The sequence below is a fragment of the Nannobrachium achirus genome (assembly GCF_963921795.1).
Source record: "Nannobrachium achirus genome assembly, chromosome: 17".
NCBI classification, from domain to species: domain Eukaryota; kingdom Metazoa; phylum Chordata; class Actinopteri; order Myctophiformes; family Myctophidae; genus Nannobrachium; species Nannobrachium achirus.
This window is the reverse complement of record NC_137824.1, coordinates 21,859,460-21,931,548: the sequence shown is the minus strand read 5'-3', so window position 1 is coordinate 21,931,548 and position 72,089 is coordinate 21,859,460. Positions and strand designations below refer to the sequence as shown.

Below are 72,089 nucleotides of genomic sequence, written 5' to 3'. Positions count from 1 at the left end.
GTAAATCCTTCTGATGTATTCTCAAACTTCTAAATGCATATAGGCTAGATACCATATAGGCCATATTCATTATTCAAAGTCAGGCATTTGATTGTGGAATGATCTAACATTTCATATACTCTTAACTGTGATAAATCATTCAACAATTTCCTCATATCTTTATTTATTTTAGTTCTTAATTTGCAGGTCAAATATGAATGAAACAAAGATGTTTAGGCTACTGTATAAGCTGTGTTATACTGCAGATTTGAACATTCAGCAACCACTGAGCCCTGTCACAGCTGGCCACTCTTGAACTAAACATTTAGCCCAATATAGCCTACTATAACAACTATGTTAGCTATATATTATATAATTTGCTTTTTTGCTTAACACATATGGTGCCAACCCCGAGTTTCCCGAGTTTGTATATGGTACTAGTGCTGTGCCAACCCCGAGTTTCCTGAGTTTGGGCCGTTTATGATTTTTTTTTTTTTTTTTTTCAAAAAAAAATGTTTCAAATTTTTTTTTGGACCTCCAGAAATGTATTAGGCATGATCGTGATCGCGAAATTGCATGTTTAACCCCCATACCAACACATTCTTTCAAACATGGCAGCCATGTTTGTTTACATCTGAAGAAAACATAATGGCTGATAAATCATGAATGCCTGCACGGATTTCCAAGCGGATTTTTTTGTTTGAAAGCTGTGAACAGCATCTACACACGTGGTGCATCATCTAGGCATGGGCGTGCACTTTTTACACACTTGCACAATTACATGGAAGTCTATGGTAACCATGGCAACGCGGGACATTGGCCGGAAAAAATCATTGCAACATAAGTGTTATTGACCGCCCAAAATAGGGATGACAGATTGACTCCTTTTGCCAATTGGATTCTTCTCGTTCTTGACAGTTCGTTCATGTGCCTGATTGTGCATGGAAAGAAGCTTTTTTGCAGTCTGTTGCTGGTAGCTTTGAGACTGCATAGTTGTTTTCCATGCAGCATCTTAAACAGACTGTGGTTGGGATGGTTTCGATCTTTGATGATTCCACAGGCTTTGCTGACACAGTGTTCGTCGTACAGGGCTTGTGATTATGAGTCACCAGAAAAAATAATGGGTGTTTTTGATGAATTTATCCTGGTTAAAATGGAGTTTGAAGTTACAATGGGTGTGTATGGGGTGGCGCCCTGCAGGAGGAGGGCCTGATAACATTTAGATCAAACATCTAAATATTGAATCAAGCAAATTAAAATCTGTTCAGGGTGTTCATAAAAGCCTGATTAGACAATACAATGACAAAAGGTTTTTTGAAAGTGAAATATCCCTTTAACCACCTCGATACGTTCTAGAACTTGATAAGAACGTCATGTTGCAAAGCTGTCCATGCATAACCACAGTTTGGTTGCTTGGAAACGTTTCATCTGCAAATGCAGAATCACCATTGTTCTGTCAACTAATCTTTAAACAAAGTATGTTTTTTGTTAAGTCTGTGAGAGGTGAACGTCATGGTGACAAATATTTATTGTAGCCTAATACCCAATAATTATAGCCATTACAAAACTAGAAATTAGCTTCAACATGTGAACTTTGTATGGGGAAATGTAACTTCAAATGGATTCGCTTGGTGCCAATTTGAAATCTCAAAATACCAGAGAATAACTGTCTTCACAAGTGTACTGCCACACTGGTGATTTGTTCTTGGCTTATTTATAGTTTTATCAACAATTACACGCATTAATCCCTCCCTGGCAATACTACATTAAAAAATGGTGACGGCACCAACAGTATGATTTGGCCTTAAATGTCAACTGTTCAAGCAGCTATTAGCCTTTTTATAGGCCTAACCTTTAGAAATACTTCCTTTTTATCCCTTCGGCTTTATCCCTTTGTGTCAAACTGATCTTATGAATTTCAGTGGAATTTCAGCTAGATTGTATTACTCAAGTTGAAAGTGAAAGTAATGGCCAGCAATAAAATAGGAAGAGGGAGTGAGAGAGCTAGTGTTGGTCGGAGGAGGGAAGAAAGAGAAGCGTTGTTCATCTCATTCATTCCCTTCAGCCTGGAACGGATCAAGGTGAGTCTGCATATTTCTCTTTATAGTCTAGGTTTACAACGGACTCGTAGCCTACACTCATTTATGATGCAACCCACCATGAGGTTTACAACGTATTACATTTATTCTGTCCTTCCAGCACACATGCACTTTTAAATGAGAAGTTGCCATTGACAGAAAGTCTGTTTAAATAGGCTATTAAATCCTTCACCTTTATTAAACAGTATAGTCTATAAGCTCAGGGAAGAAAGGAACACAACAGCACTGGCCAGGCTCACGTTTAGGATGCATATCAAAGTGTATGAAAATATGTTTAAATTTTTAATAGGCTAAATAAAAAAATATTATAATGAAGAAGCACTAGAACTTGGAGTGTGTTTGGAACAATAGCCTAATGATAATACAAAATAAAGTGGCCAATTGCAAATAGACGTTTGCAGGTCTAGTGGAAAATGGCAGATACTGTATAAACTACTGACAATTAGCCAATAATTGTCACTATTGGGAAAACAATGTTTCCCCAAAAGATGACAAAGCCACTTAGCCAGGCGTGCTTTTCTTTTTTTTTCATTTTTAAGATTTGTTTTGGGGCTTTTATGCCTTTATTGATAGGACAGTTGACTGACAAGAAACGGGGAGGGAGATGGGGAGAGACACGCAGCAAAGGTCGTCAGGAACGGGATTCGAACCCGCGACACGCCGTCAGGCATCAGAGCCTACGTATGTGCAATAAGCCTGGACCGCTAGGTCAGCGGGCGCCCCGAGCCAGGCATACATTTTAACTGGAAGAAGTTTTCTGTGATTATTTACCATATGCAGAAAGAATGTTTATTCATTACAATGTCTTATATGCATCCAAAACGCCCTACCATATTACATCCTCTGACAGAGAGTCAAGCCCTTTAGTACTAATTTACGCTTACGTTTGTATTTATGGACGCAACGGAAGATAGCTAATCTGTTCTGGAGTTGTTGAAACACTGAAATGCCAGTTTCTGTTACTGCACTACTTTTTATTGACGGTGTGTTGCAATAGGAACTATAACTAGTCACACTCTTATCCAACAAATTGGTTGCATTGCATGCAAAAGTGAACATTTTGTCACTTTTAAAATGTCAAGCCGGGTTTGCCACCCAGGGCCCGCAAACGTTGGAATTAAGAAGTACTTTCCGACAAACTGTCCGATAAAATCTGTAGGAGTTGCCTCAAGATTCAAGGAATCCAGGGGGAAATTGTTCAACTATATGACCAACGGTTCAAGAGTCATAGTTAGGGATGGGGATTGTATCAATCCCTTATCAATTGTGCTAATCGATCCGATTCCTTGTCCCTTTCATACCCATAAATGGAGATCACTGATGTCATCAGTATATGTCGTGGAATTCTGGTCAATCAATAATCAATGAGGCAATGAGGAGACATAAAGAACATAAAGAAGTACATCGATCTGATTCCTTGTCCCTTTCATGCCCATATATGGAGATCGCTGATGTCATCAGTATATGCCCATATATATGCCCCCCATTTGTGCCCATATATGGAGCTGACTGTTTTATTTGCACCTGATGCCATGCCATGACACATTGAGGTTAGACAATACACTCCCTATTTGGGCGTAGCTGCATTGGGAACTCCTTATATGGTTATGTCTGAGTCATAGTGGCATGAGCGTGACGTGGTCCACCGGCCCGCCCACTGGCCGGTACTTCCTTTAGCCAATTTTTATAAAAGAATGGTACAGTAACTGTTGGCAAATTGGTTCTAATCTGGGGCATCTATGACTTTTGCTTAACCTGACTGCGCCCGATGAAGGCAGCAGTGCGTATGCCTGGCTGCATATCGCTCTGCTTACCTTCATCTGGGATCCCTCGGGCAGACCCGATGTAAGGGGTGGGCCATTTTTTAAAATTCTTTAGCAGGTGATTGGATGTGGCCGTCTCTCTATCACAGTCTGGGAGTGCCAACTCCAACCACTCATATTGGCCTGTCTGCATCCACGTGGTCTGCAATCAGACTCTATTGGCTCAGAGCCGCTCAGAGCCCGCCCGTAGCTGCCGCTGATTGGTCCGGCCCGGGACTTTACGAGCGTTATCAACTCCCCCCGAGAGATCTCAGATGGTAAAGTAGGGCGGTAGCCTACGCACTACTGCCACCATCTGGCTCAGTCAGGTTAACTTTTGCTATCACTTTCAGGTAATTTCCACATACAAGAAAAAGTAAGCTGAACATCTGTTAAAGACAATATGTGTGCACGTGCGTTTGTGGAGAGGGTGTACATGTAGTACAGTTAGACAGTGAAATTGCAGATTGCAGATTCCTCCGCACACACCCACACACCCACACATCAAACCCCATTCAAAGCCACAACAACCACAGTCAATAACAATCAAACTCATTCAGATACAGGAAGTCATACTGGTTTCGATTTCTTGTAAAAGCTCTGTTACAGTATCTCGGGTATGGAGGTCAGGACAAAGAAGAGAGGAGGTGGAGTCTGGAGAGATGAGTGACTGTCTACAAGGATGCTGTCCACAGTGTTTTAAGGACCGGCTCGGATAGCATTCTTGTGTTAGGCAAGCTGATATAAGTGAGCAGGAAAGGTTAGGGTTCAATCATATTTTGAAGGTATGAGAGTGCTATGATTAAATGGTAAATGGTGCATTTATATAGCACTTTCATCCAAGGCACTTTACATAGATTGTGCATTACATTCACCCATTCACGCACACATTCATACACCAGTGGCGGAGGAAACTATGCAAGGCACCAACCTGCTCACCGGGAGAAATTAGGGGTTCAGAGTCTTGCTCAAGGACCCTTCGACATTAACTCAGGGGGAGCCCGGATTCGAACTGGGAACCCTTCGGGAACCCTTCATGCTCTAATAACGGTTTCTCTACCCCTGAGCTATGCCGATTAAACCATAAACTCACGTAATGCAATGACCTGTGCTATGCGGAAAGTTCTGGAGTTGATTTTTACAAACTATATGACTCTTTCACTAAATACTTTCACTGATAACATAATGGCTGCTATAGAAGTAATTGCAAAGTGAATACTACTGCAGTTCAAAGATTTACAGGGGTAATTATCAAACTGTTTGGTAGAAATTACATTTTGAGTCATAGTACACTAATATTAACGTTCAAGGGTGTATCTGGACATAGGCCAGAGAGTGTAATTCTGAGAATGGCAAGCTCTACTTGTAGTGTAGATATAGCTTATAGATCAGCTATTTCCGGCATTCAATATCAAGTATACATCCGGCAACAGACATACTGTACAACACAAGTAGGGTGGGATCAGTAGCATTTCGGGTTTCTGATCCGGTCGGGAGCAGAAACAACCTACGTCATGTTCCTTAATCAGTTTTAACCCAAAATAATTCCCCATGCTCAAGGGCATAATTTTAGGACCTACCCAATAAAACCCTTGATGCGGCGTAGTTTTGCTAATTTTGGAAACGTTTGTGTGGTACATCCATCTTTTAGTCCAACTCGCAGTGACTGGCAAGACTTCACTTCTCAAGCATTTAAGTAGGGGTTGGGGAAACAAAACAAAGTGACGCCGCTGCTTCTGCATGTTGCCAGTTTAGGCCACGCCTAGACCGGATCACACAGTCCGTTTAAAACGAATACCAGGCTTTCCTCCGCGGTAGAAAGTCTGGTGATGCGAGCTTACAACACAAGTAACATTGTAAGCCGACTTGAAATTCTTGTTGTTATGCTCTACGTTGTGGATAACACAATTAAAATAAAATACAAGTAAAATATCAATAGTGATAATAATGGGAATAAAACTAGCAATGACAAACCCAATGAGTACATTAAAACATGTTTTGCTTTCATACTGTGCACACACTGACAGCCTGTGTCTACAACCCTGACAGATGCAGTGCCTTGCCGAGCAGGAGGCTCTTGTCCCTCAGCCTCGTGGAAGTTTGCCCAAGGTGTTCTCCATAGCGCTTGCTGTCACAGCGGCAGCGACCTTTGTGCTCCTCTCCCCCGAAAGTTTGCATGGCCTTGCCATGGCGACGCTCATCCTGACCCTGGGGCCGCTGGTGCATGGACTCTCTCTTCTGGCCGAGGAAATGTTACACCACATCAATACTCGGTGAGGACATCACCTTTAAAAAATGAGGTTCAAGGGGTTGGGTTTTGAGTGGTGCAGTGGTGCTTCGCCAAGCGGGCGCACCGATGAACACAATTGGCAGTGGTGTTTGCCACGCGAGAGGCTGGCAGAGGATTGTCCCCTTCTTGCCATGCTAGTGACTCCTAGTGGTTGGTCGAGGCGTCTGTTCCATATGGAGGGGAACTGGGGGAGATAGCATGAACCTCCGCTCATCACACACTCTCCTGCCAAACTCCACATTGTCAGAAAGAAGCGGCTGGTGACTCAATGGGTGTTGGAGGGACGACCATAGGCCGGGGGCCGGGGTGGGTTAACAGTGACTGCAGTATTATAGTGCAGTACTACACAGTACGCAACACATTGCAACATAAATGGGATATGAAATGGGGAACAAAAGTAAGTGATGATCTTGACGATGGAGATTTTGCAACAAACGAATCGGATTTGAAATGGGGCACAACATAAAAAAAGCCAAATGTAAATGATGTGGCTGTCCATGCAGCCACCGCTGGTTACTTCCACACTGGTGACCAAACCTTTGCTACCTAAGAACCTATGGGTGTGGAAGAGTCAAGAGGACGAGTTTTGATGGGCCGTTTTTCGTGGTCACACACCCCCATGGTGGCTCATCTGATCCATAAGCACGGAATGATGAAATGCTGAATAGGGATGTCCCGATACCGATACCAGAAACGGTACTCGCCCCGATACCGGCCTATTTTGCTCTACTCGTACTCGTCCGATATTGCTCACGGCAGCGCCAGATACCATTTTGTTTCATAAATATGTTGGTAACAACATATCAAAAGTCCTATAAGACACAGTTTTGTGTGTGTTAGTTCAACCAATGAACAGTGTTTTCACCTTCTCTCACTCTAGGCATGACAACATCATTATTTAAAGCATTTTATTTTGGAGCGCCACACACTATTTAAGCACTTAACTTACAGTATCGGTATTCGGTATCGGCAAGTACTCAAATTAAGTACTCGTACTTGTACTTGGTCAGCAAAAAAGTGTTATCGGGACATCCCTAATGCTGAACCCGCATGAAATGAGATACCGGTATGCTATTAGACAAGCCTCCCTGTCCCATCTCCTCCCTTCTCGCACCAACCCCCACACTTTCTCCCACAGATACAGAGGACGGGGTGGACTGGGTGGACTGGGCCACCTGCTAGAAGCCTGTGGTGTCGGTGGGAAGACCCTGCTGGCTGCAGGGCTGGCACTGCTACTCCTCTGGCAGGCTGGAGGGCCTCTGTCAGACAGCAGCCACTGCTACAGCCTGCTGCTCCTGGCCTCCTGCTTCTACCCCCTGTTCAAAAGCCTGGGAGTCCTGGTGAGGCCCATAGCAATGTTTTGCATTCGGCTAATATACCAAGGAAGTAAACTTATCATGTACACCGCTAACCTCCTGGGAACATGGTGTCCTTTGTTCAGACAGGCGGGGCATGTTCCTGTTCGTGTTTCCTCTCGAAGGGGGAAGCAAACTGCCGTTTCTATTTCTTATTGTCACTTTAATTGACAGATTCACAAAGAAAATTATGAAGTAATGTTTAAGTAAATGTGTTATTACAACAATTATAACTAGAACGATGCAATTCTGGGAAATTGCAAGTGTGGTTGCCGTGACACGAGTCACGGACGGCGACCTAATCTGAGTATGCTTTCAACTTTTTGTTGAGCCTCTATAGACCAGTGGTTCCCAAACCTTTCAGGTCGAGATCCAAAAGAAAGATTGAGACGTTTGCCCGGGATCCGAAGCCAAACTAGTGAAAATAGCAGATCTGCAGGTGCACAACGCGTCGTGTTGCAAGCTTGTAGATTGGCTATATTTTCACTACTTCTTAAACTTTAGTTTTCTAATTTATGGAATTTCTTAGATTTGTATTTTATGTATTCATGAAATGACTTACTTTTACTTTTGTAATAAATTATTAAAAACTAAATGTAGGAAACAAAAGTGTCCCCGACCCACAAATGTGTCCCAACCCTATGTTTGTGAAACGGTGCTATATAGACCATATTCATACAGTGGCAATTTTGCTGTTAGTTCACACTCGTCGAGTATGAAGCAACAGCAAAATGGCTGCGTAGAGCTACGTATGGTGTTGTTTAGTGTTGTGTGTTGGGTGTGCAGGGCCCATCGGAGGTGGAGGTGTCAGAGATCTGTGAGGGGAGGAAGATGAACGTCGCCCACGGCCTGGCCTGGTCCTTCTACCTGGGATACCTACGCCTGGTGCTGCCAAGTCAGTGTAACACATAGGGGTGGGCGACAGGGGTGTCACACCAGATTCTGGGCCCTGGGTACAAGGATTCACTGCGGGCCCCCCATGAATGTTGAAAAATAGCAGATATACAAGCTCACAGCGCGGCACCGAGTGCCGCGCTGCGAGCTTGTAGATCTGCTATTTTTTGAAAAATCGTGAAAATGTGTGACAAGAAACCTATGTTTCCATGTCAGTGATGCTCAAACTTTTTCATGTGATGGGGACCCCCCCCCATCTCAAAATATTTAGTTCCAAGGACCCCCCAGAAGCAAAATTTGAGTTACAAATGTCCACTTAAAAAATACATATATTCAAAGATTTGCGCACATTTTCACGACTTTTCAAAAATAGCAGATCTACAAGCTCGCAGCGCGGCACTCGGTGCGGCGATATGGTGATAAATATCGTTGAGATGATATAATGTCTCCATGATATGCCTTTTCAGAGATATTGTATATATTGTGATACAATGAGGGAGCCTTATGAAAATAAAATCCTGTTGAATTGTTAATACAGAGATTCATTGCAGAATTAAACCTGCATTTTGGTCAAAAGCAGTACTTCTCAAACTTAACAATGTTATGGTCTCCCCTTAACTCTGACAGTATAAAAATGAAACCAAATGGACTCGTAAGGGGTCACGATAAGATTGTGTATTGTGATACCGCTTGAAAAAATATTGCGATATTGTATTTTTCCATATCACCCACACCTAATAACACATGAACATTAGGTGCACTCTTGGACATGCGCGTACAACAAGCGTGGACTCGAACTCGGCTCTCCCGCGTGAAAGTCCGATATCTTAGCCATTGATCCAAAGGGATATCCCTATGGACAGAGGGAGATACTAGATTTTTGACGCCATCAGGCTGAGGCAGTGAGTCACTCCGCTACACGTGCAAACACGTGCAAACACACACACACACACACACACACACACACACACACACACACACACACACACACACACACACACACACACACACACACACACACACACACACACACACACACACACACACACACACACACACACACACACACACACACACACACACTCTGACAGTCTGACAGTCTGACTCTTCATTTATCGTTGTTTCTCACAGACGCACAAATAAACAAGCACAAGCACACACACGCACACACTCACACCACACACAAAGCTCTGTCACGAGTACTCTGGTCCAAGACTAGTCAAAGCCAAGTAATATTGCACACAGAGACCACGACAAAAATGTGGTCTTGAATCCAGTCTTGCCCTCCTGGATAAGAACCCGGGCGTTTAAATCTGCCAAATGAGGGAGTGTGAAATTGGACTCTGTGTTGCGAGGCGTTGTGAGCATGTACATCTGCTATTTTCACAATTTCTGCCTCTAATATTAGACAACTTGGCCAAGGTTTAAGTTGTCATTTTAGAGGGATTACAATGTCCTTAAATTGTCACTTTAGAAATGTGCAGATAAACTATACACTTAAACTTTATGTTGGTTTGTTTACTGTTGAGTGAGAAAACACTCATTAATGACATCATCTGGGGAGCCCCCAAAATACTTTGGGGACCCCCCTGGGGGTCCTGGCCCACAGGTTGAGAACCACTGTGCTATAACTCCATGTATGGACTTCTCTCCACCCATCCAGGATTAGAGGAGGCCATCGCCACATTCCGTGCCTCCCATCAGTCTGGGCCCTTCCGGGGGCGTGGCTCCAGGAAGCTCCTCATCCTCGTTCCTCTCAACGCCAACATTGCTCACAAGCTGGAGGACGAGGACGACAACATCCGTTTCCACGACAACCTCCCCAACGTTGAGATGGACAGGGCAGGGGTGCGCGGAAGAGTGTACAAGCACAGTGTCTACAGCATAGTGGATGAGGAGAATAAGGTGGGTAGGAAGGGGCATTACGGTATGTGGGGTGACTGGCAGCCAGGTGATGGAATGCACCCTTTGTCAGCCTTCTGGTTGGTCCCTGACTGACCAACCAGCAGGCTCTTTCTGCCTTGTCCCACCCTGGTTCCGCCTTTTTTTATGTTGAATTTGCTAAAACATAGTTTTTGGAAGAATACAAACATTTAAAGAACATGCCCTGTCACTATACTGCCATTGAGAGTCTCCTTTTTACTGAAACCAAGATTAAAATGAGAATTGGATACATAGAATAACAATTCGAAGCAACTGAATTACAATGGTAGTGGATGGAGAGAAAGGACTTTTGTCCCACCAAGACACAGGAACCAATGGGTGCGGGACAACGGGCGGGACTTGACAAAGGGTGAATTGAAAAGAAGTTGGAGGAAAGGCACAGCCATTTTCACCTTGAAGTGCCTATTTTGGGCATGTCATAGGCCACCCCTTCCCTAAAATAGCTGATCTTATAAAGCGTTATCTTCGCTGCACAATAGTTTTATGAACAGCAGTGGTTCTCTATGGAGAAAAAAGTGCCTCCTTTGTTCCCTATGGAGTCAGATTATTGACTTAGACAACAACTGATTTTGAAACCCAACAGCTTGTTATTGTAATCCTGTTTGTTTGTCGGTAGAGGCAGCATCTCGGATAATGTCGGGAACATGTAACCTCTCACCATGATGTTTCATTGCAACAGTAACACATCACTGGCACCCCCTCCTGGCTAGAAGCTCACATTGTTCTGGGGTTAATGTCTTCTGAGAGATGACTGGTACTTTGAACAGTCAATTTAGAATCGGTTTATACTGCATATGAAAACATTCAAGACATCAAGTTAGTGTGTATATGTGTGCGTGGGTCACACCAAATTCTGGACCCTGGGTACAAGGATTCACTGCGGGCCCCTCATGAATGTTCTTCATAGGGGGAGGGAATGCATTTAGACAGGGAAAGCATTATTACACATTATTTTGTGCTTTAACTATTGAAAAATAGCAGATATACAAGCTTACAGCACTGCACCAAGTGCCGCACTGTGAGCTTGTAGATCTGCTATTTTTGAAAAATCTTGAAAATTTGTGCAAGTCTTTGAATATTTCAAATCCAAGGTAAAAAAAAAAAAACATGTTCCTATGTCAGTGGTGCTCAACCTTTTTCATGTGAAGGACCCCCAAAATGATATGTATTTGGCCACGGATACCCATATTTAGTTCCAGGGACCACCCAGAATAAAAATTTACAAAAGTTCGCTTAGAAAATACATTATATTCGTCAGGGCGGCTGTTCAGAGAGGGGTGGAACTGGGGATGATAGCGTGTACCTCCGCATGTGTTACGCCCCCCCGGTGATGCTCCTTAATGTCAGGTGAAAAGAAGATGGTGGCATGACGGATCGGGTATCGGAGGAGACCCGTTGTTGTCTTCACCCTCCCAATGAGTACTATGGGGATTAGCAGGGATGGGTCTAGCGTAGAGTATGGGGAATGGGGAAATTGGCTTAACACTAAATTGGGTATATGGAGGGGAGAAAATGTTTTCTTTTATTATCTTCTATGGGCAGGGTTTCTCTTTTTTTATACTAAATGTGTACGTACCGTGATGACCTCAGATCTCGTAACTCTCGACCTAGTAACTCAGTCCCACAACCCCCCCCCCCCCCCCCTGTGACGCCCCTGTGCGTGGGCGTGTTAGTGCGCGTGCCGCAATGCATTTGCCAAAGTGGTTTATTACAAATATGTGTGCTTGTGCACGTTGGCAGGCCCATGAGTGTGTGGTGGAATATGCCACACCCCTGCTGACTCTCTACAGCATGTCCCAGGAGAGCAGTGCTGGTTTTGGGGAGTCCCAACGCAGGCAACAGGTCCTGCTCTTCTACAGGACTCTGCAGGACATTCTAGAGCGCTCGCTGGAATGCCGAAACCACTACAACCTCATCCTGCTCAACGGTGAGACCATAGACAAGCGAGTGAGAGTGTGTGTGTGTGTATCTGTGTGTCTGCATTTATGCATGTTGTACTATTTATTTTTTGGTTATTTTGACAATATACCGGGTCGATAGACTATTACACAGAAGGCATATTTTCCCTAATGTAAGGGTACGCAGACATAATATATAACAAGAGATCTATGAGATCACGTGTTAATTGTAAGATTGTAGATTGGCTGTTTTCGGTGAAGGGTTTTTGGAGTAGCCGGGGGTTTTGCATATCATCAAACACCATTCAAATGGATGCAAATTAATGTTGCAAATAGCCGCCTGGTTCTTTTAAACGCCTGAGGTCCAACTCCAAAATCAATTTTGCGTATTAAACGCCCAGGCTACTATTTGGAAATATACAGTATTCAACTATCGTGGTCACAAGTTTGAACTGTAAAGTGGCTAATATGGCTCACGGTATATGACCCAGATAAAAGTATTTGTTGCCCTTTTCCACCTGGCATTAACCATAGAGTTATATAAAATAGAGGAAGGACAAGCCCCGCCCTCAGCTATTCATTTCAATGCAAGTTGCTCAGTGGCGTTTTGAAGCACCCGGAAGAAGATGATTCCAGGTGCATTGTGGGGGGAAATTGGCTCTTGATGAGCCAATTTTTGTTCCGTCGACACGTAATTACGTCACGAACGTCGAACAACGCCCATTGAACCCCATGGCAGACCCCAGCGGCACGTTCTTATGCTCGGGATTGTATTTCACCCCGACTGCAGTTCCAGCGGCAGCTTCAATATTTACAAGCCGTTCTGGGGGCTTGTAACCTGACTCCGCCAGATGGTGGCAGTAGTGCGTATACTGCATATACCGCACTACTTTTACCATCTGGGCTTGCTCAATGCTCAGGCAGACCCGATGTAAGGGGCGGGCCATTTTTTCAAGTTCTTTAGCAGGTGATTGGATGGGGCCGTCTGTCTATCACAGTCTGGTAGTGCCAACTCCAACCACTCATATTGGCCTGTCTGCATGACATTACACCCAGAATCCGCCTCCTGGTGTTTCCACGTGGTCTGCAGTCAGACTCTATTGGCTCAGAGCCGCTCAGAGCCCGCCCGTAGCTGCCGCTGATTGGTCCGGCCCGGGACTTTACGAGTGAAATGAACTCTCCCTGAGCAGTTTCAGATGGTAAAGTAGGGCGGTACGCACTACTGCCACCATCTGGCGGAGTCAGGTTAGGGGGCTTGGCATTAACACGTCTATCTATACCCCTTCCTCTTCCTATAGATGAGCATGAGGAAGACCCTCACTTCCTGTCCAAGACCATCCTCAAACACCTGCAGCAGCAGGAGCGGGAGGAGTACTGTGTCACCCCGCCGCCCCAACAGGAGAGGGAAGCGGTTCTGGCCGCGCCTGCAACAATCCCGCCCATACCGGGTGACATGTTGCCACACGCAGTCGCAGAGTCAATGAGCAGGGAGCCTACGCTCATGTTCAGCCTCGATAGACCACAGCCCCTGAGGGAAGCCATTGAGCACACATACCACAGTTGAGAACGGAGAGACGCACGCACGCATGCGCGACATGCGCGATAAATATCTATCTATCAAGAAAAAATACTTTGTACCAGATTTTATAGGGACACTATCACACTTTTTATCTGCTTTTCTATTCATTGTTGTCGTATTGAACCATATTTACTGAAGTATTTATTTAATTCCCATTATGCATTTTGTGGGCAGGCATGGGCCTGGCATGCCCATACAGTCTATACAGCCAGTAGCCGCGAGTACATCAACCTCATTCATGCCTTCTCTAAAGTCAGTTTACCGTAGGTCGCTATTGGCCGTAAATAAAGCGAACAAGCTCAATGTCATGGCCCCCCAAGGGTCACGGCTAAAACACAGGAATTAAGGTTTGGGCTTTTGGAAGGATTTCTCAGGGCCTGTTGAGGTCTTACTCTTCACTGACCCAGACATGATTGTAAACCCTCTCCTACTGCTGCCCATGGCGAGCTGTTAGCAAAGACATGGAAGGTGCTGACCTTTGTGTTTGCTCTCCCCGGTGCTGCAGCTGCAGTTTAACGGTAAAGTCCTCTGTGTTGTACTCCAGAGAGTGTACAAATGCGACCACATGGACCTGTATTTTGTAGTGTACAGGAAAGAGCAGAATCATACCATGAGAAGCCAGAGTTGACCCCTTGGCTTACCCACTTTAGCATCCGAGAAGGCAACAAAGCACTTTTCCACAAACTACATCAAATCAACCAACGAACACGTTTCCTACAGAGGATCGCCCCAATGGTAAATTTCAATACACTGAAGACTATAACGGGTGCAATCATTCAGCTCCTCTATATGACTATGGAGTCCACATATGTATCGCGGCGGCCCAAAGACGGCCCTATGAAGGTCATCATGGTGACTACTGACTCAGACCTCCTTGCTGGGCTACTGGCACAAGAATCAGTGTTCTCTTATTGTTCAAAGTTTACTTTTATCATTTCCGTTATGTTACGTCCATGCTGCAAACACAGGGCACCCAAACGGTTACATTACCTTACCTGACCAGATTGCAAATTGTCTGATTAACTACCTATTTAACCACTCAACCACAAATCATTCTGAAATATTAGCCGATATACAGTACAAGTTCACAACACCTTGCGGTGTGACACGATGTGTACAATTATTTCATCCACTGTTTGTACTCCTGAGACATCATCACTGTGTTCAACTTTCAGAGGCTCACAGGACAGGAGACTACTCACTTTTGAGACTGCTAATTAAAATTTAGGGTAGAGACGGCTAACCCAACAAATATGTAAATTGTTGAAAGTTGTGATAGAGTCCCGTTATTATATTTTATGTAATAAATGGAAAATACATCTGCATTAAATAACTTTTGCTGTAAGTGAAGACAGTGTGCTGGTGTGTGTGTGTGTGTGTGTGTGTGTGTGTGTGTGTGTGAGTGTGTGTGTGTGTGTGTGTGTGTGTGTGTGTGTGTGTGTGTGTGTGTGTGTGTGTGTGTGTGTGTGTGTGTGTGTGTGTGTGTGTGTGTGTGTGTGTGTGTGTGTGTGTGTGTGTGTGTGTGTGTGTGTGTGTGTGTGACGTCTATTTCTGGTGTGCAACATGATGTGCAACCATCAGACATAAGGGTGGAAACTGGAAACTGGCAATACAAAGAAAAGAGGGAAATAGGGTGCGACTGGAACACAATATTGTTAAAAGAGAGAAAGAGTCACAAGTTATGCGAGACAAGAGCTCCCAAAACCTTTTTTTCCCTGTCACATGTACATACAGTAGCCTACCTCATGACCCAGTCTGTCTGCTTGTCTGCAGCCTTTAAAAGTGCACTAGAGGTGGCATTAGATATGTGCAACATTGATCAATATAATTGACAAATTGAAGGATCGACAAAACTACGGTTTTGTCTTTATCCAGGTGGAAGAGGTTCATATGTAAATGAGTGGAAGGATGATTGAGTATTATTATAAACAGAATGAGATCAGACAAAGTAAAAATGATAGTGCTAACTGCCAACTTAAAATAAGGCCAGTTCATTTCAGTTCAAAATAGACAAACACTCTGGACTCCCACAGTCCTTTTAAGGGTTTATCATACAGGTGAGTGGTGTGGTCCAAGCCTCACAGCAAGATGAAAACTACAGTATGATGGATTGACTGTCTAGGTCAGACATAAATCAGTCGAATTAGGTGTAGCACAACAGTTCCACTTAGGGTCACATAGTGACACTTGGTTTCACCTTGAATTACATATAGGTAAATGCACAGAGATGCCTGTAGCTATTGAGTTTTTAATGGTGATCCTATAATATCTAACTTCATAAACAAAATCTAGCTATTGAGTTTTTAAAGGTGATCCTATAATATCTAACTTCATAAATAACATATATCCCAAGTCACAGATATCCTGATTAAGGCATAATGTACATCTCTAAATACATAGCCGTAAGAAGTAAGGCTGGGCGATATTAGGAAAACCTTTGATATTCGATAACGTTGTTGAATACCTCAATATCGATATTATTCACGATATTAGTAAAAACAATTGCATTATATAGTTTTAATGTTTTTCTGCTTTAGGTCCACTGCCTGTCTAACCCAGAAAATTAATAGCATAACCATGCATGCACACTGCCACAGTACACATAGAATAATGAAATGCCTTATTTCCATTTCCCAACAATGGTTTTATTGAAATAACCACATCTGGTTACAGATGGACTGCTTTTTTGCATGTGCTACGTGCATGCATAGTGTGTCTGTTAATTAATTTGACACATACTGTACACCAATACCTAATTTCAAGCCTCATTTCAAGCCGTCTTCCTCGATATGAATACCTTGCATGTTGATACCTCGATATCGATACATTTTCAATATATTTCCCAGCCTTAGTAAGAAGTAACATCTTCACCGGATCGTGGAAGTATTTTCAATCAAACCTTACTCGTATTCGTATATAATTGCTATGCCTGTAAATCAATATAATAAAATTGTACTTCCAGTAATCAGGGTATTAATGTAATCACCCTTTCCCTATAATAATTTGATCATTGTTTAATGCTTCGGACTGGGAATAATATGGACATTGAAGGTAGACAAGTAATTGAATAGTCTTCCTCAACTAACGCAAGGCTCTGAAACCCCAACTGTTTGCTGCTGCTGGCACTGGGCAGCTAGCGTCCAGGTACGAACGTGTATGAAACATCACCTCCAATCACAAACACACATTCAGATGCGCAGACACACCCACACAACAAAAGCTACAGTATAGGCATTGCAGTACACGTGTGTTCTCTTCTTACACAGCTCACCTGATTACATCAATTTACCACCACAGCATGTTAAAGATTTGAAACACATGATGTTTTGTTTTAGTAAGAGAGAAACAGATGACTGTGGGAGACTGGTCTGGCCTGTTCTCCACACTGTATACACTGCTGACACGTGATGTTGACGGATGGATACAGTCCACAGCAACAACCTATCCAGCATTATTCAGTTAGTCACGTAAATAAACACTGACAGAAATGGAACTCCGGGTATTTGTAGCAGTTATTGGATGGACGTCAACAAGTAACGAACTAAAGATCTGATCTGATTTGTGCAAAGATTAGTTGACAGACTGGACAGTATATGAATCCTACATTTTACACTTGCGCTTTAGTCAACTAGCTCATGCTATTCCAGAGTGGCTAGCTGTTGTACCTTTTCGCATACGGAGCAAAATCCTGAATGTTAGTTTAAGTTCCACTTTTAGAGTTAATTGAACACTCAGGATTAGACTGTCTACTGGCACTTCCCCCTTTGGGCCTCCTCAGACTAACAGAGTTTGTGCACAATGTTGTGGGATTTGAGGAATTTATGACCTCGACGATAAACAGCCCAAAATTGCTCATGATGCGCAGGTTTTCTTGCGTAGTGTGAAATGCCTGCCGATTATGTTAATAGGCTTTTTACAACCCTTTTTTCAACCCACCCGACGGTAGAAAATATCTGACAGGCGAAAACCATGGAGTCATGATGACACAAAAAACTGCTGAACCTGTGCATTGACATCCAAAAACCCCTGCTGGCATTTGCATCGTGTAGTGGTCCAGTCACACTTACATAAACATGTGCTGGCTCATTCTTACCTAACCTTAAGAATATGGACCTAATATTAAGAATATGTAGTTTTTGATCCACTTTGATCTACTTCAATCGCATTGTAAACAACTGTGCCTCAACATGTCGTTCATTATAACCACACAAGTTAACTTGCGGTCACGTCGCAGTAGTTTTCCGCTGTGTTGTACAGTACTTTTGATGGATTTTACTATCAGAAAGTTCTATCCACCGTCCCTGGCTGGATCATCATCACAGAGACATACAGAGAATGCCCCTCCCCTCCCTCCCTCTCTCTCTCTCCTCTTGTCAGATTTCACCACAGCGCTGTCGGTGAAGAAGTATTGTAAGATACTTCTCGCACAGCGTGACACACGACCCAATAATCTTCAAGAAAGAGGATTGTGTAGTGTAAATGCTCATACGATCCGATGAAATAATGATGAAATAGCTTTGTACACAAAGTCTTTTAGTCTGTGGAGGCCCTTACACTATGATCTTCTGCAGGATGATGACAGGGACATTGTCTAATCAATGAGGTTCAACTTTTGACCCTGCACTTCCTACTAAGGTGAGGTGATGAAGGAATTAAAGCTGATATTATCTAATAAATGAGAACATCCACAATTCTGTGAACGGCTTTCTTGGCAATGGGGAAATGTGGTAAAATTAGTTGTTAATTCAACAAAGGTCAACAAATTTGGATTTGTTAAAAATGTAAGGTTTGATAGAGAATACGTGATTATGACTGAACAAGTGAACATGAACTTTCTAGAACAATAATATTGTGTGTTAGAGAGTAATACTACATTTGAAGGAAAAATAAAATAAAACTTAGTCTTTTGGACCTTATTCATTGTTTGGTGAGTTTGAAGAGGCATAATAAATTACAGTTAAGACTCATGTTCTAAACAGACAATTGAAATGCATGTTTGGTTTGCAGCTTTTTGAAAATTATGCAATTGTTTGGAGTTTTGCATCATTGTCAAATATGTGTACCACAAAACGTATGTATTTTTGTTCTGGGTATGAAGTTTAGACAAGTTAGAAATGACTTATTTTAAAACAGTTCGAGCAGTTTTCTTTTGGAATTATACATATCTTTTTTCTTTTAAAAGTCAAAATGTCATATTAACAGACAGATAGAGGGACAGAAATACATTTATAGATATAATACACACAGATATGAGCAGAACCACAGGAAATTGTTCTGAGACAAGTGTGAGCCTGGCCCCTGTCAGCTTCCGTCAGGAATTTCCCTGAACTTCTACAGAAAGCCACTTCCCCTTTGCTGGCCTAAGTGACGACACTTCTTAGTTCAAACATGATTGGCTGGCAGTGATGATGTCATGGGAGATTTCCCATGGTCGGTTAGTACTTGCATGGTACAGAGAGATTATGCATTGATTGGAATGTAGCCAACATGCAATGAATAAAAGACAAAGTTAAACTGTCAAATAATTCCCTATATCTGTGCGTGTTGTGGTAAATGTGTCATCCTAGGTGGGAAATATTAACACTTCCAGGCTTATGTAGGCCTATAGATTTCCCAGAAGGTCATAAAACCATGAAAAGAAAATGATGAAATAAGAATTTGAAAGCGATACTGATAAGACATTGTATATCTGTTTTTTAAAACAACAAAAAAGCTTAATTGAACAAACTAAGGGGAGAGGAAACAGACAGCGTAGGAGAACAGTAGGGGTGTGGAAATGGTCTAATGCGAAAAGTGACCAAATTGACTTAAATCCAACTTAAAAAATAAAACGCTGGTCTACAAGCTCACAATTACTTGTAATGACAAGCCAGTTTTAAAGTGATTAATGAATGCATGGTAGCAGAAAGAGACAAGTATCTGTGGATTTTCAAAGATTAAATGAAAATAGTAGGGGATGCCGCCATCCCTCTGAGACCCCAACTGGTGTCCCTGGAAAAAAAGTGAAGGAAACGTTCAAAGTCCACTGAAAATGCACTGTTCCTGCTACGTCAGGTAGCAGGGGCGTGTGCCTCCAGTCAGACCATGTTTGAGTCACCTGTGAGTCAGGTAGAACTCATGACATGACACCTGTCTGTATTTGCTCTCGCTCTCTCTCTCTCACACACACGCACAAGCACGCACACGCACACGCACACACACACACACACACACACACACACACACACACACACACACACACACACAGTCACACACATGCACATCTAACCTTGAAGGAGCACATTCTAGAACACACTATAACAAGTGATGTCATACATACAGTGGCAACAGAATGCTATTACTAGTAGGCCTAACAGAAAACATAACGTAACTGGTTGTTCTAGGTATAATTTCCTCACCAATAAAACTCCACAGATAACTAATACACAACAAATAATACATCTGAGATATGATTAACTATTTAAACCTTTGTGTTGAGAAAATGTTATATATTCCAAAAGTAGGCTAAGCAAAAGTATTGGCCTGTATTTGCTAGTCAACTATATTGTAACATTTGTATTATTGATGACATTAACCCTCGATGTCCAAGTAATCTTGTTTCTTAAAATTAATGTCCCATAATAAAATAAATAAATACATAAATTGAACCCAATATAGAATAGAGTAGGTAATACACACACGCGCACGCACGCACGCACACGCACACGCGCACACACACACACACACACACACACACACACACACACACACACACACACACACACACACAAAGTAAAGTTTTGATTAAATCCTTAATAAAAAAATATAGGCCTGTATTGGCTACATATAATAACTGTTTAATTGGTAGTAAGTAGGGCCTGGCTAATACGTGACTTGTGTCAGGTCTAGCCAATAAAAACAGCGTAATATTGCTGTGTGTGTCAGTGCAATGCCCGGACATGTTGCGTTATCATGATTCAACCATACAGCGTAGTTGCTCACACATTACAACCACCAGAGAGGCCCGGCCCACACGTGAGCAAACCCAAGCCAGCTGATGCAACCCAACCTGCGATGGCTATAAATACGAGAGCTGCCGGCTGACTGTGTTCACATCCAGTCTTTTTACATGGAGAAGATACAGACAGAACGTGTGAAAGAGAGAGAGGGGCATCGGCGAGACACCAAAAGGAAACAGAATGGTCTACACCACGGCTCTAGTGTTCGGACACGGCATGCCCAGCTTATCGGAAGAGGAAAGTGTGGTGGAAATGATAGGAAACTTTTTATCTCAGCTCATTTCGAGCGAGAAGAAGCAGAAGCCGCCGGGTCGCTGCGCTGCTCGCCGGGGCAGCATCGACAGCTGCGATGAGACGGAAAAGCATTTGCCACGTAAGTTTTTTTGTTGATCTAAAACAATTTTTGTATAGGCTTGTTTTAGTAACTACGTTAATTCAGTCTAATTCAGAAAGGTTTCGAGAGCATTCAATTTCTGAGTGATATGTAGTTGTAGACCTATGTATTGTGTAGTAAAAAAGAAAGCATTGCTGATGCAACTGACTCACGGCTTTGATCAGCTGATGGCAACTTTGTCACGGAGTCTCATCCCTGCTGCACATGAAGAATGCTCTGTTCTGTTCTGCGATGAATAAACAACATAAAGATAACTTTTTAGGAGCTTCGGTCTTGTCACAGACACACATGGCCTTAAAGGAGCTATAGTCAACTTTTTCTTGACAAACGGACGCTAAAATAAAAATGTTTCGATTTATGTGTTTCTATTCAAAAACGGGTGAGATGCCCAGACTTGTCTCGCCGCCTCACGTGCAAGCACGTGCACGTCACGAATTTAGAGGGGCACCACTTCTAAAATCCACATCACACCACTGTTCAAAAATGACCACAAAAAGTGTAAAATAATCATTTTGGCCATTGTCAGACTGACTTTGTGTATATCCCTCTTCTATTCGTGATAAGGGATATAAACAAAGTCAGTATGACAATGGCCAAAATTATTATTTTATCATTATTTTATGCCTTTTCTGGTCATTTTTGAATAGAAACACATATATGAAGCTTAATCTTTTTTTTTTTTATAAATATTTTCGAAACATTTTTTATTTTAGCGTCCGTTTTTCAAGAAAAAGTTACTATAGCCCCTTTGGGAGGCAGACCTCCATTCAGAAACACCCCCACTTAGAAACATCCCCATTCAGAAATACCCCAACTGAGGTTAGGTGACACCTCCATTTAGAATAATGGAATGGTGTATTTATTTTTTTAATTTGTATTGCTCTATTTCAACAGATACTGACCTGCACTCTGGCTTGGAGGAGGAGGATGAGGAGGAGGCTGAGGCGAGGCTCTTTCAGCGAGACATGACCCGGCAGATAGAGCGCTGTCTGTCCGAGGCCAAGGGCTCCACTCTGCCGTGCGAGGTGCTCCTCCTGCCGTGCCACATGTCCGCGAGGGTCGGCCGGGACCTGGTGCGCTCCTCGGCCGGCGAGCCGTGCGGGCTCCGGGGCGCCTTCGTCAACGTGTACCTGGAGTCGTCGAAACCACAAGACGCGCTCAAGTCCCTGGGGAGCTTCTCCGTCGAGCCGAGTGTCACCCCGACCTTCGAGCTGTCCGTGGTCTTCAAGGTGGACGACGACGGCTGGCCTCCGCTCAAGCACATCTTCGTTGGCGACAGCAAGGTGTTGAAACTTCGACCCGAGTACAGGCTGGTGAAGAGGAAGCTCTACTCTTCGGCCAGTCCCATCATTTGTGACTTTTGCTAGATTTGACAAAAGTCGGGGGCAGACCTCCATTCAGAAACACCCCCACTTAGAAATACCCCCACTAGGGTTAGGTTTAGGTGACACCTCCATTTAGAATAATGGAAGTCAATCTTCTGAATGGCAATGTTTCTGAATGGAGATGTGTAACCACAAAAGTAATTCAATAAGGTCTGCATTTTTTGGGTTTGGATATTATTCTACATTCCACATCACATGGAGGTTTCAGTTGCAATTTCAGTTCTGTGCTGCTAAAGTCGGTATGCTCATGGCATGCCACGGATAGTGAGCCTCAGTAGCCTACTACTGTATATAACTTTTGTAAAGGGTTCTTACTTAAAAGCCAGTTCATAGTAGGCAAGGCTAATCATGATTGTTATAACTGGAAGGCACTTTTTTTTTTGTGATGCACCGAGTTAAAATAGACTACTACAGCGTTTTTGCACAGATATTATTTCATGTTGTAAACGAGGTCAATTTTCTTTTTTGTTGTGAGCTGGTCTCGCTGCCTGTAGTTACTTTTCTAATGTCGTTTTGTACTATTTATGGAATGTGGAATAAACAATTTTGCAAGATGTGGTTTCAAGTCATATTTTGTCACTTTGGTATAATATGATTAGTGCATAGATTAGAGTGCATTTACCTATCTGATGGCATTCGATACTAATTTTTTTTTTTAAAGACTCATACTTCTAAATTCCATGTCAACATAACTCATTTCCATGTTAACATAACTCACAAGGCACTTGATTATGGGGTGTTTAATACTGCTTGCTAAATGGTGATGTGATCGTGCGGCTCTCCAAAAATCCTGGACAAACAGACAACTTCAAGAAATAAGCGCAGGTTCAAATATTAGCTTTTTATTAAACAAAATGTACAACACGTGATGTATTGGCTAACCCAAACAAAACATAACATTATTATTCCATCACTTGGGTACAAAACTTTTTATACTCCGATCTAACACTTACTGCAATACACACCAACGTGACTCATATGCGCCATAAGACGCCATATCAAAGTCTACCTACGTTTAACAAGATAACCAGGGATGCACTAATACCAGTGTGCTCGATCCCGCATATTAAACTTTAATATTAATAACCAAAATATGATCCATTACTTAAACTGTACTAGTTTGGGATCACTTGTCAAAACATTTTATTCATAATCCATTGATGTCTATATACCGAGTATCAATTTAATGTGCACTTCAAATTTCCCGAGATGTGCTATGAGAAAAAAAATAATACTTGGATTTAATTAAACAGGTGCCATAGAAACAGTTACTGAAGAATACATGCACCCTTAAAATGAAACCTTTGAGAGCATGATGCGTTAAAATGAATTGCATACTTTGAATGTTAAAGTTTATCTTAACTTGTCAGGTAGATACTGTACATACATTGATCTTTCGGGAGGACTACTAAACTGTGTGAAAACGTTAAAAAGACAATTAGGGCATTGTCTTAGTTTTAACCCAATACACAGAGGCTCTGGGTGTTGCATTTAGTATTGAGATAATTACTCGGATATCAAACCCTATTTTATCCTAATATGAGTAGGCAATAAGTAACATAATTATCAGTACTGGTATCAATGCAGCCCTAATTATTATATGAGACAACGTGGGTCCCTAGAACTCGGTCTCTTTCCAAAATGGAGCACACCAGAACATGGCGGGCTCGGAACAATAGTCTCCCTTCCCCCACCCTCCATTTCACCCCAAACAAAACTTTTGCTGGTGAAAGATTTCTCTCTCGCTCATACATGTCCTATCCTGAGAGAAATGACTGACCGCAGACTACCCTTCGCTGGTGAAATGATACAAGGGGAAATAAAAGCAGTGTGCTGGCTTGTATTGCCTGGGGTGGAGTCCATTGATTGGTCGCGCACTGACCAATCAGAGATGAACAAATGAAGAGGGAAGCTTGATGCTGCTCTCTGAGACAGATTGATGGATCGACGCGCACACACACAAGCAGCCTGAGTGTACAGTTGCCTTGAGAAAGAGAGCTCAACAAGTACTGTAGCTGCTCTGTATCCTCTGACAACAGTGACTCTCGCCCTGTTGCTTTCTGTCTCATTCATGGCCTTTAATGTCTACCAGTCTATTTCTTCATCTTGAGGTCAGCTTCCATGGCGCTGCGGCGACCCCTGGTACCACCATCCTGAAAGAGAGAGAGATACATAGACAGAAAGAGAGAGAGAGAGATGATGAAACATCAAGGTCAGTTGGACAGTGTGCAGAAGGATCCATTGGCGGCCCCCCTCCTCCCCCTCCCAACCACCCAAAGGCCTAACCGCCCCAACCCCGCACAAAACACAGCACAGTCCACCTTGGGAGGTTTCCTCCCCAAATGAAGAAGAGGAACGTAGAGAACATAAAAGAACGACGACGACAATCTAAAACAAATGGAGAAAAGAGAACGAATTTAGACTGAACAAAATAAAACCAAGACCAAGAAAACAAAACATGCAAGAGACACAACAACGTTTCGATGTACAGATTGAAATGAAACACAAGAACGGTCAAGAACAAAAAAAAAAAACCCCAAAAAAACAAAACAAACAAAATTAACAAAAGAATCATAAAAACAAAACCACATGAAACCAGCATGGTGGGGTGGCTGAAGGTCGACGGAAGCTTGAGATGATGGAACGGGGGTTACTGGAGTTCAGTCTTTACTGATGTGTACGGTGAGGATGTGGCGCCTGAGTCAGTATAACACGACATCGGAGTGTTTATGGGGGTGATGCAGGCCTGTGGGTCTCAATGCACTTCACGTGTAAAAGTGTGTGTGACTGAACTGTGAAGGCGTACAGAGAGAGAGAGAGAGAGAGAGAGAGAGAGAGAGAGAGAGAGAGAGAGAGAGAGAGAGAGAGAGAGAGAGGTGTGTATGCCTTTACAGTATGTTGTGTGTGTACACAGACATGGGTGTGCGGAGCGTGGACCCAGGTTCTGGTGAGATCAGGAGAGGAGGGACCTGAATACTTACAAAGAGAGAGAGAAGAAAAGCAGGAGAGGCCATTGGGACACTGTCCTGTAGGAGGACAAACATCAGAGTGAGAAAATAGAGAGAAACACACATATGCGAAGAGCGAGCAAGCGGCGTACATGTCTGTATTGTGTGCGCGGCTGCACGCACGCACGCACTCGCACGCAACATCAGCGAGTATGTTAACTGACCACCACGTGGCACATACAGTGCACCAAACACGTACGCACATGAAGCAAGCAAGCACAGGTAAGAAAGACAGATCATAAAGCACGAAACACAGTAAGATTCTAGCATCCAAAGAGTGAGACAGTGAACCGACAAAAGTACGTATATGGACACAGACAGATGGACGAACAGGCAACAGTAGAGACAATAATTCAAAGGCCTAACAGATGTAGATGGACTGCAAACAAATTGTACATGCAGTCAAAGGAAGTCCAGTGCAAATATAAATGCAGAGCCGTCAGACATGGAAGCAGATTTATTTACGCAGAGACACAGAGAGTAATGTAGAAAAGTAAGTCGGATAAGCTAATGTTGTATGCAAACAAAGACAGACAGAAAGTAGGAAATACAGGGGATGGGAGAGAGAGACCAGGCTAGCATGCAGGAGGTTTAGGAGATATTCCATTGACTGACAGTGCATCACAAGCAGAGAGAAGAGCAGATCTGGAGACAGCTGGACAAGTATTGTATTAGGTGTTTGTGGGATTGCATGAAGACTACATGTGCAGGTAGGTATGTGCGAGAATAAACCCATTTCTGAGTCTATACTGTTATGGAAAAATCACTGGACAGTTCAGGGTAGCATTGAAGATCTTATTGTGACCGTAGGTCGCAGTTTAGTATGAGAAACGGCACATCATGTCTCCGTCCGGACGTCTGTCCATGTGTGCTTTTTTATTGGTTTGCCGCTCCGACATCACGCTCTGACATCACTGTGATGTCAGGGGAACCACACTAAAATAATCCCTTTTATGCCCATATATGGAGTTCCCTGATGTCATCAATATTAAGCCCATATCTAACATGACTTCATATGGGAATGCCCATATATGGAGGCCAAATCGGCCACATACCACACTAACAGAATCCATATATGGCCAAGACAGAGGGCCAAGTGTGGCTGGTTCTACAAACAGGGATCTCTATGTATGGGCATAAAAGGGATGGGAAGGGTATGTATGATGTCAGATGTCACAGGACTTTCACATAACGAATATAACTGAGTAAGCATGTTTGGGGTCTCACAGCATATCTCCATATACAGTACATGGATCTCCATATATGGGTACCAGGGGTCTCCATATATGGTAACTGGTCGCCTCACTCGCTTGTCGCCCTTAGGCGACTTACTGGTAAAGTATATCATAAATCAAGGAGGAAGAACTCTGGGTCACTAAGACGTGACAGGTGACACACTGTGAATTATGACTGGTGGCCAGCATTCCTGGTAGGTGAGCGAAAGGTCAAAACATGTTTTTCAGTGGTTCCTGGACGCCTAATGTGAATGTACTTTAAGCAACCAATGAACATTTTTAAAGATTTGTTTTGGGGCTTTTATGCCGTTATTGATAGGACAATAGACTAACAGGAAATGGGGGGAGAGATGGGGAGTGACACGCGGCAAAGGTCGTCCGGATCAGGAATCGAACCGGCGGCGCCGCCAGGCATCCATGCCTATGTGGCAATGCCAGCCTGCCCTTAGGGTCTGTTCTGTATCAAAATGTTTTTAATTCAAAATGAAGACTTAAATTATGAATACTTTAGCATCAATGTTGTGCATTTCATAGGGAAAAGCTTTGGCCAATAAGATCTTAGTATGAAGCACATTACCATATTATTTTATTAATTATTACTATACACTGTACAGTAGTATAACACATGTGTGATCCCCATTACTGCCCTTACGTTACACACACTTCTATATTGATGTATGTCGACTCAGCAACGGGCAGTATGACCTTCCACAAAGCCATTAAGCCCAATTATTTCAAACAACAACAAAGAGCAATAAATACGTTCTCACATCCGATCACAACATTTTTCAAGTCCTTGGAACGATTGAACTAATCACAATATTTGAGATTTACATTGCAACCGTGACCTCTCTAAATAATACCCCACCCTACCCGAGTCACCCAAAACCCACTCCACCATATCCAACCCTCCCCCTGACCACAGGCCCCGCATAAACCTTACCCAGCCCTACAATAGCCAACCCAACACCCCTAGACCATAGCCCAGCGCACCAACCCAGCGCACCACCAACCACACTAAACCAGGGGTCTTCAGCGTTTTCAGTCCAAGGAGCCCTTAATTGAGAGAGATGAAGCAAGGACCCCCCCACAACCCGTCCATACCGTTTCATCTTTTGACAATCATCAGTGTATTTTGGATTCATGTCAATTTGTGTTTTCAGATATTTAACCACTTGAACCGTCAATACATTTAAAAGTTGACCTTTCACTCTGTACTTAGTCTGCTCTTTTCCCCCTCTACACCAAAGCTTGTTGCAGAAATTAGCCGATCTACAAGCTCACAACGCCTCGCAGCGCGAGGCGTTATGAGCTTGTAGATCTGCTGTTTTTGGCTAAAGTTCTCCGAATATGGACGCTAGGGTTAAAGTGGTTAAAAAGGTTTCTATCACACAAAGATTTGGAAGACCCCCTAGGGGTACCGGACCCCCTGTTGAAGACCCCTGCACTAAACCTTACGCCAGCCCTCCCACCACGCTACACCGCACCGAGCCCTACCCCGCAGCCCCACAGCCTCACCTTCTCGGCCGGCTCGCCAGGCTTGCGTCCGCCCTCGCGCCCGCGGAGGCTCTTGGCGGAGATGGCGCTCTCAGAGGTCTGCATGATGAGCTGCGTGGCCAGGAACTGCTGCACGTGCTCCAGGACGTCTCGCTGCATCTCCAGGGCCATGTGGTACACGTCGTGGTCCGACGAGTTGTACATGACGGCGTTCTGGAACATCAGCATGATGTCGCGCTGGAACTCGGCCGTCGTGCGGATAACACCCGACTCGATGTTTTTCTTGATGGCCGACAGGTCCATGGGCCTGAGGGTTGGGGACAGGGGCAGCCGTTGATACATACAGGGTTCCCACACATTTTTACCAATGAATTTCCAAAAGTTTTCCAAAACCTTTACCGGAATATTTAAGCCAATTTCCAGGACTATATAACAATATTTCAGCGCAATAACGAGTCGCTTACTCCTAAATAAAGCGTGCACGCTGCGAACGGGCCGTGGCGTGAATCTGGATCATGCATGATGGACATGCATGTGGTGCCCATGTCAAAAGGTTAGAAAATCGTGGCAGGGAACCCTCAAAGTCAATTTATGGTGGCAGTAAAAGAGTTAACAAAATCAATAACCAAAAACAATGCATAGCAATTTTTTCCAGGACCTTCCAGGACCCTTGATCAATTCCAAAACTTTTCCAGTACTGGAAAAATATCTTTCTAATTTCAAAATATTTCCAGGAATTTCATGACCGTGGGAAGTGGGAACCCTGTACATACATATGCATAAGCGCAGTGGATCTCAAACCATTTGGGGCCTCAGTACCCGCTTTTCCTGAGTGCTGAATCCAAGTACCCCCTTAAATCAACAAGTTCAACAACACATTTTGATAAATAAATATATTGTAAAAAAAATAAAAAAATAAAAAAATACTGACATCAAAAGTCCAGTTTTATGGCAATATCGTATAAGATCTCTTTTAGGTCTTGAGCTAAAAGGTTTAGGAACAACTGTATTAGAGGATGTGGGTTCATGATAAAAGCACTGTTTTTTACGTGAATGAATGATGTGTAGAACACAGCAGATTACAGATGGGAGAAAGTATTCTGCTTTGACGAACAAAAATAAAAAAGTTAGGAAGTGCAGGAATTGCAAGCATTTCAAATTGTGTGTGTGTGTGTGTGTGTGTGTTCTGACCTGTGTACAATGCTGTGGTAACCAGGGGCAATGTCATCTGACACAGGCTGCAGGAAGACACTGGCATACCTGATACAACAACAATCACACATTCATTTCCCATTCCCCAAGTATGACAATCTCCTTATTCTAAACTACCTGGATCTAGGGATGAAATTGTTAAATGAATAATCAATTAATTGATTGAAAGGAAATGAATGCAACTTTAGTAATGACATTATCAGATTTTGTTGCATCATAATCTGCAACTTTCAACCAAAATGTGAATACTTGTCTGTGTTGCATATGAAAAGGTTACATTTAGCAATTTCAACAAGTCCGTTTGGGATCAGATTGTCATAATTTTGTACGTTATTACCGTCACATAGTATGTTACACATATTAGACATCGAAATATTTCTTCTTGCATACTTGGCTTGAGGTCATTCGCAATTTTAAATGTAATACTACTTTATTTACTTTCATGCAAAATCGGCAAAGGCATTAAATATCGATCTACTGTCACTGTGTGCAAATCTTCACTAGTCCTAACAATTTATAAAAATGAAATACAATGTAACATTTTCTGCTGTAATATTACTACTAGATCACTACAATAAGGAGTATTAAAATCAATATGGCTTCATTACAGAACATTACAGAGACACTACTTGCATTTATTAGTAGAAGCTCTAGTTATTGTTGTCAATCAAATAGAGCAACTTAATTGAGAAGGTCAAGGCGTTACACTCCCGGAATTTTCCATCAGCAGCTCGAAGGTCTATATTCACGCGAATACAACCCACAGTTTGCCTATCAAAGTTGCCCTTGCAACATAACTGAATAAGACAACATCAGCATTTAAATGTAGGTCAGCGGCGGAGGCAGTGAGCGTAGCGGTGTTGGTCAATGGCCAATCTTGATTGGCTGAAAAGGGTGGGGCGTGTGCCACGGCTCACCTGTGGTTGGCTGCGGCTCTCCACACCAGCATGATGGCTTTCTTCCAGATCTTCTGGGCCTGCACTGCCTCCTGGTCCTCACCACATATGGAGCTAATGCACAGTGTGAGAGAGAGAGAGATGGAGGGAGGGAGGTGCCACGGGGAAGGAAAGAAAGAGTTCAAATTAGGACAGAACAATGAAGCGGCGAGTCCATGGTCCAAATTGAATGAGGGAGGAGAGTGGGAGAGAAGCCATGATGGGGGGCACATGGGGGCAGAGTGGGAGGGAGAGTGACAGATGGACAGTGGAGGGAGGGAGAGAGAGAGAGAAAGAGAGAAACAGAATCAGTCCAAATCTTTACACACCAGCAGCCAAAGAAAAACTGGTGAGCACAGTGAAATACGTCTGAGCCAGGGGTCATCATGAAGCAAAAATGGCTGACGAACGCAGGCTAAGCTTTATATAGACTTATAAAATCAGCGTTTTGCATCGAGGGCAGAGGTAATTCTGGGGTGCAGCTGATTTGTGAGTTTTGTCCTGGTTGTAGCTGGTACCTCCTTACAAAATAAAATAGCTCACAAACGTGGTGAAGAAATAGTGAGAAATAATGGGTACATTTTTAAGGCAAATAAATAAACAAATTTTTTTTTTTCAGACTCGGCTGACGCTTGAGTCTGACATTGTGCCCCTTCTCAACGATTTCTGGGGAGGGACTTTTGTGCGAGCGTGTGCGAGCGTGCACGACCGCGGCCGCGATGCACCGTGATTGCGACGCACCTTGATCGCGACTGAGTATTTCCCGGTGAATCTGTGCGCAAAGGTGGGGGCCGATGGGCAAGGAGGGTTGCGAGCTTATGAGAAACAACTAAAATAAGACCTTAAAACCTGGCGAAAACAGTTGTGTGCATTAGCGGAAGATGACGATAAAGGAAATCATTTAATGGAAAACATTAAATTAACTTCTGAAAAGCCTACACGGCCTTAAAACATGGCAAAAACAGTTGCGTGCATTAGCGCAAGATTAGATGAGGATAAAGGAAATCATTAAATGGAAAACATTAAATTAACTTCTGAAAAGGCTTCACCCACCTCGAGTCTATAGCCTACTAAAAACTAGTGAACCGCGATCTTGCCACACGTGAATAATTGTGGTTGTAAACAATAACACAGACAAAATAAATCCTTGTTGTGGGAAGAAAGGATATCATCATGGCCCCAAATAACTTTTAAATATCTTGCAATTGGCGACGAGTCTCTTACTAAATCGGCAAGATTACATTACATAACATAATACATAAAAGCTAAGCTATATAACCTCTCCATCATCAGCAATAGTCAGTGGTTAGTGTCCCCCACACTCCCAAGCCCCCACCGTTGCGCACAGATTCACCGGGAAATACTCGGTCGCCACCTTGATCGCCACGCACTGCGACCAAAACATGTAATCAACATTAACAGCTTGGTGAAATCAGCGCGTGCGCGCGTGTGTGCCTGCCTGCCTGGTGTGTGAACTTCCTGAAATGTAATCGTTTCAACTGCTGCACGGATTGGATATTCGTTAGATCCACCCCCACCCCCCGCGCTCATTGGAGGAGCCGCAATTTTGGATCGGGAAACGGACGATTCATTTACTCAACAGACCAGAGAAACAGTCCACTCTGAGAGTGGGCGGGGTCTATGGGCTGGAACCAGGCTAAATCTTTGGGGCTTTTCTGCCTTTATTTGGATAGTAGAAAGACAGGAAATGGGTAGAGAGAGAGAGATGGGGAGTGACACGCAGCAAAGTCCATTGGGCTTTGGTATCGAACCTGCGACTCGCTATCAGGCATTAGAGCCTATATCCACTTTCAGACATGCACTGTATTATGGACGTTTTCCAGAGTTGCCGCAACGCAACGATGACTAGTCACCCTGATGAAGGCACTGTTGCAACGCGTAGCATTTGTTATTCTTGCTATGCATTGAAATGAATTGAAATTGAAAATTGCATTAGCCAAACTATTGAAGGCGTTTAAACTTTTCCACAACAGTGCCTTGGTCTCAAATGCATGTGAAGTTTGTGGATGTAGCTAAATCTGTCCATGGAAAAAACCTTTTTCTCCAGGGTGACTAGTCATATTCACAGATACCCGAGTCATCATCAGGCTAACTAGTCACCTGATGAAGGCTGGCATTGTTGCAACGCGTAGCATTTAAAAAAAAATTCTTGCTATGCATAAAAAAAAAAGTTCAAAATCCTATAATAGCTAATTTGGCTAATCATTAGCCAAACTAGTAAAGGCTTTTTAACTTTTACACAAGAGTGCCTTAGTCTCAAATGCATGTTAAGTTTTGGATGTAGCTAAACCTGTCCATAGAAAAAATAAATAATAATAATCGCCAGCAGATATACATTTGGTATATTGGCTACAACAACATTGAGTTAACAAGGCGGTTTTGTGTTCAAATCATGTGTGGTATGGTTCCGACAAGATGGCGACCGAGTAGGACGCGTTTGTTGAGCTCTGTGGAGGTGCATAGTTTTCACATTTTTTAAGCCCATTTTTTACTGCCTTTATAGTTCTTTTGAGACTTTAAACGCCCAAAACACTGGTGAGCGTCTGTTTTTGCAGTTGTTTCGTGTTTCATGCCGAATACGATTAACACGAGGTCGAGGAGTACCAGGTCTCCGACCGCAAACGCTGACAACATGGCCGGCGCAATGCAGGGCGACGCTGACGCTCCGGTTACAAAGAGCATGCTGCGCGAGGTCCTCAAGGAATCACTGAAAGAGTTTATGGATGGTTTTATTCAACCCATGATGCTTGGCTTGGAGAAGAAATTACTGAAGAAGATTGATGACTTCGGAAAGGAGCTGCGTCCTGCAGTCGCCACGCTGAACACGACCGTGGCTGAACATGGGGAGGCCATTGAGAACTTTGGTTCCTCCATGGACAGTTTGCAGATGTGTATCACTGAATTGGAGAGAAGATGTGCTAATCTGGAGGAGAAGCTCGTCATAGCAGAAGACCGGAGTCGTAGGAACAACATAAGAGTGATTGGGATCTCTCCTGGGCTAGAAAAGGCTGACCCAGTGGCCTTTATCCAGTCTTTTTTGCAGAAAACATTCCCCGACGAGTTTCCCGACTCCCCCCCGGAGGTGGATCGTGCTCATCGGACCGGCAATCCACGTTCTGATAAGCCAAGGGCTTTCCTGGCAAGGATCCATTTTTTCCGGGTAAAGGAACGCATACTCCAGCTCTCCAGGAAAGCAGGCCAACTGACATACAATGGCAAAAAGGTGTATATTTTCCCCGACTGGTCTGCTGAAACATCAAAGAGAAGGGCAGCTTTCGGGCCAGTAAAGGAATTCCTACGTTCCATCACCGCGGAAGGAGTGAAATACGGAATAAGGCACCCGAGCAAATTCTGGATAACCGTGGATGAGGCGACTTCTACTTTCAACTCACCCAAGGAAGCTCTGGCCTTTTGCAAGGATAAGTTCAAGACTCCAGGTGCTGCGGACGAGACTCTAGCTACGCAGGATGATGAGACGACAGTTACAGAGAACTAACTTTTACCAGGGACACTTTTGCTTTCGTGATCGCGTGCTTTCAAACACATTCTGCCGATGTGATATCCTTTTGCCTTTAATGGACTGTTGGTAAGCTGGCTGGGACTTTGGAGATGACTTTTACGCAGCGTCTTTCTTTCCTCACTCTCTCCTCCTCCTCCTCCCCAAAGGGTGAGTTGTTAATGTAAGCCTACTTATTGTTTTGGACTCATCATCTGACTTGACGTTGTGTTTTCAAGTGTTTCGTTTCATAATACCTATTTTATTTGTATCGAAGAATAAGATATATTTTATTTTTTAACAAGATCTGTAAGCAGATGGGTGTTACTCGTTTTAATTTAGGTTACCGCAAGGAGAGAGGATTTAGGGCTGCTAAAGCTATAAGCATAATTCACTGTCTTTTTTGTTTGAATATAATGGACATTGTTCTTGTTATTATTGTATTCCTTTTCTTTGCTCTTATTGAGCGTTGTGCTGCTTACTATATAGGTCTAGAGGGTTTTATCTCTCTCTGTTAAGCTTTGTCTAACGGGTTCCGTGTCGCGGTTCGGACGGAGCCTGCTCTCTCTCTCGTCTTCCCTCTATGTCTCTCTATCTATCTCGGCTTTCCCTCTCTCTCTCTCTCTCTCTCTCTCTCTCTCTCTCTCTCTCTCTATGGCTCTCTCTCTCGCTGTGTGTGTGTGTGTGTGTGTCTCTCTCTCTCTCTCTCTCTCTCTCTCTCTCTCTTTCTGTTAGGTAATGGCGGCTATGTTGGTTGTTAGTTTATGGTTCGTTTATGCCTCCTAAAACGCTACTTTCTCGGGTAGGAGGGCGAGACTGGGCTTTGGCCTTTGTATTGAGTAATGTAGCCTACTGTTTAAGGTGAAACAGATATAAATAATATGGTCTAAATTGTGAAGGCTCCGCGGTTCCAGAGACCACTCGCTCTCCCGCCCTTTCTCTATGTCTCTCTACCTATCTCTGCTTCTCCTCTCTCTCTCTCTCTCCCTGGCTCATTGACTCGTTCTTTTTTTTCCTTTTTTTTTCTAATCTCAATAGCTGGCGGATGTACGATCTCGTGGCGCGTTGGCTCTACGTGCTTGTGGATCCGCTGTCTGGGGGGGGGGGGGGGGGGGGGGTAGTTATTTACCTACTTTACTTGTTGTCTTCTAAAATGTTAATTTCTTGATGGGGGGAGAGGGGAGCTCTGTATTGGGATATTTATTTTGTAGTCGTGATTGGGTAGGTTCACTGTTTGAAGTATGGTAGTTTACTGTTTAAGACGGAAACAGACTTAACTAATATGATTGACATTTATCTAAGTTTGCACTGGCCTTTTGGGCATGTACAGGGAGCTGTATATGGCGCAGTATACATTATGTGTGCTGTGTTGTATATGGTTTCCTGATCATACATAACTGTGTTTTATGTAAATACTTATGTATACAGACTTTTCTTTTCTTTCTTTTTTTCCCCCTTCTAATTAGTAATTGTGGTTTGTATACATGGATGCATGGGGGGGGCTGTATGTGGCGCAGTATGCATTAACACTGTGTGTGCTTTGCTGCATATGGCCCCCCGGATGTGCTTTTAATTTCTATTTCTAACTACATATATAAGTGCATATATTTTTTATATCATATACACTGATTTCCTTTTTATTTATTTTTATTATTAATATTATATTAGTGCCTTGTCGTGGTGACAGCCTTATTTCCACTTATCTGTCACAAGTGTTTGGTTATTTGCATTAACGTGGCTTATAGGGCTTTATCACATTCTAAGTGGGCCTAGTGCTGGACTGATTATTATTATTACAGTTGTTATAGTCCCCTCATTTTTTTTTCCTTTATTCTTTTCTTTTTTCTCTCCCCCTTCTTTACTAGAAATGTTAACATACCATTCTCATTTATTTAAGTGATATGAAGTGGGGAGATTGATCATAATTTGAGCGGATGGAATGTTTGAGAGCTATTCAGCCACAAGAAGGCACTTTTTTGTTGTTGTTGTTTTTACTTTGGTGATCTGTTATATATTTACATAATCACCAGAGGGCAATGTATGGTTACTTTTGGGCAGTTACTTGTTTGCACTCTCTGACAGAGTGAAATGAAGGTTGACTAATAGGTTGATGGGGTGGGGAACTGTTTTTGTGCACTCTGATGCTAATGGGGTTTTCCCCCTCAAGCTTCAATGTTATGTGTTTTTTTATGTTCGTTTGATGTTGCTTTTTCCTTTCTGTTCCTTTTGGGGTTGTTTTGTTTTTCTGTTGGGAAGGTTTGTTGTGAGGGACCAACTAGGAAATTCTAAAATGTTCTACTGTGCTTGCTGTGCGTATGGTTTGAACCACAATTATGACAGAATATAAATTTCTAAGTTTCAATGTAAGGGGAGCGAATATACAGCATAAGCGAACCAGCATTTTGGGGGTTTTGCGATCTAAATCAATTGACTTTGCATTTATACAGGAGTCTCATCTTTTAAAAGAGCATTCCAACCGATTGGCTAATAAACATTATCGTGTTTTAGCCTTTTCAGCTGCTTCTTCCAAAACCAAGGGAGTAGCCATATTGGCTAGACGTAACCTTAGGTTGGATTTTTTGGGTGATTGGTCTGACAGTGACGGGAGGATAGCTGTTGCTAAAATCCGCTTGGAGGGTAAAATGCTAGCACTAGTCTCTGTGTATGCTCCAAATGTTTTAGACAAAGAGTTTTACAAATTACTAACTAAAACCTTATTGGAACTGACGGATTTCAAAATCATTGTTGGTGCTGACTTCAATGCAACATGGCAACATAACCTAGATAGATCCACTGGGGTAGAAAGCAGAGAACAAGCACTAGCGTCTGCAGAACTACGTGCTTGGGCAAACTCAACTGGCTTACTCGACATCTGGCGTTTAATGAACCCAACGGTTAGAGATTTTTCTTTTCTGTCGGGTAGGCATGCTTCATTCTCTAGGATCGATTACGTTTTTGCCCCTGTTAGCTTGTTTCATAAAATTGCCAAGGTAGAGTTGCTCCCAATGTCACTCTCGGATCACAAGGCGGTGCTGTGTGTTGCTTCACTGAAACAGGTTATAGATAGAGCTCCTAGATGGCGGTTTAACACCACACTGCTGCGCGATGCAGCATTTGTAGCTCAGTTTCAAACTGGTTTGCGCGAATTTATAAATATCAATACAGGCTCAGTTGAAGATCCCAGAATTCTTTGGGATGCAATTAAAGGCTTTATCAGGAGTAATACAACCCTCTATGCGTCCACTCAGAGAAAATTAAGGTCAGCCAAACTGGTGGAATTGGAATCTCGGTTTTCTACTTTGGATAATTCTCTCCAAAATAACTTTGATGTTAGTACAGCAACCCAGAGGGAGCTAGTTAAGAAAGAAATTAACTCCATTCTCAAGCGCCGCTCAGAATTTCAAATGAAACGCACAAGGCAAAACTACTATTTTAATAGTGCAAGACCCAGTCACTTACTGGCTTTACGTCTTAGATCCAATGAGCATTTTGCTGATATTGTTAGTGTCAAATCAACAACGGGAGCCATGGTTACAGAACCCAAAGAGGTCAATGCCACGTTTCGTGCTTTTTATGATGAGCTCTACACCTCCGAGGTCATTCACGATGATGCAGTATGCAATGATTTTTTATCCAACATACAGTTACCAACCCTTAGCGAGGCGGATGCGGAAGCCTTAGATAGACCGCTCCATCTGGCGGAATTACAGGAAGCTGTGCTCGCAATGCGTAGGGGCAAGTCGCCTGGTTTGGATGGGATACCCCCTGAACTTTATGCCATCTTTTGGGAAGATCTAGGTCAGCTGATGCTAGACATGTTTCGATATGCAATTGAAAGTGGCTCTTTCTCCAGGGATGTGAATGTAGCTATTATATCATTATTGTTGAAGAAGAACAAGGATCCCACAGATTGCGCAAGCTATAGACCGCTTTCACTTTTGAATTCTGATCTAAAAGTTTTTGCTAAGGTGCTTGCGCGTCGCTTGCAGGGTTTTATGACCACCTTAGTACACTGTGATCAGACAGGTTTCATAGGAACTAGACTAGCCTCTGATAATGCTAGACGACTATTGCATATCATCGATAGGGCTAAGGAGCTGAGGACCCCCGCCGCAGTGTTGTCGCTCGATGCGTTGAAGGCATTTGATCGTCTGGAATGGTCTTACCTGTGGGCTGTACTAGATAAAATGGGATTTGGTGCTTCATTCATACATTTTGTTAAAGTACTTTATTCTAATCCGTCAGCGATGGTCCTAACCGGTAAGATCTGTTCGCCGCTATTCACGATTGGCAGATCTTCAAGGCAGGGTTGTCCCCTTAGTCCTCTCCTTTTCGCACTTTCACTCGAACCCTTGGCTCAGACAGTGCGTCAGTCTGCAGATATTACTCCTGTTTCGATTAACAACACACAGCATCGCATTTCCCTATATGCTGATGATATTCTACTGTTCATTGAGAATGCACCACAGTCAATTACTCACGTCCTTCAAATTTTTGATCAGTTCAGTTCCATTTCCGGCTACAAAATTAATTGGACGAAGTCAGCCCTTCTGCCTCTAAATGATCAGATGAGATCTGCTATCCTGCCGTCCATAATCCCAGTAGTAAGCCAATTCAAATATCTTGGCATAGATATTTTCCCTTCTCTTCAGGCTATTGTTAAGAACAACTATGGTGACACTCTAAATAAGATTTGTCTTGATTTAGATAGATGGTCATCTTTGCCCAACTCTCTCCAAGCTCGAGTTTCAATCATAAAGATGAATGTTCTTCCTAGGGTTAACTTTGTAAGCTCTATGCTCCCTTTGCCACCACCGCCGCAATACTGGAATAAGCTTCACTCTTCGATATCTAAGTTTGTGTGGAAAGGGAAACGCCCTCGTCTTAAACTTTCTCTATTACAACGTGCTAGAGATGATGGCGGCCTTTCATTGCCCAACTTTAAATTTTATTATTGGGCCTTCACGCTCCGCCCCCTTTTAAATTGGTTTAACCCAGCAAATAAGGTTTCTTGGAGAGAGCTTGAGGAGAGTTTAGTGCAGCCTGTTGAATTGAGAGATCTTATCTATTCAAACATAACTACACATCAATGCAAAGTTCGCTTTGGACCTATCATTTCTCATTTAGTGGCAGTATGGAGGGCAGCTGAAAAGATGTGTAAGATTGATTGTAAATGGAACTTATTTTCCCCAGTGTTCAATAATCAAAGACTTTTAATAGAGGATCGCCCCATTCGCTTTCCAAGGTGGAGGGCTAAGGGGATTCGTACATTAGGGGACTTATTTGATAGAAATGGTTTACGACCTTTTCGAGATTTGTGTGACATCTTCAATCTGCCTGGAAATACCCTTTTTTTCTACTTCCAACTGAGAACGTCCATGAGGACCTATGGGGTCCCATGGCAAGCTCCCCTTAGATTGCACCCCTTCCATGAGTTTATCTGTGATGGTAATAGAACAAGAGGTTTGGTTTCCACCCTATATGGTTTTTTATTAGACTGTAGTTATGGGCCCCTATCTGTTGATACTGTTTGGAGGAATGATGTACCAAATTTGGACCCTGACTTTTGTTGGGACACAGTATGGTCTAACATTAGGCTATCTTCTAGAAATCCAGACCATCAACAAATTCATTTAAATTTTGTTCATCGGACTTATTTAACTCCCCGCAGACTATGTGCTATGAGGATTTTGAATAATCCCAACTGCACTCTCTGCGCCTCAAATAGTATTGGTACCTTCCTTCACATGGTTTGGGAATGCCCAAATGTGTCGTCATTCTGGAATATGGTTGCCTCCAAACTTTCAACTATTTTTAGTATTAATATCATATCTTCTCCTTCTTTATTTTTATTAAATGACGTCTCACAGTTGCAACTAAACAATATACGCAAGCGCATCTTCTTTGCTGGATTAACGGCGGCGAAGAAGATGGTAGCTACGCGGTGGAAACCTCCTCATACGTTAACGTTTCGCCAGTGGGCCTTGACCTTTCTAGATATAGTATATTTAGAGCAGTCGATAGCAAGGTTACACGGAGCAAAAGAAGAAAACATTAATATGTGGTCGGACATTGCAGATAAGCTTAAGGCTATGATTCAAGAAATCACTATATAGTGGTAACAGCCTAGCACAGGCATGCACTATTGTACATTCCGTGTTGGTCCGGGGAAAGGGGGTGGGTGGGTTTTCTTTTCCTTTTCTTGTTTTGCTATTGTTTGTGTTGTTTGTCTGTTAATTGCATTTTTCTTTTGATTAATGTTTTACTTTTTCTTGTTCTATTCATATGTATGTCTCTAATTTCATGTTATGGAAAATAAAAATAATTGATAACAAAAAAAAAAAAATCATGTGTGGTATTCATTTAGTTCCTACAATCTCTAGAAGACATTAGTGCAATTTGGCTGTTTCATTCAACAGGGACTAGAAATTATCTGTTTCTAGGTGGTTACCAGGGTCAATAGTTCTTGCTGGAGTAGTAAACTAGGTTTCATTTTACATTTCATTTCTGATGTGACTTACTGATTTCCAGTTATTAGTCTGACCCCAAGTGCCGGTATTTCCAGGGAAATGGGACCTAACACTATGAATGTTTTTTATTTTGGGTAATGATTTTTGATGACTCATCACTTTTCACCGTTTTGTGGGGCTGAAATCTAGCCTAAGGAATGTTTTTCATGCAAAACAAATGCTTGCAATGGATTCAAAATCATGAAGAACCCCTAGTTTGACCCCTCACATGCTACTTAAAGCAGATTTATTTTTGTATTCTTTTCCTGTATAGTGACGTCGATGGAACTTTCTTTTCGCAATGTTTCCGGCAGAGCAGGCCTCTCATTCTGTGTAGCTTATTGACCAAATTAATAGAAAAAACAAAAATAAAAAGTATGTTATGACATCACAGGTCCTCTCAAATTTTGGGCCTGTGGCTCCCCGGCTAGTAATATATCTTATTTAGCTGACAACCATTATACAATCGCATCACTGAGTTGCCAATAATTACAGCAAAGCACACCCTGTTTTGTAACATTTCTTAATCAACACACCTCCGACCAGATAAGACAGAGCCAATTAATGGGAACAGTGGTTGATTGCCACATAAATCTGCCATACCCTGCCCTCCTTTGCACGTGACAGGCCATCACTACACTGCACTCTCACGCTGGCGATGTGAATCAAAATCGGAATGCTTATAATCGTTGACAAGTTGTAAACAGAGAGGAAACTTGATACTCACAACTGAGATGAGGAAGCGGGGCTGCTGGCCAGTGAGTCGGCCGTGGTGTAGCGCTGGGAGTTGGGGCCGTATCCGTCCTCGCTCTCGCTGGCGGCCGGCTCCACCTCAGAGAGGTAGGGACCCTCCCCGTCACCACACTCCTCCTTCAGCTCCATCCCTTCCTCCGGGTCCGCCTCGCTCCCCCCCTCCTCCTCCTTCACCTTAGGGGCGGGGACGATATGGAAAAATACAATATTGCGATATATTTACCAAGCTGTATCACGATACACGATCTTATCGCGATTCTTTTTCATGTTGGTTTTTATGGTTATTTTCCAAGTTACTTAACAGTACAACCACCTACACGGTAAGAAAAGCTAAAGGAAAAAGGAGCAACAGACCATTTGGACCAGTGGTCCTCAAACTGGGTTACAAGTATGTAACTCTGACTGTATACAAATGAAACCAAATGGACCTGTAAGGGTCCATTTGGTTTCATTTGTATAGTTAAGGGGAGACCTTGACATTTAGACCAAAATGCAGGTTTAAATTAATTCTGTATTAACAATTCAACAGGATTTTTTATAAGGCTCCCTTGTATCACGATATATACGATATCTCTGAAAAGGCATATCGTGGAGACATTGTATCGTCTCAAAGATATTTATCACCATATCGCCCACCCCTACTTCACCTCCTGGATGGACGACTGCACACACACACACACACACACACACACACACACACACACACACACACACACACACACACACACACACACACACACACACACACACACACACACACACACACACACACACACACACACACACAAGATATGCAGAAGTGGACAGCATGAGCAACATGGTGGCGTCTCCCATTTTGTAAGGGTTTATTCATTTTCCTCACCTTGGTCTCTTTCCCCGACACAGAACTGTCTTCAGAGTCTGTAAGACAGAAAAAGACAGTCTTTAGTTCGCTATACAGTAGTGGAATTTGAAATAAAAGAGAGCAGTTGACCTGAAATGCAGGTTTTTCTTTTAAGATGAAAAACAAAGAGTTTTCACTGTTGCTACACTTGTTAATAACATCGAATAACAAGTGTGAACCCATATATATAGTCATAATAGCTATTGAGATATTTGGCATAACTATTGAGTAAAGTAAGTGTTTAAATGAACGGTAATTCAAAATATACCTATCACGCTTTACTTTTGGGCATGACCTTTGGGCAAGTAGAACATGGCCTGTACTTGCCCTAAGGGGGCAAGTACCTCTGAGACCTTAGTGCCAACCCCTGTTATGATGTCATGTGAAGCATGACAACAGTGACAATAGTGTGTGAAGCATGACGAAAAGCATCACTTTTCTGTTGTACAAAGGTTAACAAAAAGCAGGTTCACTTTGCTGGCGAATATATTCTCGGGCGAGAATAGTGTGTTGCTTATAACAACCACACTAAAACACGCCAATGAGAGTTCTAAATGTGTGTGTGGGCACATCCCTGTTCACAGTAAAAATCCACTGTCAATTTAGATGCAGAGTGTAAAGAACTAGCGGTCGTGCGCCGCACGACCGCTAGTTCGACCAGCAGTCGCACTGCATCGCTGGCGATAGGACCAGCAGTCCCGCCAGTAGGACCGGCGGCCGCCGCACGGACCGGCAGGTCCCGTAGCGGTAAACTGCCCGTCCGTGCGGCGGTGGCTGCCGCGGCAGTTACCAGCGATGCCGGTGCCAGATAATGTATTCGCTTTCTGCTATTCTGTCTCAGCCACCACCGCACGGACGGGCAGTTTACCGCTACGGGACCTGCCGGTCCGTGCGGCGGCCGCCGGTCCTACTGGCGGGACTGCTGGTCCTATCGCCGGCGATGCAGTGCGACTGCTGGTCGAACTAGCGGTCGTGCGGCAGTGTCTGCCGCTGCAGTTCCGCGGCAGGTGACGGTGCCAGAGAATGTATTCGCTCTTTCTACTATTCTGTCTTTGTTTCTGTCTAATAAAATATATTAGCTCTAATTACCAACACATTATTTCTTATTATGGCTTTATTCTGTCTTATTATGTCTTATTATGTCTTAAAGTGTACTGTAAAAGAGGATGGGACCCTCACAGGTACATTTTGAGACTAACTCTGAAACTGACACTCAGGATTTGACCGTGTACCGACCTAGGCAAGGCGGGTTGGGTTCGGGCTGGCTCCACTCCTCCCCCTCGCTCTTCACCGTCGCTTCCATTCCTTCCTTTTCTGTCGCACACTCCTCCGTGACCTCGCCTCCCGTCACCCCTTCGTCAGAGGACGTCGCGTCACTTCTCGCCGCCTCGGGCACCTCACAGCTCACCTTGAGCGCTTCTTCTCTCATGGCCTCAGGCTGGTCGTGGGCCTCCAGGGCCTCCTGGGGCTCCAGCACGGGGTCGACTGGCACGGGCTCCGAGGCCTTCAGCTCCTGCGTCTCCCAGGGGCCCGGGAGTGGGTGTGTCCCAGACACTGCTTCCTCGCAGAGAGAGAGGGCCGCTTCGACCGCCGCAGCATCCAGGGCTTCTACGGAGTCATCCACCTGGGAGGGGAGGAGTCGTCAACTATTAGACAGCAATAATCAGAAAGCTTTGCACACCAACCAGCAAATCTCTTCAGTCGTGTCCTTTCGTTTGTGTGATGTGTGGTGTTTTCTGCATACATGGTTGTGGTGGATTGTGTCGTCATTAGCGATGGAGCTTGCTAATTTCTATTGATAATGAGCAACTTATCGATCCTGCTTATTGAGCCGGGCTTTTATCTAGCCCACTATTGAGCGTTTTCGAATATTTTGTGGAAAGACGTGAGACGACAAATTCTGAACAGAACTGATATTTTTTAATTATTGCATTTGTGGCTGACCTCCATCTATGAAGATGACAATATTGACAAAAGTAAAATGTTTTATCATTAAATATCATTAAAAGAACCATTCATTAATGTGCAACATGGTTTTATTTTATGAATAGTACTGTAATAATAACTTCTTGATTTGCCTCTTATCTTGATTGTTTAAACATGACGTCATGGGCCACTATGCTTGATAACAGGCTTGATAAGCCCAAAGCTTATTGATACCGGGTAATCAATACATTTGTTATGGAGTTTGTAGTGGACCCTTGTTTCGAGCTCCATCCCTAGCCGTCATGTGTGGACCCGCTGCTTACCTTCTCCTCTATGATGGCGATGATGTCCCCTACCGTCTCCAGGTCCAGCTCGTCTCCTATGTAGGACACGGCCACCAGGTCGTCTTCCACCCCCAAGCCCGTCTCCTCAGCGAGCTCTGCCTTCACTGCTGCCTCTGCTCCACCCGCTCACCACACACACACACACACACACACACACACACACACACACACACACACACACACACACACACACACACACACACACACACACACACACACACACACACACACACACAAAAGAGAGAGATCAACAGTTTAGTCTACAGCAGTGGTTCTCAAACTTTTTGGGTTTCAGTACCCCTTTTTCCTGATTGCTGAATCCAAGTTCCCCCTTTAAATCTAAAAGAACATAGTGATTAGAAAATACTGACATCAAAAGTCCAGTTTTTATGTCAATATGTTGAAAATAAAAGTAAGTAGACTTATTGTTTTCTATTCAGTAACAGTTGTGCTAGTCAGAATGTTTACTTAATTTGGTTTAAATCTTTACAGAGCAGCACATTCACATACATTTGTCAAAAAGAAAATCTGTGATTTTTTTCAGTAATACAAGAAAGATACATTAAATAAATTAGAAAACAATAGAATAGCCGATCTACAAGCTTCGCTAGTTTGGGTCCCGGGAAAAGTCTGCACCTTGTTTATACAGTATACACAATTAGCCAGTAGCTATGCCCCTCCCAAAAAGCTTTTGTCCAATGCTATCTTAAAATAACTTCCTGCTTGCCAAGGTTTGCCTTGGCAACAGCCTTGGCAAGCTGCCGGTTGCTAAGCTAGCATTGGACAAAAGCTTTTAGGGGAGGGGCATAGCTACTGGCTAATTGTGTGTCTGTGAGAGACATGAGACGTGGACATTATAGAGATATTTACCTGTGATGTCATGAGCTGCTGGCATGACAATGGCAGCAGTGGTGGTCTGAACTCCGTTGGTGAGGCTGGCTGTGGCATCACCCTCTGCTACCTAACATTTTAAACATACGGGAAGTAGTTAGGGAATATGGCTTTCTATATAATCAATAATCTAGTAGTCCTATATGCACATTACTACATTACAGAGAAATTACTCATGAAACAAGGGATATCTTTTAGAACCCATGACAAAACCTTGAAGGTCTAATCTTGACTGGGTGAAGGCCAGCAACTGACTCGACTTAAATAAAAGGTTTCTCACAATAGATTTCCAAAAACACCATACTCATGGCTGTCTAAAGCTGGTTGCACACTGCTGCATTTTTTCTTGCGTTTTGGAAAGTCGAAATCTACAAAAAAAACTGTTTTCAGACAAAGGAGAGAGAGAGAGAGAGAGAGAGCAAGGCACCCAGTGGCGACAGTTGCGAAAATCAAAAAAAAAAAAAATCAACCCTGGTCGACTTGTGAGGTTGTTTTTTTGGAGCTGTGTGTAACACAAGCTCCCTATACGTGGCCGTGTGTGTGGGTCTGTCTGTCTCCGTGTCTGTCTGTAGCCTGCAGTAACCTTTTCTGACCACACATGTTAAGGGAGGGGCGCTGTTGCACACACAGCTCCACTTCGAACAGAGGTTCGATTTTTTTATTTACACGCTCCGAAATTCGCTCCTATATTCGTCTGAAAGAACGCAGCAGTGTGCCAAGACCTTAACCGGTAGTATAATTTACATAACTGTTTAACAGGTTAATTACACATGGGAACAAATGTATTATTGTATTGGGATAGGTGCCAAAACCCATGACAGCCATGGATTGAGATGATGTCACTAAAGGACTTGACCAATTACAGGGCTATGTCACTTTCCTTCAATTCAGTTTATTTGAGATAAATCAACCTTTTAGAGTCAACAACTGACAACAAACTAGACAACTCAAAATGTAGAGGTCATTTCATCATTGCCATTTTGTATCTAAAGAATGTGCTCCAATGAATACAAAATATGAATACTGCAAATGAATAATATTATACCACATTGGCCCTAACCAGTAACCACATTACAGTTCTCAGTTTGCAAGGGAAATGATGCAGGGTGATGTGCGGCGTGTCCATTTCTTACGAGTTTCAAGATAAATCTTAAACCTTTTGACACTTTAAAATAAAATAAAAATGTATTATTGTGTTTTTGTTGTTGTTGCTGCTTTAAGTATCCGCAACTCATACAGCATACTGTGTTGCTGTCTAACATTCAAGCCATAGTGCCTTCTCACCAGGCGGGGGCTGGCTGAGATAAGGCTGCCTTTTTTCAACAGCTCTGATAGTAGAGGGGAGGGTGGCGGCGTGGCCTTCTGAGTAAGCAGCCTCTTCTGTGGGGAGTCGTCTACTAGAGCCCCCAGGCTTCCCTCTTTAGGCCCTGGGCCCGGAGCATCTGTTGAGGGCAGGAATGGTCCTATGCCCTGGGCCTGGACATGATGAAAGAATGGCATGGCACGTACACTTAAATGTATGTCTTTGTACAGCTACACCTTTTATGCAATTTATTATGATGCATATATGTTAACCCATTCAGAACGGGTACACATTATTGTGTAACATTATTTTATGCTTTAACTATTGAAAAATAGCAGATATACAAGCTCACAGCGCGGCACCGAGTGCCGCGCTGCGAGCTGGTAGATCTGCTATTTTTGAAAAATCGTGAAAATTAGAATTTTCACCCGATTCTATAAGTGTCTTTTGAATCCTTCTAAGATTTTTTGAAAAACCTGTGTTTCTGTGTCAGCAATCTGGCCAGCCATCGTCAAAGAAAAGGTCCTTTTCACTTAACTGGAGCTCAGTTAGTCTGTTCTTGAGAGACTACTATGTCAGTGGTTCTCAAACTTTTTCATGTGAAGGACCCCCAAAATGATATGTATTTGGCCACGGACCCCCATCTCAAAATATGTAGTTCCAGGGACCACCCAGAAGCAAAATTTAAGTTACAAACGTTCGCTTTGAAAATACATATATTCAAAGATTTTGCACTCATTTTCACGACTTTTTCCAAAAATAGTAGATCTACAAGCTCAAGCTTGTATATCTGCTATTTTTCACTGGTTAAAGCATTCAATAATAAGAAAACATTATTTGCTTATTCATTGCACTGGTATATTTTTTTGGTGTTTTATTATCCTTCCTGCACCGGCATTTGTTGGCCCACCACTGCAGAAGAATGAAAAGGGAACCACTAGCTTGTGTGACTGTGAGGTGGCTGAGTGTGTACTTACGGCTGGGTGGGCGCCGGTATCATCAGAAGGGGTGCCAGCGGTGTCCATGGGGGGTGTGGGGATGGCTGTGTCAGCCTGGGAGTCCACATTGGGGGGGCTGGCTCCCAGTGGAGAACGTACTGTCACGCTGGGCAGCCTCTTAGGGGTGTTCTTCACTGCCTGGCGAGCTGCAGGGAGTGAGGGGGAGAAGGGAGTTAAGGCCACCAATGGCTAAACCAGAACCACTGGCACTCTCTGGTGGTCAAGTCAGGTAGTGCTACAGTCAGGGTTCCCACACATTTTTACCAATTAATTTCCAAAACTTTTCCAGAATATTGAACCCAATTTCCAGGACTATATAACAATAATTCAGCTCAATAACGGGTCGCTTGGCAATGCCCAAAGACAAGTAGTGTATGCCAGTGGTTCTCAATCTTTTCAGGCCGTGACCCCCGAAATAATCGTGTTTTAACTGGGGACCCTGCACCCTGACGAGCACTAAGAGTTGAGGAATTTTGTATAACACGGTTCTATTGTGAAAATAGCCTCGCATCGCGAGGCGTTTTGAGCATGTAGATCGGCTATTTTCACAATTTCTGCCTCTAATATTTGACAATTTGGCCCATGTTTAATTTGTAATTTCAGAGGTATTAACAAAATCACTAACCAAAGACAATGCATAGATATTCTTTCCAGGACCTTCCAGGACCCTTGATAAATTCCAAAACTTTTCCAGTACTGGAAAAATATTTTTCTAATTTCAAAATATTTCCAGGAATTTCATGACCGTGGGAACCCTGTACAGTATATACCCCTACTTCCTCTTATTTATCATGAATGAACTTGTCTTTATGTTAATATTAATGATAATATTTATTCACAGTGCCTACAGTATAATGAATTATCTATATGCCAGCATAATCCCAATGCAGAGCCAATACCAAAACATTATATTTCTACCTCCTGATAATGACAGACAAGCAGAACAACAATCCTCTTTTACAGTACACTTTAAGACATAATAAGACATAATAAGACAGAATAAAGCCGTGCGGTGGTGGCTGCCGCGGCAGTTACCAGCGATGCCGGTGCCAGATAATGTATTCGCTTTCTGCTATTCTGTCTCAGCCACCACCGCACGGACGGGCAGTTTACCGCTACGGGACCTGCCGGTCCGTGCGGCGGCCGCCGGTCCTACTGGCGGGACTGCTGGTCCTATCGCCGGCGATGCAGTACGACTGCTGGTCGAACTAGCGGTCGTGCGGCAGTGTCTGCCGCTGCAGTTCCGCGGCAGGTGACGGTGCCAGAGAATGTATTTGCTCTTTCTACTATTCTGTCTTTGTTTCTGTCTAATAAAATATATTAGCTCTAATTACCAACACATTATTTCTTATTATGGCTTTATTCTGTCTTATTATGTCTTAAAGTGTACTGTAAAAGAGGATGGGACCACAATAATTAGGTTGCCAGTGATCTTGAATAGCCACTGGCCTGTAGCAAATTTCCCATAAGTTGTTGCACTGAACCTGTGCAAAGATTCATGCTTTTCATTATTTTCGATTACTTGGTCAGTTAGTTTACAATATTTAAACGAGGCAAATAAACCGTACCCTGATAGGCCGTTTCTGTTGCTTTCCTCTTCTGTTCTGCCTCTTCTTCATCCTGTTTCTTTTTTCTAAATGGACAAAAAGAATAATAAATAAATAGATGACAGGAGTGAATGTGGACTAAACGTTCAAGGATTGTGCCTCAAATTCCCCAGCCGGAATTTCAAATGTGTGTCACTTTAGAAATGCAAAATGCAATGGAAAAACACTGACAGGGACAATTATAAATACTAAAAAGCAGGCAGGCAGGCAGACAGACAGACAGACAGACAGACAGACAATCCAAATAAATGAGGGTCTCACAGCGTGATGTCCGTCCACAAATCCTTCAACTGGGAGTCAAGATGACCGGTCTGAATATAATCCACTTCCTTCTTCAGCTTCCTACAAACAAACGGAAGAGCGGAGGTGAAAGATCTTGTCATTGTCCAGTATTCAAAGACATTTATGTGTGTGTGTACTGTGTGTGTTTATGTGTGTGTGTGTGTGTGTGTGTTTACCTGTATTTCTCTTGTGTGTCTCGCAGGAGCTTCTTCAACTCCTCTATCCTCTCAGCTGTTAGTCTGCGTACAATCACATCCTCAATGGTCTCCACCACTTCACCCTTCTCACCGCGCTTACGTCTGGAGCGGGAGCGCGCGCACGCACGCACACACACACACACACGCACGCACACGCACACACACACACACACACACACACACACACACACACACAGAGACAAGGGTTTAGTTTACAGCATGGATCATAGAATGTCTATGATTAAAACAATTCACTTGTGGTTCAAGGCAACTAGATATTATTATGATTGCATGATGTGTTAACATTGCAATACTGACTTTGGGGCTTCAGTGGCTTCCAGCAGCTCAGAGTATTGTGAGGCACAGTGCTGTGGAAGACAGGCAGAGTTAACACAGGCAGGCCACACGTCCCCTCAATAAAACAAATGCATGTTAACTTAACACACAGCTGACTTGGTAAACATGTTGAAATTGGGTAAACTGGCACAATAATGTTAAAAATTTAAATTAAATGTTACTACATTTTCTTTTCTTTCTATTTGACCTCCACTTTGAAAACCACTGGTTAAAATTATGAATTGATTACCTTTTGTGAGAACCAGTCAGGCGGACGTGCGGGCTCAGAGAAAGGCTTGATGGCTCTGCTTACCGATACCCTGGAAGATACAAGCACTCTTATTGGCTTAGGAATGTGACCAAAACAAAAACATATCCATGAATTCAAGTCTCCATGGGGTGAGTAATCCATAGGAAAAAAAAAGGCATTTTTGGAACTACTCCTTTAAGATCCAAACCAATAAAGAAACAATAATAAGATATTACTACTACTACAAGCCACATGTTCACAATATAAGATTACAGTAACGGTATAAGTAAATATAGGTATTGAGGTAAAAATAGGAATATAAGGAATATATAGAGAATAGGGTCAGACAGTGAGTAGTATGAAATACGTAATTGTGACCAATGCTGTAAATAGTCAATGACACCTAGTGACACCAGTGGTTCTATGCATAGAACATATGACAAGCAGTGAGCTAGCATAGCAGATTCAATGGCATGAATCGGTGTCTAGCAGTAGCAAGGATGTTTTCCAGTCAGTTATCTCCAACAGAATAATATACCCTAGCAGCAAATTGCAACACTAGATTGTTTTTAAAATATGTTGAATCTAGGCTTGCAATACCTCCCATTGGGATTCAATGCATCAAAACTGTTTTTTTTGCAATCTGATTGTATTATACAACATTAAACTCACCAACATTGCGGCTGTATGGAAAGCTTGACTTATCCTCTTTCTATCTGCAAAGTGTTTGTTTCATAAAAATCCACCATATACATGTTATGAGCTACTTTCTGTCAAGAAATTCTGTTCAAGTGAGTTTGGAAGCGATCGTGGAAAATCTCTCAGTGGTCCTGTGTAGCACCTGGTTATAAACGTCACATAATACAGGAGGCAGCGGGACGTTGCGTCATAGAAGACGAGCGCTTCCAAAGTTCAATACTTAGGGGAAAAAAAACATGTCTGCTCTGATTTCTTGACAGAAAGTAACTCATAACATATCAACGGTGGATTCTTTTTGAAACAAACACTTTGCAGATAGAAATTGGACAAACTTTCCATACAGCCACAAAGTCGGTGAGATTGACGTTGTTTAATACAATCAGATAGCAAAAGCAAATAGCTGTTTTGATGCATTGAATCCCAATGGGAGGTATTGCAACCCTAGATTCATATTAAAAAAGAAGGGAAAAAAATGTAGTGTTGTAATTTGCGTCTAAATATACCCATGACAACTAGTGGAAGTGTATGCTGTTGCTTTACCAGTTTTGGTCACCACTCCTCATAACAGAGGAGGCCAGGCACAGTTTCTCCCTGACTGACCAGGGCTCTGTGGGACCCACATTAAGGATCTTGTGTTCTGGAAAAAGAGGAGTAGGAACAATTCATCCCAAAGATACAATACAATTTATAATTAGAAGTATTTGCCGACTTGGCAAACAAACAACAACAAAACAACAACAACGTACAATTGGTAGATTTCACATTTATGACACCACACACTTCAGCTAAATCAGCAGACAAGACAGTCAGTAGTAACCTACATGGTTTGTAATGACTGATTTATGACTAAATCGTAGATTTGAATACTTTAACAGTTTGCAAATAGTAATCATTATACAGTGAAGCATTGTTAACACAATTGCTGGTGTTAAGCTTAGAAGATTTTTCTTGAAGGAGTGAAAGGAGTTGCACTTTTTGATGGCTGTTGACTTGGTAGGGCATTCTACATTTTGGTGACATAGCTTAACCTAACCTTGCGTCACCAGGCTTTTTTGGGGGAAAGCCTGGTGTTCGTTTACAACGGGCCGTTGATCCGTTCTAGCCAGAAACCACAAGCAGAATAAGCAGTGTCGCTTTGTTTTCCCCCATTTGTTTCCCCAATCCCTATTAAAATGCTCGAGTAGCCTAGTGTAGTCTTGCCAGTCGCTACGAGTTGGACTAAAAGATGCATATACCAAACAAATTTTCCAAAAGCAAAACTACGCTGCATCAAGGACAGGTGTTTATTAGGTAGGCCCTAAAAGTATGTCCTTGAGTGCAGGGGAATATCTTGGGTTAAAACTGAATCCAGTTTGATAGTTCCGGGCTTCCGGCCAAAGTGTAGTCCGTCTAGGACTAAAAAAACATGACGTAAAGTGGTTTCTGCTCCCGACCGGATCAAACCCCGAAAAGTGAAGGGACCCTAGGCTAAGCTTAACCCCATCATGTTTGTGCCGAATCTGGTTTGAACAGATCAGTGGAGATTATGCCTGCGTCACTGCGTGTGTCGTTCACGTTATTGAAAAGGCGTGACAGGTACATGGGCAATTGGGCATCCCTGATCCCTTGCCAGTTGCCCTCTGCCCTGAGCCATCCCACCCTAGGCTAGCACAATGAGAAGGGTTTAGGTGAGTCCTGATACAAAACCAGTTTAGAGCCATTAGGCCAGAGTTTGTTAAACTTGGTAATACTGGCTAATAGTAATACTATGGCTTTGGGAGAAACGTCCACATATTCACAAATAATAGTCCTTCAGGGACCGTACCTATGTTCCCCAGGTTCTATGTTCCCCACTTACCCATACCCACACAAAAAAGGTTCTATGTTCCCCACTCATCCAAAAATGAAGGAAACATTCATTTCTAATTATTAATAACAACTCAAAACACACAATAATGGGGAGAAATTACCGATACTAGTGGGACAGGGGGCACTAGGGACATCTGGGCAACATACTTTTGTTATGACTGGGCACCTGAACATCTGGGCAATAGGGACATGTGGGCATTTGGATGAGTGGGCACCTAGATGAGTGGGCACTTAGGAGTGGAAATTCTGGGCAACTGGGCACCTAAATTAGGATTGCCCATTTGAGTTGGGAACATATACTTTAATTTTTTTGGTGGGGAACAGGAGTAGAATCAGTAGATCCTTTTTTTGGTTCAGTGGGGAACACAGAACCTTTTTGTGGGGAGGGTGGGTGGGGAACATAGAACCTAGGGGAACATAGAACCTTTTTTGGGGGGAAGTGGGGAACATAGAACCTGGGGAACATACATAGGGAGGACCCCGTCCTGCCCTCCCACCCTTCAGCTGTAAACAAAGGGAGTAAACTCTAAATGAAGGTGGATCGGCAGGATCGCTAATCAATACACAGTTATTAACAGTTTATTAAACCATCTTAAATTAAAGATCACCGTGTTGCCCCGAGTTATATACACAACTGGCTTGTTGAAATGCACAGTAGTACCAGTTAAATCATGGCTCTGTAGATCGCAACCATGTATTTATCTTAGCATTAGCATTAGTTGGCTCCTGTTAGGGGGACACATTCATGAGGCACACAGCAGCGTTACACGCATAACGAGCAATTGAGAGGCTATTGGGTCAAATTAATATGATTGTATTATTTGCATTGTATTGTTCGTGTGTGTTATTGTGTTGTGAGGAGAATAGAATAGGGTAAAGTGTTACTCACTGCCGATGCCGCTCGCCATTTCTTTTGTGACAACAAGCCAGGCCGACAGGCCGTGATCCAAACTTCCGCCGGAATTGTTTTAGTGATACACACGTCTGCAGAATCACGGACTAGACACATAGGTTCCTAGTTCCTACGGGTTAGAGCAGTGGTTCTCAACCTGTGAGTCGGGACCCCCAGGGGGGTCTCCAAAATATTTTGGGGGTCCCCAGATGATTAACTTAATGTGAAACATTGTTTTCTCACTCAACAGTAAACCAAGTGTATATAGAGGGTATCTGCACATTGCCTTTTTAATACCTCTACAATGACAAATTAAACATTGGCCAAATTGTTAAATATGACTCTATATTAGGGACAGAAATTGTGAGAATAGCCGATCTGCATGGCGTGCATGCTCACAACGCCTCGCAACGCAACATTTAATTCCTCAACTCTTGGTGCTCGTCAGGGTGGGGCGGTCCCCAGTTAAAATATGATTATTTTGGGGGTCGCGGCCTGAAAAGGTTGAGAACCACTGGTTTAGAGCAGGGGTGCCCAAGAGGCAGATCGTGATCTACCAGTAGATCACAAAGGCTGTGCAGGTACAGGTAGACCACATGACATGTCCCTAAAAATGTATAGGATAATTAAAATATCTACAAGCACACAACAAGGAGTTGTGTGCTTGTAGATCTGCTGTTTTCACTACTTTTGTGCGATGGCCTTGTCAAGCAGGGCTTTACTTTGCAAAAGAACATACAAAATTGAAACTTGGAGATACAAAGTTTACACCCGACAACGACGATAATATGTATTTTGTCATTTCCAATATAGGGGTCTCTAATCTCCTAATCTATGGGCCCCCCCTCACAGCAGTACAGGGCCCTTTTGATCTGAAAATCTAATTTCGCCCCTGTTTCTAAAGTAGGCAAACACCCAATACAATGATTTGTTTTCAAGAGTCAGTAGTACTACAAAGAACCTGAAAACCTACCACTTCCATTCAAGAATGGAATGAAGATGTTTCCCCCTTACTATTTCCATTTCCAAGTGAGTTTGTCTTATAAGATAGACAGACATACAGATATATGAATATCTAATTGCCAATTGCCAGTGTCATGCAGGAAAGCTTATCATATCTCTATGCACGAAATATGTACATCTGAGTCATATATACAGCAGTTTTCTATGCATTTCTGGGGTTTTGACCCCCCTCAAAACCCCTGCCTTTGGCGGGCAGCCAGGAGGTGTCTTTGGGAGTTACCCTAATATGTAGACATCTAATTGCCAATAGCCATTGTCGTGCATGGAAGCTTGTCATATCTCTATTGCACGTAATACAAAGAGACTATATATAGGCCTACTAGTATGCTATACTGTCTGAGACTAAAACTTGTTTCTGTCTTACAACCATTACTGTCACTATCTTTGTAAGATAAGGTGTATTCGTATGAAAACACAATCCTTTTTAATTTAGTATACATGTAACATGAATTATACATGACAACAAACCAAACCTTGTGAAAATTGGTTGAGAATGTTATGATGATTTAAACCCATTTAAACTGGGAAAGCACGTCCCCGCCTGGACATGACGTATGTCGCAGTGACTTACCCCCAATCCAACCCTTGATGCTGAGTGCTAAGCAGGGAGGCATCGGGTCCAGTTTTTCAGTCTTTGGTATGACCTGGTCGGGGATCGAACCACGACCTCCCAGTCTCAGGGTGGACACTCTAACCACATGGACACTGAGCTGGTATGTGCATGTGGGGAAGAGAAATTGGGGTGACACAGGGATTCAATATCCATATAGTCACTAACAAGGACATGTGGTCACTGAGTTGGACAGCTTTTAACTTTTGTTATTATGTTGTAGCATACACTCATTGAGTTGCATGATGAAGACAAGTCACTAGGAGGCATCAGACAGCTTCTCAGGTCTGGACAAAGTGGAGTTGATCAGAGCATAGCCACATCCACACCCACGACCAGCTCTCTACTACCCCCATCTTGCATATCCTCTACCCCCATACCAGCTCCAATTTATCACAGTTTAATACAATCACCTGGGATATCCTCACTAAACTGGTCTCCAAAATTGACAAGGACTACCCTCCAAACGTAGGATGACGGTAGCCTTTTTCTTTACTGGAACTATATCTGCACTGACTCTGACCTCTAAGTTGTTTTTGCTAGTTGTTTTTATCGCTCTGACCTTTGGACACTGCACTATTAGGTTGTGTTAGTAGTTTTACTTTTTTAGTATTTCTGCTTGTGTTTGACATAATGTTGAGATACGTGTTGCACTAACTACTAGCATTGACTATTATGGTCACTTTGTTGGGCACTGTATTATATTGATAGTTGTGCTTTAGGACTTTATGTATATATATTTATATACATTATTCGTTCCCTTTCTTGTTGTACCTTGCTCTTACTGTACTTACTTACTGTACTCTGTACTCTGTTCTTGTTTTTTCTTTTTATCTTTTTCATACTTCTCTGTAACTTTGTAAATAATATACTGCTATGCTGCCTCTGGGCAACTGATTTTCCCCCTTGGGATAATAAAGGTATCTATCTAAAATTCACCACCTGCTTACTTGACCCAATTCCCACCAATTTATTTAAGGAGATGCTCTCAACACTAGGTCCACCACTTCTCCATATTATAAATCAATCCCTACAGAGTGGCATTGTTCCATCAATATTCAAAACTGCCATAATCAAACCCATACTTAAAAAAACACACACAAGTGTCAGGTTAATGTAAGCAAATGTTGTGAATTGCTTCACTTGTCTTACACTTATCCACCACCAGGGGTCACATGTGGTCCATGGTTTGCACAAATTATGTGCAAACCATGGACCTCAAAATGGTCCATGTGTGGTCCATGTAACCATTTTGGGGTCACATGGACCACATGTGACATGTGACCCCAAAATGGCTCTATGTTCTAGTAGGCCTACTATAGAGTGTTTGGTCCACATAAGGACTTCCACCCTATCCCCGAGAAGAACTCAAAGAAATTCACGAACGGAACGTGCATCAAATATTACAGCACAATGATCTAATGAATTAAGTATATTATGGTACTTATAGTACTTGTCCGACTTTCATCTTTCTTTCTTTCTTTCTTTCTTTCTTTCTTTCTTTCTTTCTTGCACCCTACTCCTCCCACAGTTTTGGTGGCACGCCCTTGGGTCAAGGATTTTTGCTCGCACAATCAATGATTTTAGTCCGCATAATCAAAGATTTTTGCCCACGTTTTTCTGGAGGGTCTGATAATCGTAGTGACCTCACAATCTTTCTGGTCGATTTCAAAATAATGTCATTGCTTATGGGGCAGCAACCCAATTGCCAACATTTAGTCTTAGGGTCACGATTAAAGTTAGGGCTAGTTAACATGTTTTATGTAGGCTATGCGCCTTGTTCACAGGTCTGCCATGATGACAATAGTTGAACCAGTGGCGTGGCCCCCACAGGCACATCGCTTCTCCAATCCGCCCCCAACACACGCACGCACGCACGCACGCACGCACGCACGCACGCACGCACGCACGCACACACACACACACACACACACACACACACACACACACACACACAGAAACTTAATTAATGTACTCAATAATAATTACCTCAAACATTTCTTTTTACATTTAATTATTGTTGCATATTGTTGATGATTAGCGATCCTAATTATCTGAAGGTGTCTTGTAAACCCTCTTAAAACCCACCTTGTGGCAATGCAGCGGTAGCTCGGGACACTATTTTTTCAACTGTGGCCAGTTTTCAAACGCACTACCCTAGCTCCCTTATTCTGCTGAACGGGGACTTTAACCAGGTGAATGTTGCTAGGGGCCTGTCTGATTTCTCCCAGTTTGTCACTTGCAAAACAAGAGGTGAGAACACTCTTGATCTCCTGTATGCTAATGTTAGAAACGCATACAGTTGCGTCTCCCTACCCCCTGTGTGTGGCTCTGATCACTTCATGGTGAAACTGGATCCCTCGTACCTTCCTGTTGTGAAGAGAGTGCTTCCATTCATCAGGGAGGTTCAGTGTTGGGCTGGGGAGGTGGAGGAGAGACTCAGATTTGATTTTGAAATGACAGACTGGGAATCTTTTTTCAGTGAACATGGGGATGATGTAGATAGCCTATGTCAGGTTATCACTGACTATATCCTATTCTGCGAGAAGGTGTGTGTTCCTACCAAGAAGGTTCGCTGCTTCTCTAACAACAAGCCGTGGATGACAAAAGAAATCATTCACCTCCTTAAGAGGAAAAGAGATCTGTTTCATGCAGGGGACTGGGAGGGCTTGAGGGTGGTGGTGGAGGAGCTTAAAACAGTCAAGGCTCAGGCAAAAGGGAGCTACAAAGCTAAGCTGGAGAACTCTCTGAGGGAGAACAATACGAGACAAGTGTGGGGTGGTTTCAGGAAGATCACAGGGTATGGCTCTGCCAACTCTACTGTGCCAGGCACGGAGGAGCTGGCAAACGAGATGAACCGTTTTTTCAATCGGTTTGACGGAGCTCCTGTTCATGTTCAACAAACAGCGGCTGGGCCAAACGGTGACCTCGGTTGCCGCCCTCTTTCTTCCCCTGCACCATCTCCCCCTCCCCCCCCCCCACCCACCCTGATTCTCACCAATGAGCAAGTGAGGCGTCAACTCGGAAAAGTCAACACCAGGAAAGCGGCGGGACCTGACAACATCAGCTCTAAGGTGCTTAAGGCTTGCGCGGAGCAGCTCGCTGTCCCCCTTACGCATCTTTTCAACCTCTCCCTGAAGACGGGGAAGGTACCACAGCTGTGGAAGACCTCCTGCATTGTCCCGGTGCCTAAGAAGACCCGCCCCTCGGTCCTCAATGATTACAGACCAGTCGCCCTGACATCACAGGTCATGAAGGTCTTTGAACGGCTGGTTCTGAACCTCCTGAGACCGGCGGTCAGTGATCACCTGGACCCCCTTCAGTTTGCCTACCAGGCTGATATTGGGGTTGACGACGCCATCACCTTCATGCTCCATAAGGCTCTCACCCATCTGGAAGATCTGGGCAGCACAGTCAGAATTATGTTTTTTGACTTCTCCAGTGCTTTCAACACTATCCAACCGTCTCTGCTTGCGGAGAAGCTTACGCTGATGGGAGTGGACAAGGGCTTTGTGGCATGGATCACAGACTACCTTTCAGAAAGGCCACAGTCTGTGAGACTGCAGAGCTGTCGGTCTGATGTGCTGGTGAGCAACACGGGGGCCCCGCAAGGAACTGTGCTCTCACCCTTCCTGTTCACTCTCTATACATCGGACTTCCTCTTCAATTCCAAGACCTGTCATCTGCAGAAGTTCTCAGATGATACCGTGGTGGTCAGCAAGATCTCGGGTGACAACACGGCTGAGCACGATGGTGTGGTTAGGGACTTTGTGCAATGGAGCGAGGCTAACCATCTCAGGCTCAACGCAAGCAAGACCAAGGAGATGGTGGTGGACTTCCGCACCTCCAAGAGAGTCCCCCCGGTGCCAAGCACCATTAACGGTGAGGTGGTTGAGCTTGTGGATAACTACAAATTCCTCGGAGTACACCTGAATAGTTCACTGGACTGGTCGGACAATGCACAGGCGATTCACAGCAAGGGGAAAAGCAGGCTGTTCCTCCTGAGAAGACTGAGATCGTTTGGGGTGTGCAATAGGATGCTACAGATGTTCTATCAGTCTGTCATGGCAAGTGTCCTCTTTTTTGGTATAACATGTTGGGGTGGCAACAACAGAGCAGGTGACACGTTTAACCTAAACAGACTGGTGAAGAAAGCAGGCTCTGTCGTCGGGTCCTCTCTGCAGGGGGTGGAGGAAGTAACCAGTGTGCGCACAGCGAGGAAGCTGGATTCCATCTTGGAGAACTCCTCCCACCCCCTCCATCTAGAGATCACCAGTTACTGGAGTAAGAGAGGAAACGACCGCTTTACCTACCCAGGACGGAGATGTGAGAGATTAGGAAAATCTTTTGTACCGGCTGCCCTTAAGCTGTACAACGAGACACATAACGGACGCTTGAAAAGGTCTCCCTTCCTAACTTAGACTGACGGAACCTTTGCTGTATTGACATTGACCTCTAAGGAACTATTGCTGTATTGACTTTGACCCATAAGGACCGTCCAGGAAGAGTGCTCATGTGCGTCTTGCGGTGACACGCTTCCTAGTTTCTTCTTTTTTCGCACTGATTTTTTTTGACTTTGCACTATTAGTTTGTGTTGGTTGTTTCTGAGTATTTTTGCTTTGTTTAACAATGACAGTGAGATACTTGTTTGCACTAACTAGCATTGACTGCTATGGTCTTTTTTGCAAGACACTTTATATACTTATATATTATTCGCCCCCTCTATTGATGCACCTTCTCTTTATTGGTACTGTACTGCTCTTTTTTTTGTTCTCTTGTTTATTTCCCTCTTATCTATTTTTTCTTACGTCTCTGTAACTTTGTAAATAACTGTATACTGCTGTGCTACTACTGGACAACTGAATTTCCCCCTTGGGATAATAAAGGTATCTATCTATCTATCTATCTAGTGTGTCACAGATCAAATCAAATCTTCTTCTCGAGCTTTGTCAGTTTCGAGTAGCAGCCGCCTGTAAGTCACTTTTCAGAAATTCTTTTAAAGGAAGATATAGGGATTTACATTCCTTTAAGGCTTTCGGTAAGGCATTCCACATATTAGTGGTATAGCACGAGAATGAATTTGATCCTTTTTAGAGCCAAATCTGGGTTGACCCGCCTCTGGTGTTGTAATTGTGAACATCTTTGACATTTTGGAAGTATTTTGACAGGTAGATCTACAACAAGCTCACAACGCGTTGTGAGCTTGTAGATTGGCTATTTTTGGTGAAGCGAGTAAGTTGGTATATTATCAAATTATTCTGCGGCACCCCTGGACCTGCATCACGGCACCCTTGGGTGCTGCGGCACCCACTTTGGGAAACCCTGCTATAGATATTACAGTATAATATGCATGTGATAAATAATGTGCACATACGTTGATGAACGGTCAAATCTCAAATGCAGCACAGAGCTCATCAACATGCAGAACATACACTGGTGTCCATGATATATGTTGCATTTCCATATCTACTTTCTCCTAAAGTGCTTTTCTACGTTACATTAATAACCTGTTAAAACCGTGAAACCATGCATGGCCTGGGTGGCTAGTCTAGTGGTCCAGGCACCCATAGCCTGACAGCGTGTTGTGCACGCACGCACGCACGCACGCACGCACGCACGCACGCACGCACGCACGCACGCACGCACGCACGCGCGCACGCACGCACGCGCGCACGCACGCACGCGCTCACACACACACACACACACACACACACACACACACACACACACACACACACACACACACACACACACACACACACACACACACACACACACACACACAGTGATGGAAGAGGTACTCATTATTTTTGAGCTAAGCACCAACATCTGGCTTTGTCCCGTACAAAGCGTCCCAAAGCGTGGCCTACATCTGGTCTAAATTTTTGGCTCTACAGTTTGAAATGGTACAACACCAGAGCAGAGGAGCGGTTTCTGGTAAACTAAGAACAAAAATGGCACCAAATTCAAAATTTCTCAAGCTTACTGGTATATATAGATCAATAGAACTCTGGAATGCTCTGCCGAAAAACATATCGTCTATAATCCATAACAAAATAACTTTCAGAAAACATATCAAGAAATATCTTGCCAAGTAAAAGTATAACTGTGCAACTTTATTTGTGTATTTTCTATTTGGCTGGACTGTTTTTCTGTCTTCATTTATATATATTTTTTAATTTTGTTTTCACTTTAATTTGTATTTTTAATTGTATATTTGTATTATATTTTCTTCATTCAGGACCCCAGGAAGACTAGAGGCTCATTCGTGAGTCGCTAATGGGGATCCTTTATTAAACATAAACATAAACATACATCTTGGCACAAAGCGCTCAGAGTTTGTTGTACGCCCAGTGTCACATTGTCCGGTTACGAAGCGTCCTGGACAAATCATTGAAAGTTTCTGGACCACAATGGAAACAAGAATTAAACTTTTCAATCAATCAATCAATCAATCAATCAATCAATCAATCCATCAATCCATCAATCCATCCTTCTAAGTTCTGAATAATAGATCTATCTGTTACTCTGTCCAGAGTGTTTGTTGTCCTCATGTGGTAGAATTCTTGGAGTGACACGATTGGGTAGTTTAGTTTTGTCAAACTGTCCAATAACATAGGCCCAGCTAGGGGTCCTTTGGGGGGATCGCAGGGGGGTCCCCAGCAAAAAGCTGTTAATACAGCATCAAAATTATTTAACCACTTTTGCCATATTTTACAAGTTGGCTATTAAAGAATAGCAGATGTACAAGATCACAGTGTGTCATGCGTGCCACACTGCAAATTATTATTATTATTTTATTTTTTTCATTTAAAAAAACCTTTGCTTTTTTTAAACGCAAATCTTTTGTTCTGGCGGTCCCTGGAACAAAACATTTTCAGATGGGGGTCCACGGCCAAACACACATCGATTTGGGGGTCCTTGACACAAAAAGGTTTGAGAACCACTGGCCTATTAGGCATACGATGCAGAGCATGTCCCCCGAGAAGGGGATCCATAGAGGCCCCACGGAATGGCATTCAAACCAGTTGAACCCCATATGAGCAGTTTTCTGTTTTCTGTGGGGAAAGCTTTAGCTGAAAATCGATGTGCTATTTTCTGCTTTCCTCACAATAAGGATCCGGGGGGTTTTAATTTGGGGTTGATTGGACATTGCATCCATGTGACGCATTGGCATTTTGTTGGGGTTGAAAAAAAAGAAACCCTTCCACTAATTGTGGAAGCAAATTGGGAGCCAAATGGTGAGGAATATCAAAACGCTGCTTGACACGACTTACACATTGTTAAATTGTATTGTATTGTCTTTTATTTAGGTTTTCAGAGATTTAATTTCCTGGATAGTCATAGTTTAAAATGTTTGATTGATTGATTGATTCATTGTTTTTGTTCTTATTTACTTATTTCGACTTATATATGTTTACTTATTTCAACATTGTACACATCTGGACGCCAGTCTCAGGCCCAGACTGCATGTGGCCAAAGATACAGGAAGATGAGTCATTACTTGTGGCAGCAGAGTGCGCAAGTACCGCATACGATGTTTCTGTTGCTTCCTCTGGTGCGTCCTCTGTTTGTGTTTAGCCACTCAGGGACCAGTGACGTCACCATCAACAAGCGCGACCTGAAATAACAAGTCGTGCTCTGCTGGCGTACAAGGCCATACATGGCCATGAGTGCACAAGGCACAGTGCAGTCTAGTTCTAGGCTGTGCTAGTCTCGCGTAGCCATACTACTATTCCACAATATCCGAATGCTACATAGAGTCTGAAACTACACCTCCCAAAATCTGAGAGAGGGAAGCTGGCATTTCCGTTCACGAAAATATATTTTTAAATATCTTTACGTATCTTTTTCTTTTCAAAATGTCAATTGCTGCTAAGTAGCAAGCTATATTATTATGCTTAGATAATTTAGATTTATATTAGGATAAATTTACGGTCAGATGCTGGCCTGCTGAAGGGGCGAGGCACCACGTGACGCATGACTTGAAAGGACTTCAAAAGTTGACCTGTCTCCGATTTGGCAGGCTTGTTGCGTTTGATCAGATATTACCACAGTCATCGATTCAAACTGAGGTTAAAGGGCCTTGCAGATGATGTCGTTCAAGTTTGACATATTGCACGTGTATGCGCCATGAAAACTGCGGCACTAGCGTGACAAACCATACACACCATACACACCATATCTTCTCTAGGTTGTCCCAGGGACGAGCCCCCCTGCGGCTTCTCCAGTCACCTCGAACCTCTATATGTCTGGCCAATAGCCCGCCAGTACCTCCGATTTACAGTAGGTAGCGTGATACGCCCTCGTGATCGATGCCCATGTGCTGGTTCTCGCAAACACAAGTCTACTGGCTTGGAGCACCTGGTGTCTATGGCAGTGAAACGGCCAGCCTCATTCTCCTGGGTGTAGCTACTCTTTGTGAGTGGGCTCATCAAGCAGCCTTTCACAGTATCAGCTAGTGAATAGATTTGTGGTTTAGGAAAATGTAGTGTCCAGTCACTCCATTCAACTCTGGCACGTGTCCCCTGTTCTTTCCCAGCCCGGCTGGGAGTCAGCCTCACTGGCAGGTTCACACTGCCAGAGAAACCTGATACACATGACTGCTGGAAGTCTTCGCTTCCTTTTGCTGCTGTAAAGTGGAGTCTCTTCCTGGAGCCGGCGCCGCGGAATGACGCCTTTGATCGGGTGGCGGATTAGACCTTTTGTGACACTGTTTCTGTCTTACCAGCATTTGACCAAGCGCAGTGGGGTAATCCTCGGGAGGATGATTGGCACCGGGTCTTTCGGACAGAGGCATAGCTAGAATTTCTCTCTCCGCGGGTGCAGCTGCTGGCTGCTGATGCGTCCTCTTAGACCCCAGGAGTGCCGAAGCCCACTCTGGTCCATCGTGGCACCTCACTCCTCCCGCTACTCCTTGCTCAGGTCCAACCACTCCTCTTACCAGCTCTGCCGAACCGGTGTCTGCTACAACGCCAACCCCCACAGTAGCACTCTGATTGCTCATCATAGGTGCTTGGGGGCACAGTCTGTCTCTCCTTCTTTGTTGATGCAGGATACCACAATGTTCTTGTGGTTGAGGTTGGGGCTGACACTGACTCTGCAGTTTGCCTAAAGGTGTTGCACACCTCCTGCTGCCACCCCCCGAGGAGTCCCTAGACCCTCCTGATCCTGCTGCTTGTTCAGATTGTAAATAGTGTGATTTACTGTAGCCAGCTTGGTGAGTGGGAGTAAAAGGGGACTTGTGGTAGCCATCCAACTGGTTAGTTTGAGTAAATGGTGACTTCCTGCAACTTTCTAATTGGTCCGTTGGAGGCCAAGGAGGCTGGAGACTGGTAGTATCTTGCTTTGCGTTGCATTTGCTTGGGGACAGTAGCAGGCCACCGTTGTGGAGGAGGCCACCAGCCCCAGAGGGCTGTGTGTTGCTATGAGAGAGATATTGTAGCCTTGCCTGGTTCTCATGCTCCAGCAGATCGTACAACATCTTCTGCTCTTGCTCCCTCATGGCCTCCTTATCGTGTGCTTCTCTGCGTGCGTTCTGCACTGCCTCCTCTAGCTGAAAAATACGGTTCTTCAGCTGTGCTACCAAGGCATCTTTATCACTGTCGGACCCTTTGCTTTCCTCCTGACGCTGGTGCAGTGATTTAATCGTGGAGTCTCTTGCAGCAGCGTGCAATTCTGCCAGTGTGATATTTTTGGCCTCTAGTTCCTGCATATGACCGGTAGCTTCAGCCAGTGCTCGCTCTAAATGCTCACACCTCTCTCTCAGGGCCTGGTTGCTCTTTTCCAAATCTAGTGGCAGGTCTCTGATGTTGAGTTTCTCTCTAAGGGATTGGATCTCAGCCTCATAGTAAGCCCTCATATCAACCACATGTCTATAATGCTTCTCTCTAAGATTTTTTCTTAGTAGAGAAAGGACAAGCGAATCTCCTGACGAAGACCTCTCCAAATGTTGACCAGTGGCAGAGGTTGGATTTAGCTTCAGGTTGCCGGTGTGACTTCCCTCCTCCTCAGTGGCTGAAGGGGCACAAGCTTCGCCTTGTAAGCTGGCTGTGAAGGAGCGGGCCTGGGTTTTATCCTGGGAGATGGAGGGAACGTCCCCTACCTTGGTAGAGGAAAGTCCGTCATCTGAAAAACTGGATATAAGAGAGGAACGAGAGGAACACTCTGTGTCTGTATCTCCAAGGTTGGTACTGCACTCGAGGCTGGGCTGACTAAACTCTGGGCTGACAGTCGCTCCGGCTTTTTGGCAGCCATGAACGAGGGTGGGGAAGGATGGGGTGTAGTGAGAGGGTGAAGTGACGCCAGAGGTTAGTTCTGACTGACACTCGTGAGCTGCTGGGTCTAAACTTAGCATCTGTGATGACGAAGGTCTCGGCATATGGGAGCCATCCGAATCCACATACTTCGGGTCACTGCTTATCACTGTAGCTGCAGTGGTGACCTTTGCATTAATTGTCTCTGTTGCTTTATGGAGTGGAGGTGAAGTCAAAGGGGAGTGGTAAGCGGCATCGGTGGAGATGAGGGTGGTGTTGACGAGGTTCGGCTGGCCACTGCTTTCACGCTTCTGCTGTGTTTGAATCAACGCTGTAAGCAGGTGAAACTGCTTCTCGACAAGCTGAAGGATAGGCAGCCACGTGGCCTCGCAGTCCTTCCGAATCTCGGGCTCTGCCTCCAGGCTGCTTTGGGTCTCCTGTACCAGCACCTTCAGGGTCTCCCTGAAGGGGTCTTTGGCAGCGCCTAGGCGTAGAGTCAAGAGCTTGCCAGAAGTGGGCACAACGTCCACCAGCCTGCTGTCCACAGCGTCTCTGGATGTCCGGATGCGTTCGTCCTCTGTCCCCGCCAGCCCAGAGGCTGATGTGCCTTCAGAAGACACCAGAGAGTCACTCTGACATCTACTGAGGTGTAACATGAATGCACTCACTCACCGTGTCCCTGTCTGACACCTGGTCTGTGACTCCTGCTCTCACTTGACGTCTCTCTCAGTCCGCGTCTCTACTGAGGTGTCTTTGGATGAACCTATCTCACGTTCACACAATGGCTATCTCTCTGTGCCGTCTGCAGTGCCATTCATATGGGTCGAGCGAGAGCTCTGGTCTCTGACGTCATACGCAACACAAACCATTGCCACGCGTGCCCTGCAACACATTTCTCTCTTAAATGGCACTGGATCCATTGAATTACAATTCAGCTTTCCAGCCAAAACACATGCATGCTATAATACCATCAAGCTAAATGTAACATGCAGAACTAAATGAAACAACACAGAACAAAAATGTACACTCATAGGATGCGATGTGAAATGTAAAAGCGCAGAGTTGTCACTCGCTTTTTTTACGCACGTCCCATGTCCTTATCCTGCTCCTCCTCACTCCTCATATCCTCATATACTTGAACCAAAAGCAGAAGTCTGTCCGCCATTTTTTCGACCATGCTGAGCCTCTTATTCCTGCTCCAAGGAGCTAGGAGAGAGGATTATAGAACAGATCCCAAACTTTTTATAGAACAGTCCCCAAACCTTTTAGCTCAAGTAGAAATTTGATGTTTGTGAACCCTTTGTGGCGTTGTGAGCTTGTGGATCTGCTACTACTTCTTGTTACCATGCTCACCTCGGAGTGTGCGTACATTTGTGGGGCATATTATCCAGTGTATGTACGTATACTATGTTGGTGTCAAGCAAACATTAGCTTGCAGCAACCTGCATGTCCCCATCGGGTGGCAGATCAGACCTTCTGTACCACTGTTCTGTTTTTGTTATATCACCCTTTGGGTTAATTTGGGTTCACAACAATTTGACAAATATCTACCTATTTGTTATTTTCTTTTTCTTTCTTTCTTTCTTTCTTTCTTTCTTTCTTTCTTTCTTTCTTTCTTGCTTGCTTGCTTGCTTGCTTGTTGTGAGCATGTAGATCTGCCATTTTCACAATAGAACCGTGTTTTTACTTTTACTTTCCTGGAGTATTTCCAATTGTGTATGCCTTTACTTCTCCACTATATCTCAGAGGACTTTTACTCCACTACATTTATGTGAAAACTTTAGTTAATTTGTAGATCTTGATTAATATTACAAAACATACATTAACCACCTCAGCCCTATACATGTCGGCCATTTGAAAATAGATAATCTACAAGCTCACATTGTGAGCTATATAGATTGGCTATTTTATTTAAAAAAATATATATACCGGTATATACTTTTTTATTTATTTTTTGAGCGGTGCTAACCGCTCCTATAGACCGCTTTTTTACCAAAACCATGATGTCACAAATGATGATGACATGAGTCCGCTAGACCAATGAAACACTTCGATTCTGTTGATCTTTCCATGATGTCATAGTCACATAGGCACCCGATTGGTTAACTCTGATTTAGAACGCGTTTAGGCCGCCTAAATACGTCATAAAAAATGATTGAGCAGTGCTAACCTTGAATTTCAAAATTGTATTAGATCAGGACAGGACAGGAGTCAGGTCAGGACGTTCTTTGAATTTCTCAATTGTATGAGTCATGTATTTATTTAACACACACACGCACGCGCACACACACACACACACACACACACACACACACACACACACACACACACACACACACACACACACACACACACACACACACACACACACACACACACACACACACACACACTAAACGGAGGGAGGGAGAACAGAGGTTGTAATAGTGAGGGATGCTGATAAAGTTTAATGTTTCTAACTGCCTGTGTGTGGCTAATAGGCTGTCAATGTGGTTCACCTGCCCCATCCCTATTCCTTGGTGAACATTCGCAGAAAATGGCAGATCTACAAGCTCAACAACTTGAGTTGCACTACAATGCTACACTACCAGTAAGACTCCCTAATCGGGACATAATCGACCGTCAGGTGGCAGCGTGATTTTAGGGCAAAATGTGTAGGAGTAGTGTCCAAAAATGTGTTTGAAAAAATCGGCCTGATGGTGGCGCTATATGGGAGAGATCCATTTTGATGAGATGAGTGTAGACATACTGTGTACCGATTTGCGTGATTTTAGGGCAAAATCTGTAGGAGCAGTTTCCAAGAATGTGTTTTAAAAAATCGGCCTGAAGGTGGCGCTAAATGGGACAGATCCATGTTGATGACATGAGTGTAGACATACTGTGTACCGATTTACGTGATTTTTGGCCAAAAATTGTAGGAGCTGTGTCCAATATAAATGTGTTTTGCAAGAACCAGCATCATGGTGGCGCTAGAAGAGGGCCATGTGACAATTGATGGGTTGTGGTTGTGGTTTGGTAGGCAAGGAGTGTGTGTGCAAAATTTGGCATGGATCGGGGGAACGGTTGCGGAGATATGAGCAGGGGAAAAGTGTGACGTGTGACGTGTGACAGACAGACAGCTGGTCGAGGTTTTGATAGTAAATGCGACCTGACGGTCGCAACAATGTGTTGTGAGCTTGTAGAACAGCTATTTTCGGGGAAGATATTTAGTAAAAGTTGGGGTCCTATTAGCATAGACCCAGCGACATCAACATAGCGTTATGTCCAGGGGGTGTACTTGTAAATCAAGCTGCCTCACGCTATAGAAACAGGAAACAGGCTCCCGACCTATGGACCACATAGTCTATTTACAGTACTTACTAGCATAGAGCCCTGGGTCTCAATCTGGTCTATGAAGTATATAGAGGGTTTAAGTGGTTAACCTTCTGCTGCACAAACACACGCACCCACGCACATACAGTAACATTAGAACACATACACTGGTTCATACTGGGTTCATATGCACACAAGAATTAAGGTTTTGGGGGGGGGGGGGGATAACAAAACCGGTTCATAGTTGCTTTGAGGCCTGTGCGTGGATGAAGGGAAATGGAGAAAAAGACCGGAAAATATTTGTCACGACTGGGCGCTGACCTAGTCGAAAATATAGAGACAAAACCGTAGAGTAATTAAAGACAACTCTCAGAGTGGAATCGCTGTGCTTTATAGACACTGACAGAAGCTGTATGGATGGGGTTGTTGCGACCGTAAGGTCGCAGTTTAGTATGAAAACCTCCACCGGCCGTCCGTCGGTCACACGTGCGGTCGACCGCACGTCACACGTGCGGTCGACGTGTGATGAGGTCACGATGAGTCATCTATGCCCAAATATAGATTTCTAGGTCAGATGGCCCATAGAGTTTGTGATGTCAAACCTAGCAACCCAATATAAACAAACCTGATGTCAGACCTGAAGTATCCTTTTATACCCATATATGGAGATACAGAGATCTCCATATATGGGCATATTAGAAAGCCCATATATGGGCATATACGGATGACATCAGGGATATCCATATATGGGCATAAAAGGGACAAGGGCTTACAGTTAAGAGATCTCCATATATGGGCATATCAGAAAGCCCATATATGTTCATATACTGATGACATCAGGAATATCCATATATGGGCATAAAAGGGACAAGGACTTACAGTTAAGAGATCTCCATATATGGGCATAAAGGGACAAGGACTGTTACAGTAGATATAGAGATGTCCATATATGGGCATAAATAAACAAGGACTGACAAACACTGAGATCTCCATATAACCTATGGGAATATAAGGGACGAGGACTGTCAGCTTGTAGACCTATTTTCTAAATATTGTTGTACATTAAAAACTTGAAATGGGTCGTTCTGCATAGTACTTGGGATTTGTTGATGTAAATGTTCACATAGAGTGTAATAATTGGTAAAACAAACTTTTGGCCTATTTGTGGAGATAAGCGACCAACGGTCGCTTATCTCCCGATTAGGGAGTCTTACTGGTACATATACTGTATATATTAGGGCTGTCAGCTGTGGTCTGTGTGTCGAAAGCTTTGAAGCGTGTAAAGTGTCAAGTCAACATTGGTGAACATTCACCAGGCGCAATCTAATAGGGAAGAAGTGTTTGTAGTATTTTTTCAGTGAGCGTAACCACTCCAACGTAAGTCTATTGTGGTTTGTATCGGTGTCTTCAACTACTCCTTTATTTTTTTCTTCCTTTTAAAGCATCCTCGAGCCTTGCAGACAGACAGGACTGGGACGTTTGTTTTGAGAAGTAAGCCATGGTATTGTCTGTGTGTATGAGATATCTGTATAGTTGCATTTGCCATGGGCAGAGTTGCAACTTGGCTTCGTGTTTTTTAATCAGAGTTATGTGACTACTAGGTTTGAAAGCTTTAGAGGCGATACTCCTTTTACTGAGGATGAGTTTGTGGCTGAAGCTCTCTGCTTCAGTTTGAGACGTGTGGGCAACTCTAGTGCTGTTTGTAGGCTGACTTGGGATGCTCAGGAAGCGTATTCTCTGTCCATAATGAGGTAAAAGGTGCTGTTCTGTGAGCTTTTTTACAGAGGCTTAAAAAAGCTATTGAAGCTATCTGGTTTCCAGATTCTGTGAGTGAAACAAGCGACCAGGTCTATGAAAACAAGCCCAAAAGAAGCAACCATTTACACCACTTGAGCTCTATTACATCAGCTATTTTCAAAAAGTGTGCGTGTGCGTGTGCATGTGCAGCGTGTGCACACACTAAGGGATATGCACTGGGAGCAATATAGAAACAAATGTATTCATGACACACCACCATGGTCATCACTGGGAGAATAAAATAGTACCTGCTGTTACATTACGTATAGCTTACTCAGCTATAGTGAAACTAAAGTTTAATTCAGTTCTGCTGTAACTGTCAAAATCGTGAACAGCTGTAGCTGTCAAACTCATGGACAGCTACAGTACAGTTTTCCAGTTTTGACTAAGCTGCTGCATAATGGAGATTGTAACTCGAGTGAGAGTGATTCCCAACTGCTTGGACTGAGAGTCAAGTTCCTGCCCAGAAAATGCCTTGTTCGTGCTAACCTTGCACAGCAGCTGGTCTCACGAGATCACATTTCTGTTTTTCTCCGTGAGTGCATCTTGTAAGCCTTTGCATTTTGACCCAAACCCTACTGTACAGAATGTGCCCAGGGCAATCAGCATCCTTTTAGGAACTACAGGGTGTGGTTTAGGCCAGTGGTTCGCCACCTGTGGTTTGGGGAGTCCCCACATGATTTTGGGGAGGTCCCCAAATGATTAGCTTAATGTAAAATATTTTTTATTGTCAAGCACCGTATAAAGATATACATTTTCAAATCAGACAATAAACAGTGCTTCCTTATTTTATTTTTTTAACTGAAATACATCAAAACAAAATAAAGTCAAATCAACAAAAATCTCATTCTGCCTTGAAGGCTTTTTAAACCATTGTAGGGGTTTACCTGTAGCTTTTTTTGGGTTCTTCCTCTCCACCCCGGGACCCGGGTCACTGTCTCCCGGCCGTCGCCTGTCTCTCTGAGTAAAAGAAGTGGATGATTAGGTGGAAGCAGGACAGTATAGAGGTTGTTTGCCGACATGTCTGGTTGCTATCGGTGACGCCTGGCTGTTGACGTTGTCATGCTGGCTGGTCTGACACAGCACCTCCACTGCCTCTGGTGACAACAGTCCTCTTCAATCTCTTCAATCTCTCCGTTTGAATAGCAGGAGGAATGGATGGAATGGAGAAAGGAACACACACTGTCTCTGGTCAAGAGTCTGTGTAAGAGAGAGCCATAGATGGAGAGATGCACACGAACGGATAGAGGGCTAGGTGGTAGAGCTATACCTTAAGGTCTGGTTTGCTGGGGGGGTTATAAGGAAGCCATCATCTCACAGACCAGAAGAGACATTAATGCATCTAGAAATAG

At 43.5% G+C, this 72,089-nt stretch overlaps 3 protein-coding genes across 5 annotated transcripts; 2 read left to right on the top strand and 1 right to left on the bottom strand.

Annotated features, from left to right (window-relative positions):
- Positions 1–5,929: 5,929 nt before the first annotated feature.
- sting1 (stimulator of interferon response cGAMP interactor 1) lies at positions 5,930–13,825 on the top strand (the record flags this gene model as incomplete). Its single annotated transcript, XM_080746582.1, has 6 exons — positions 5,930–6,153; positions 7,309–7,510; positions 8,312–8,420; positions 10,083–10,324; positions 12,104–12,290; positions 13,560–13,825. The coding sequence occupies 6 exons, from the start codon at positions 5,930–5,932 to the stop codon at positions 13,823–13,825; spliced, it is 1,230 nt and encodes a 409-aa protein (XP_080602708.1).
- A 7,124-nt stretch (positions 13,826–20,949) lies between these two features.
- LOC308302105 (DNA damage-inducible transcript 4-like protein) lies at positions 20,950–23,171 on the top strand. Its single transcript, XM_080746301.1, has 2 exons — positions 20,950–21,211; positions 22,127–23,171. The coding sequence occupies exons 1-2, from the start codon at positions 21,019–21,021 to the stop codon at positions 22,597–22,599; spliced, it is 666 nt and encodes a 221-aa protein (XP_080602427.1). The 5' UTR covers positions 20,950–21,018; the 3' UTR covers positions 22,600–23,171.
- A 267-nt stretch (positions 23,172–23,438) lies between these two features.
- On the bottom strand, positions 23,439–53,782 carry brd8b (bromodomain containing 8b). 3 transcript variants are annotated; one of them, XM_080745958.1, is made up of 18 exons: positions 53,737–53,782; positions 51,540–51,636; positions 50,301–50,370; positions 50,033–50,082; positions 49,694–49,816; positions 49,497–49,577; positions 49,197–49,261; positions 47,608–47,774; positions 46,612–46,803; positions 45,307–45,397; positions 44,416–44,561; positions 43,403–43,790; positions 42,146–42,183; positions 41,258–41,457; positions 30,487–30,579; positions 29,549–29,617; positions 28,379–28,664; positions 23,439–24,770 (listed from the first exon to the last, which is right to left on the bottom strand). In XM_080745958.1, the coding sequence occupies exons 1-18, from the start codon at positions 53,753–53,755 to the stop codon at positions 24,711–24,713; spliced, it is 2,235 nt and encodes a 744-aa protein (XP_080602084.1). In that variant the 5' UTR covers positions 53,756–53,782; the 3' UTR covers positions 23,439–24,710. The 3 variants fall into 3 exon arrangements, with proteins under 3 accessions (XP_080602084.1, XP_080602085.1, XP_080602086.1); XM_080745959.1 differs by having other exon boundaries at positions 44,416–44,552; XM_080745960.1 differs by having other exon boundaries at positions 44,416–44,549.
- Between the last annotated feature and the right edge of the window lie 18,307 nt (positions 53,783–72,089).

Bases quoted from the DNA above. Each gene is read 5' to 3' on its own strand.
- brd8b (XM_080745958.1), bottom strand. The intron at 49,817-50,032 runs GTCAGTATTGCA...CTCCCGCTCCAG, and splicing joins GAAGCCACTGAAGCCCCAAA to ACGTAAGCGCGGTGAGAAGG. The intron at 28,665-29,548 runs GTCAGAACACAC...CCCAACCCTCAG, and splicing joins TACCACAGCATTGTACACAG to GCCCATGGACCTGTCGGCCA.
- LOC308302105 (XM_080746301.1), top strand. From the start codon at position 21,019: ATGGTCTACACCACGGCTCTAGTGTTCGGACACGGCATGCCCAGCTTA. The intron at 21,212-22,126 runs GTAAGTTTTTTT...CTATTTCAACAG, and splicing joins GACGGAAAAGCATTTGCCAC to ATACTGACCTGCACTCTGGC.